The sequence below is a fragment of the Cyprinodon tularosa genome, unplaced genomic scaffold, assembly GCF_016077235.1.
Source record: "Cyprinodon tularosa strain WSP-4 unplaced genomic scaffold, ASM1607723v1 ctg1479, whole genome shotgun sequence".
Lineage (NCBI taxonomy): Eukaryota > Metazoa > Chordata > Actinopteri > Cyprinodontiformes > Cyprinodontidae > Cyprinodon > Cyprinodon tularosa.
The window spans coordinates 1-51449 of record NW_024038308.1 but is presented as its reverse complement, the minus strand read 5'-3'; the positions used below and the strand labels follow the sequence as shown (position 1 = coordinate 51449).

The 51449-nt window shown below is 47.3% G+C and overlaps 1 protein-coding gene and 1 pseudogene across 1 annotated transcript; one reads left to right on the top strand and one right to left on the bottom strand.

Moving 5' to 3' along the window:
* The first annotated feature begins 8 nt into the window (after positions 1-8).
* On the top strand, positions 9-1518 carry LOC119779449 (nyctalopin-like). Its single transcript, XM_038279098.1, has one exon. It carries the CDS (start codon positions 9-11, stop codon positions 1266-1268), a length of 1260 nt encoding a protein of 419 aa, XP_038135026.1. The 3' UTR covers positions 1269-1518.
* Positions 1519-10819: 9301 nt separating this feature from the next.
* Positions 10820-43774, bottom strand: LOC119779447 (annotated as a pseudogene).
* Positions 43775-51449: the final 7675 nt, after the last annotated feature.

The following is a 51449-nucleotide window of genomic DNA, read 5'->3' as shown; positions in this document are numbered from 1 at the left end:
CATCCAACATGTTTCCAACCTGCATCCAACCCCCATCCAACCTGCATCCAACCCGCATCCAACTGCATCCAACCTGCATCCAACCATGCATCCAACCCCCATCCAACCTGCATCCAACTGCATCCAACCCGCATCCAACCTGCATCCAACTGCATCCAACCCGCATCCAACCTGCATCCAACTGCATCCAACCCCCATCCAACCTGCATCCAACTGCATCCAACCCGCATCCAACCTGCATCCAACTGCATCCAACCCCCATCCAACTGCATCCAACCCGCATCCAACTGCATCCAACCCGCATCCAACTGCATCCAACCCCCATCCAACTGCATCCAACCCGCATCCAACTGCATCCAACCCCCATCCAACCTGCATCCACCATCCATCCTTCCCTCCACATCCACAGTAGCAGGTCATTGACCTCCTGCTTCTATCTTCTTCTTCTTCTTCTCAGGTACCTGAACCTCCAGGGGAACCGTATCAATGTGATCCATGACAACGCCTTCCAGGACCTGGTACGGCTGGAGAACTTCTACCTCAATGATAACCTGCTGTCGGTTCTTCCCCGACTCCCCTTCAAGGGGCTCAGCCGCCTAAAGATGCTGAACCTCGGGGGGAACCAGCTGACCAATGTGTCCAGGACTTGGTTCAGTGACCTGATGGAGCTGGAGGTCCTGTACTTGGACAGGAACCAGCTGCTGAACATAGAGGAGGGCTCCTTCGAGAACCTGACCAGCCTGATCACGCTGCACCTGAACAGCAACAACCTGACCACGCTGCCCTTCAGCGTCTTCCAGCCCATCTACTTCCTGGCTCACCTGTACCTCTTCAGGAACCCCTGGGAGTGCGACTGCTCCCTGGACTGGCTCAAGCAGTGGATGGAGAACTACAAGCTGGTGCGGGACATCCCCTGCGCCTCGCCCTCCTCAGTGGCGGGTCTGGACCTCAGCCAGGTGGTCTTCCCTGCGGTGAACGGCTCCTGCGTCGACCCCAGCGAGCTCAACCTGACTACGGCGTCCTCGGAGCTCATGTCCACCACGGAGAACCGCTTCAAAAGCCTCATCTCCAAGCTGCTCCAGCAGGAGGTCAGGGAGGAGATGGGGAACGGGACTGAGAGTCTACGGAACGGGACCCTGCTGGATTCAGAGGGGGGCCAGCTGTCGGCGGGGGCCGGGGGGCCCCGGACCCACACCTTCCATTCTCTGCTCGGCTTCATGGCGGCATGGATCTTCTTTGGTTCGTTTCTCCTGTCAGAATTCTCCTGAAGTCGCCTCCATCTGTCAGGCTGACACGGGTAAAATCTGTGGTTCTCTGGACCTTCTGGACCGTGGCCCAGAAAGTTCTGGTTCTGGAACCAACCTGACTTCACATAAAACCAAGGGCTTAGAAAAACTTTTCCTTCCTCTCTGATTTTTCTCATTTTGCTTTTCTGTCACTTTCAAATGTTGGAATTCAATAAAACTTTCATATTAAAGATAATCTGAGCAAAAAATAAAATCATTTTTTATTTATTGATGTGGGATTAAAGGTTTTTTTATTTTGATCCGTCACTATCAGACGGCGGGACGTCGTTCTTCTGGTTCTTCCTCCTCTGGATTGGTTTGAAGCCAGATGTGACCTTCATTGACCTCAGATGGTTCTGATGTTCTCAGTCAGGAACCATGAGGCTCAGGTTCTGTTCTGGATCCTGGGAATCTTCACCACACTGGTCTCATAATGGTTCCCACTATGGTGAGCTGGAGCTTCCATCTACACAGACCTTTCAGCTGGTCTTTGGATCAGAGCTCAGTTTTTCCTGATCCGGCTGACCTTATTTCCCATGATGCACGGCGGGCTTTGGGTCCATCTTCTTGCAGACGGGAAGCAGCTTTGAACTTGGCCCTTAACAGTCGGATTGTGTCGATCAGAAACAGACCAGCAGGCCTCAGCAGCTGGATGGAGATCATCTACCCACTCAGTTTACATTAAAATGATGTCATAGTTCTAGAATTATCCCATAATAAGCACTTCCTGTTTATCTGTGGAACATTACCAGATGTTTCCGTTCCTCTTCACTCTGCAGGAACCTTTGGCTCCAGCGCAGGGCTGAGGAGCAGAAGGACGTTCTAGTTCAGCCTCTGGTAGTTTGGCTTCTTCCAGTTCAGCTCTGACATAATTTAAGGAATAAAATCGATGCTGCTGCCGACTGCAGCTCTCTGCTAATCTGTGTGCGGCCTGTTAATGTGGGATTAGGCCCACAGACCGCCTCGTCACTCTGGCTCTCACGCAGATGTTTTATCCTGTAATGATGCTGTGGGTCACAGCAGAGGTACGAGGTTTATGAAGCAAAGGTTAAGATCCTGCAGCTTACAAACATTTAAAGGTTGAGGTTGTCTAGAGTCCGAAGCAAACCTAACGCCGAGGAGACCGAGGAGGGTCAGATCTGGGTCAGAGGATGAAACCCGTTACTGATCTGATGAATCCAAAGATGCTCAAGCACTTCAGCTACTAGAAACTCTGATATAATCCCTGATGGAGACACATTATCTATCTACTTTATTATATAACCCTCTAAAACTATGCAGTTTGCATTAATGGTGATATATGTTGACCCAGCGCTAACTTAACCACTAGCCTAGCTACAACTGGCTCTATGTTTATATTTACTAACATGAACAGAACTGCTGATTAGTCAGTCACTTCCTTTGGATTAAACTGATTTCAGATAATAAAGTAAAACATCTTGGTGTTATTTTTGATCAGGACCTGTCATTTAAATCCCACATCAAAGAGGTTTCTAGAATTTCCTTCTTTCATCTGAGGAACATTGCAAAAATGAGCAATCTCCTGTCCAGGGGTGATGCTGAGAAACTAGTCCATGCATTTGTTACTTCAAGGCTGGACTATTGTAATTCTTTACTATCAGGAAGTCCACAAACTGTAGTTAAAAGCCTTCAGCTGATCCAAAATGCTGCAGCCAGAGTTCTAATGAAAATAAAAAAGAGAGATCACATCTCTCCTATCCTGGCTTCTCTTCATTGGCTTCCTGTTAAATCAAGAATAGAATTTAAAATCCTCCTTCTCACATATAAAGCCTTAAATGGCCAAGCTCCATCTTATATCAGAGATCTGATTGTTCCTTATGTTCCTAACAGAGCACTTCGCTCTCAATCTGCAGGTTTACTAGTGGTTCCTAGAATTTCTAAAAGTAGAATGGGAGGCAGATCTTTTAGTTCTCAGGCTCCTCTCCTGTGGAACCAACTACCAGTTTTAGTCCGTGAGGCAGACACCCTGTCTACTTTTAAGGCTAGACTTAAAACTTTCCTTTTTGATAAAGCTTATAGTTAGAGTGGCTCAGGTTATCCTGATCTATCTCTATAGTTCTGCTGCTATAGGCTTAGACTGCTGGAGGACATAGGGACCCCTTTTTCATCATTCTGCTTCATTCTATCTCTATTCTCCCACTCTGCAGAATCTGTTAGTTCAATCTCTAACGTTCTGCTCTCTCTGCTTTTTCTCATAGTAGCTTCATCTGGTCTGTTCCTGTTTGGCTGTGACTCCATCCTGGAAAGAAACATCAGCTGTGCTGCTGCCATCAACACCTTTGTTTCTAGATGTTGGAGCTTGGCCTGTTTTCCAGTGTAGTCCTGTTTCTCTGACTGTGACTAACTGGATGTGCTCTCTTCATCCTCTGACATGGGAGCTGGCTCGGAGCTCGTCTGCCTGGCTGTGTGTTTCCTGGACGGGGCCGCCTGTGGAGCTGGTTGACAGTTGCCTTTTGTATCTATGCTTCTTTTTCTATGTCTACTTCTGTCTCCTTGAACCCCAGTGGGCCTCAGCAGATGGCCGCTCACACTGAGCCTGGTTCTGCTGGAGGTTTCTTCCTGTTCAAAGGGAGTTTTTCCTCTCCACTGTCGCTACAAGCATGCTTAGTGTGAGGGATTGCTGAAGAGTCAATGAGTCGATGCAATCAGCTGGTTTTCCTTAGATAGAAAACTTTGAATCAATCTGACTGGATGATCTGGTGAACTGGAAAGTGACCTGAGATGACATGATGTGAATTGGAGCTATAGAAATAAACTGAATAGAATTGAATGTCATTGGACCCTGCAGATATTCAGATGAAGAAAAGCAGCCCAGAGCATAACACAGCCTCCTCCATGTTTTATATGCTTCATTTTTCCATCTGTGAACATAGAGATGATGTTTGTCTCCTAGAAGTTTTGTTTCTGGTCTACGTCTATATTTGTGAATTCCAGTCAGTTTTTAATGGTTTGTTTCCATCAATGGTTCCTGTTTATTCGTCTCCCATTAAATCCACTCTGGTTCAAACGGTGATGGATGCGGGGATCTGACTGATCATCCTGAAGTTCTCCTTTAATCTGTGCAGAAGTGTCTCTGTAGTCTCCATTCCTATCATCCGTCTCTCTGATTAGTTTTCCTGCAGCATCCAGGGATGTTGGTCACAGTCCATGGATCCTACATGTAGGAACATCAGCTGCTTGGAGATGCTCTGATAGCCTTTAGCTTCAACATGCAGCTCTAGCATGTTCTATCTAATCTCCTCAGGCAACTCTTTCCTTCTCTGGTCCATGTTGAGTGTGAGACGCACCACGTCACCAAACAGTGTCCACCTGTAGCCTTATATATAGGCCCACTGCCTGGTTGCTAGACTGCAGAGACCTGTGATGCTGATTGGTGGACACACCTTGACCTAACGTCCCTTTGATCACATTGTTTCCAGGGTTTTCCAGACGACCAATTATTTTGATGCAGGTCTTTTTCATCAGTTTATTATTTTAATCTTTCTGTTAAATCATGGCTGAAAAGAATCGTCCGACTTTCATTGGTTCATTTTCATAAACATTGTATTGATTATTGCTTTAGTCAGATTCCAGAGATATTCTGTCACCATGGTAACCGGTCTCCAGGTCTGTAGCATCACAGGTCATGGAACTCCAACCATACAAACACTTTAGAATTAGCTTAGCAGGTAGAATCCAGCAGTTTGACCCGATAGTCAGACCAGTTTCAACCAGTTTCCCGCCGCCACGCTTAAACGTAACAAGATGGGACCTGAGGAAGCTGGCTGCTGACGTCACTCCGCTGCGCCTGCCGCTCAGAAAGCTTTTTCTTTTTTGATTTTGGACGGTACTTTGCAGGCAGACCATGGAAACCAAAACGTCTGCTGTGTTTTCTCTTTGATTGTGGCATAAAATGAGCAATTCTTAAAGAAGAAAATGCAAATAGGATGATTGATTAATAATTTCATTTATAATTCAAACAATGCAGCCACATTTTTAAAATGAAAAAGCATTTCTGGAAACGCTTTTTCATCTGAAATATGGTAACGATTCTCTTCCATAGGGATGCAGCTGTTATAAAACGAGACAATGCAGTAAACACTTTACTGATGCATAAGGGCTGAAAACGGCAGGCTGGGAAAAACAGGAGGATGAACGGATAGCAGAGCTGCAGAAAGGATGAACGGATAGCAGAGCTGCAGAAAGGATGAACGGAGAGCAGAGCTGCAGAAAGGATGAACGGATAGCAGAGCTGCAGAAAGGATGAACGGATAGCAGAGCTGCAGGAAGGATGAACGGATAGCAGAGCTGCAGGAAGGATGAACGGATAGCAGAGCTGCAGGAAGGATGAACGGATAGCAGAGCTGCAGAAAGGATGAACGGATAGCAGAGCTGCAGAAAGGATGAACGGATAGCAGAGCTGCAGGAAGGATGAACGGATAGCAGAGCTGCAGGAAGGATGAACGGAGAGCAGAGCTGCAGAAAGGATGAACGGATAGCAGAGCTGCAGAAAGGATGAACGGATAGCAGAGCTGCAGAAAGGATGAACGGATAGCAGGGCTGCAGAAAGGATGAACGGATAGCAGAGCTGCAGAAAGGATGAACGGATAGCAGGGCTGCAGGAAGGATGAACGGATAGCAGAGCTGCAGGAAGGATGAACGGAGAGCAGAGCTGCAGAAAGGATGAACGGATAGCAGAGCTGCAGAAAGGATGAACGGATAGCAGAGCTGCAGAAAGGATGAACGGATAGCAGAGCTGCAGGAAGGATGAACGGATAGCAGAGCTGCAGGAAGGATGAACGGAGAGCAGAGCTGCAGAAAGGATGAACGGATAGCAGAGCTGCAGAAAGGATGAACGGATAGCAGAGCTGCAGAAAGGATGAACGGATAGCAGAGCTGCAGGAAGGATGAACGGAGAGCAGAGCTGCAGAAAGGATGAACGGATAGCAGAGCTGCAGAAAGGATAAACGGAGAGCAGAGCTGCAGGAAGGATGAACGGATAGCAGAGCTGCAGGAAGGATGAACGGATAGCAGAGCTGCAGGAAGGATGAACGGATAGCAGAGCTGCAGAAAGGATGAACGGATAGCAGAGCTGCAGGAAGGATGAACGGATAGCAGAGCTGCAGAAAGGATGAACGGATAGCAGAGCTGCAGAAAGGATGAACGGATAGCAGAGCTGCAGGAAGGATGAACGGATAGCAGAGCTGCAGAAAGGATAAACGGAGAGCAGAGCTGCAGGAAGGATGAACGGAGAGCAGAGCTGCAGGAAGGATGAACGGATAGCAGAGCTGCAGAAAGGATGAACGGATAGCAGAGCTGCAGGAAGGATGAACGGATAGCAGAGCTGCAGAAAGGATGAACGGATAGCAGAGCTGCAGGAAGGATGAACGGATAGCAGAGCTGCAGAAAGGATGAACGGATAGCAGAGCTGCAGAAAGGATGAACGGATAGCAGAGCTGCAGAAAGGATGAACGGATAGCAGAGCTGCAGAAAGGATGAACGGATAGCAGAGCTGCAGGAAGGATGAACGGATAGCAGAGCTGCAGGAAGGATGAACGGATAGCAGAGCTGCAGAAAGGATGAACGGAGAGCAGAGCTGCAGAAAGGATGAACGGATAGCAGAGCTGCAGGAAGGATGAACGGAGAGCAGAGCTGCAGGAAGGATGAACGGATAGCAGAGCTGCAGAAAGGATGAACGGATAGCAGAGCTGCAGGAAGGATGAACGGATAGCAGAGCTGCAGGAAGGATGAACGGAGAGCAGAGCTGCAGAAAGGATGAACGGATAGCAGAGCTGCAGGAAGGATGAACGGATAGCAGAGCTGCAGGAAGGATGAACGGAGAGCAGAGCTGCAGAAAGGATGAACGGATAGCAGAGCTGCAGAAAGGATGAACGGATAGCAGAGCTGCAGGAAGGATGAACGGATAGCAGAGCTGCAGAAAGGATGAACGGATAGCAGAGCTGCAGAAAGGATGAACGGATAGCAGAGCTGCAGAAAGGATGAACGGATAGCAGAGCTGCAGAAAGGATGAACGGATAGCAGAGCTGCAGAAAGGATGAACAGATAGCAGAGCTGCAGAAAGGATGAACGGATAGCAGAGCTGCAGAAAGGATGAACGGATAGCAGAGCTGCAGAAAGGATGAACGGATAGCAGAGCTGCAGAAAGGATGAACGGATAGCAGAGCTGCAGGAAGGATGAACGGATAGCAGAGCTGCAGGAAGGATGAACGGATAGCAGAGCTGCAGGAAGGATGAACGGATAGCAGAGCTGCAGGAAGGATAAACGGAGAGCAGAGCTGCAGAAAGGATGAACGGATAGCAGAGCTGCAGAAAGGATGAACGGATAGCAGAGCTGCAGGAAGGATGAACGGATAGCAGAGCTGCAGGAAGGATGAACGGATAGCAGAGCTGCAGGAAGGATAAACGGAGAGCAGAGCTGCAGAAAGGATGAACGGATAGCAGAGCTGCAGAAAGGATGAACGGATAGCAGAGCTGCAGAAAGGATGAACGGATAGCAGAGCTGCAGGAAGGATGAACGGATAGCAGAGCTGCAGAAAGGATGAACGGATAGCAGAGCTGCAGGAAGGATGAACGGATAGCAGAGCTGCAGGAAGGATGAACGGAGAGCAGAGCTGCAGGAAGGATGAACGGATAGCAGAGCTGCAGGAAGGATGAACGGATAGCAGAGCTGCAGGAAGGATAAACGGAGAGCAGAGCTGCAGGAAGGATGAACGGATAGCAGAGCTGCAGGAAGGATGAACGGATAGCAGAGCTGCAGGAAGGATGAACGGATAGCAGAGCTGCAGGAAGGATGAACGGAGAGCAGAGCTGCAGAAAGGATGAACGGATAGCAGAGCTGCAGGAAGGATGAACGGATAGCAGAGCTGCAGGAAGGATGAACGGAGAGCAGAGCTGCAGAAAGGATGAACGGATAGCAGAGCTGCAGAAAGGATGAACGGATAGCAGAGCTGCAGAAAGGATGAACGGATAGCAGAGCTGCAGGAAGGATGAACGGATAGCAGAGCTGCAGAAAGGATGAACGGATAGCAGAGCTGCAGAAAGGATGAACGGATAGCAGAGCTGCAGAAAGGATGAACGGATAGCAGAGCTGCAGGAAGGATGAACGGATAGCAGAGCTGCAGAAAGGATGAACGGATAGCAGAGCTGCAGAAAGGATGAACGGAGAGCAGAGCTGCAGGAAGGATGAACGGATAGCAGAGCTGCAGAAAGGATGAACGGATAGCAGAGCTGCAGAAAGGATGAACGGATAGCAGAGCTGCAGAAAGGATGAACGGATAGCAGAGCTGCAGAAAGGATGAACGGATAGCAGAGCTGCAGGAAGGATGAACGGATAGCAGAGCTGCAGGAAGGATAAACGGAGAGCAGAGCTGCAGAAAGGATGAACGGAGAGCAGAGCTGCAGAAAGGATGAACGGATAGCAGAGCTGCAGAAAGGATGAACGGATAGCAGAGCTGCAGGAAGGATGAACGGATAGCAGAGCTGCAGGAAGGATGAACGGATAGCAGAGCTGCAGGAAGGATGAACGGATAGCAGAGCTGCAGGAAGGATGAACGGATAGCAGAGCTGCAGAAAGGATGAACGGAGAGCAGAGCTGCAGAAAGGATGAACGGATAGCAGAGCTGCAGAAAGGATGAACGGATAGCAGAGCTGCAGGAAGGATGAACGGATAGCAGAGCTGCAGGAAGGATGAACGGAGAGCAGAGCTGCAGGAAGGATGAACGGATAGCAGAGCTGCAGGAAGGATAAACGGAGAGCAGAGCTGCAGAAAGGATGAACGGATAGCAGAGCTGCAGGAAGGATGAACGGATAGCAGAGCTGCAGAAAGGATGAACGGATAGCAGAGCTGCAGAAAGGATGAACGGATAGCAGAGCTGCAGGAAGGATGAACGGATAGCAGAGCTGCAGGAAGGATGAACGGAGAGCAGAGCTGCAGGAAGGATGAACGGATAGCAGAGCTGCAGAAAGGATGAACGGATAGCAGAGCTGCAGAAAGGATGAACGGATAGCAGAGCTGCAGAAAGGATGAACGGATAGCAGAGCTGCAGGAAGGATGAACGGATAGCAGAGCTGCAGAAAGGATGAACGGATAGCAGAGCTGCAGGAAGGATGAACGGATAGCAGAGCTGCAGGAAGGATGAACGGATCAGAACCACGGATCTGATCCGTTCATCCTTAACTTCCTTTTTTAGTCTTTAAACAAAATCAATTCTTTCCACCTAAAGATGTTATAAATAACGTCCAAGCATCCGTCCACTGTAGGTCTTTCTAGTTTCAGTAACTTCCTTCTTACAGCTTTTCTAGAAGCTGCACTTAGTATCAGAATCCAGTTTTTATCATTAGAAGAAAATTCTGTGATGTTAAAACACCAAAATATAACAAAACTCAAAATGAATATCTGTCAGAAATACATTTAGCATTCGGTTGTAGATAATCTAAGTTTTCCTTTGGTGTTTTCCATGTGTGTCGATCACACGTAGATATGAGTGCAGTAGATGTTAAATCACCAGATCTACTGCAGGAGCTTCAGCCTCTAGAAGACTGATTTCTATAGAGCTAGCAGAGTTAGCATGCTAAAATAATCAGCCTGATGAGGTTGGTGCCTGGAGGCTAACATTAGCGGCGCCGTAGCTCTGCTCGCTGAGACCGGAGGTTACGTTTCCAATATGGCCGATAGAGGACCGGATCCGGTGGCGGTAAATAAAATCCACCTGGGATGGAGCAGCTCATCCTGCCTGATGAAGAACGGACCGTCAGCCATAGAGGCGGCCATCGATCAAACATCTTCATCCTGTCTTTACTCTGCAGGTAGGAGGCGAGGATGATGATGATGATGGACAGATCCGTGAGGGTTGTCCATCTGCTCCTTCACAGCCTGAGACTTTAGAGACGGATGGTCCTGAGGGGACGTCCATTCTGCTCTTGAACTTTGACCCCATCTTGTGTCAGATATTAATAATCTGGGATTAAGCAGCATGAGTGAAACATGATGTTCAGGATCTGGATGCTTCTAATCAGAGAGGAGAGCAGATTGTTCTGAGCTGCAGGTTCTGGCCTGGTTCACCTGGATGTTAAAGGGTTAATGAAGCATCTCCAAAGATCAACGATTCTTCTCTTCAACTCCAAACATCTCATTTTATCTCAACTTGGTTTTCAATCAATATAATGAACAGATAAAAATAAGAGAAAGTTAAATTCAGGACCAGAACTTCCAGCGTCCGCTCCGCTCCATCCAGACCTCATGACCTCCAGCAGGAAGTTTCCGTCGTCATGGAAACCGAGCAAGATCTTCTGGCTCTTTGTTTCCTTCATGTCTACTGCCCCCATGTGGTGAAAAATCACCTCCATAGTCAAAGAAATGACAGCAGGAAGGTTGGACCTCACTGAGCTGCTGCAGAGAAAACAGCTGCTCTTCATCCTGAGGAAGACTAGGGTAGCTGCGTGACGCCGTTCTGCCTCCGAGTTTCAGACGAATCAAATCGGTTTCTGAGGCATCAGAGAAAAACAGGAAAACATTGAGAAACAAATCAACTTTATTTGATTTTCTTACAAACAATCTGACAGACGTAGAAATCTGTGGATTAGAAACGGAGGGACGAGCAGGGAGACCAGGACGTCCACCCACGGACCAGTGGACCAACCAGAACAGCGACCCAAAGCGTCCACATGCAGAGAGCCTCGGTCTCAGTCAGTGATCAGGTAGCGGGACGCTGCAGAGGGCTTCCGCCTCCTGGAGAGCAGGAACACAGAACATCTACAAAGATGCAGAGACAGGACAACGTTCACGGGACGGGCCGGGAGCGGGGGGCCGATGGCAGGGGGCCGACTGGCCCCCCCTCAGGAGCTTCAGGTGAAGGTCTGGATCAGACGGAGCTCTGTCTTCGGTCCAAAGGGACTTTTCTGACCCCTGGCTCCTAGTTGCTGCAGCAGATGTCCTTCAGTAGACCCAGGACACCGGGACCCACTGGCTGCAGGAGGACACCAGGTCCATGGACTCCTCCAGGAGGACGATGGTCTCCTCGATCTCATTGTTGATGAGCGTCATGTCGAAGTAATGGCCGTACGTCTTCTGCAGGATCTCAGACTCCTTCTGCAGCCGCTGCAGAGACTCGTCCTGCAGGAGAAGAGACAAACAGCAGCGTTGGACATCAGAGCAGGACTCGTCATCCAGTCAGAGACACGGTCAGAGACGCCCCGTCCTCTGGCGTCTGTCCTGTGATCTGATGGAGCCTCTGAGTCAGAGAGTCGGGTCAGAACCAACCATCACATCCAGACAGACCAGCTCTGCTGAACTACAGGTTCTGCTGCGTCATTAGAAACCGTCTCACTGATGACATCAGAACCAAACATCATGGCGGCCTGCAGGACTTTAACGCAGTGTTTTTCAACCCTGGTCCTCAAGGCACCCTGCGCTGCATGTTTTGGGTGTTTCTGAGCTTCAGCACACCTGATTCAGATGATTGCAGTTCAGCAAAGCCTGATAATCTGCTATAACAGGTGTGTGGAAGCTGGGAAACATCTAGAACATGCAGGACAGTGAGCCTTGAGGACCAGGGTTGAAAAAGACTGCTTTAATGGATGAAAGGAGCAGGAAAGCTGTGATGTTCCTGCTTCAAGTCCTTCATACTGGTCTCACTGGTTTCAGATGCTCTGCTTCGTTCTTCTAGCTATAAACCTACAGCTGGTCTGTCTCCTCTGGACTGCTGGTGTTGGACAGACGATCAGACCTGAGGAGGACGGTGGACAGAGCGGACCATCGGTCCCCGTTTCAGGAAAGCAGACGAGTCCAGAAAGATTTCTATTCATCTGAAACTGAACCACATTAGTTCCTTTAAAGGAGGTTTATTTTTTCCTGTTCATCAGCTGGTCTCCGTCCACCAATCTGCCCGCTAAAGGTCAGAGGTCAAGACGGGTTCATGGTTTACATCCAGGCCTGGAAGGTTCTACTGGGACAAGAAGGTTCTGAGGCTGCAGCATCTCTAAAGCTTCACATCATTGCTGGTTCAGCAGGTATTTCATCTCAGCTGGACTCTGCTGGACAAGCTGGACTCTGCTGGACTTGCTGGACTCTGCTGGACTAACCTCACGCTGTTGGAACGGATCTGATTGCTTCAGAACCAGTCAGAACCTTTGTGTCGCTGCAGAACCTTCAGTCAGAGCAGTAAAGGTTCTCCTCCTCAGTGGGAGCAGAACATCTCAGCATCTGAAGCGGTCCATCGCGGTCCAGTCCATGCAGGCCTCTGAGCCTGGGTAGGACCTCTGATAGGGTCTGATGGACTCAGACTGACCCGCTCTGACCTGCTGGACCTACAGGGATCTGATCTGGAGGTTTATCCTCACCTGAGCGATGCCTGGAGTGATGGTTGGAGCTGCGATGAAAACCACGTATGGCGCAAACTCTCCCGTCCGCAGGACCTTCAGGGCCTGAAAGGAGACAGATGTTAGAGACTTCTACGCTCATCGAGACCCGAACCCCTACAAAAGGTCCGGCAGTGGGACCACAAAGTCCATACAGACCTGAGGTTCAACGTCTACGATGGCCACCAATCCCTGCTGGTGGATCTTGCGGATGGTCTCCAGCCGCGTGCCGTACATGGCGTCCTCATGGCTGCCGTACTCCAGGTACTCGTTGTTGCTGATGTCCTGCATCATCTGGTCGTGGGAGACAAAGTAGTAGTTCTTCCCGTTCTCCTCGTCCTTCTTTGGAGGTCTGGTGGTGTCTGCAGGGAGAGAGAAACAGGAAGTGAGGATTCCCACTTCCTGTGCCGCATGGCGGATGCTCGTTGCGTGGAGCTTACGTGGGATCGGGTAAGCGAACCGGTCTGGGTGTTTGGTGATCAGCGTGTTCTTGATGTGTCTTCTGCCCACTCCATGAGCACCTGAGGGACAAACGGGTTAAAGCGGCGGGTCCATCAGCGTCCTGGAGTCCTGCCATGTCCCACTCACCCAACAGGACCAAGGTTTTCCTCCTGAAGGCTGGGAGCTTCACCACCTCCTCATAGGTGACCAGGTCTAGTTGGTCGAACACTGGAGGAGAAGGAAGGAGAGCAGAGTGAGTAGAACCCACCCACCGAGCAAAAACTGCTTTATAAAACCATATGATCTACGTCCAACCAGTCTACGTTTGATTTAAAAGGAAAAAGATCTTATTTTCACATCGTTGAAAACTTTTCAACATCTTTTATTGGACTAAAGTGGGACAAAGTTGGAAGCTAACAAATCACCAAAGATACTTTCACTGGTAAAGATCTAGTGCTGCACTTTGGGAGAATCGACTTTCCAAGAGTTGAATCCAAGATCCATTCAGGACCTGATGATCCATTCAGGATCTAAAGATCCAGTCAGGATCTAAAGATCCATTCAGGATCTAAAGATCCAGTCAGGACCTGATGATCCATTCAGGATCTAAAGATCCAGTCAGGACCTGATGATCCAGTCAGGATCTAAAGATCCATTCAGGATCTAAAGATCCAGTCAGGACCTGATGATCCAGTCAGGACCTGATGATCCATTCAGGATCTAAAGATCCAGTCAGGACCTGATGATCCAGTCAGGATCAGATGACCCAGTCAGGATCAGATGATCCAGTCAGGATCTGATGATCCATTCAGGATCTAAAGATCCATTCAGGACCTGATAATCCAGTCAGGACCTGATGATCCATTCAGGACCTGATGATCCAGTCAGGACCTGATGATCCATTCAGGATCTGATGATCCATTCAGGATCTGATGATCTATTCAGGATCAGATGATCCAGTCAGGATCTGATGATCCATTCAGGATCAGATGATCCAGTCAGGATCTGATGATCCAGTGAGGACCTGATGATCCAGTCAGGATCTGATGATCCAGTGAGGACCTGATGATCAAGTCAGGATCTGATGATATAGTCAGGATCTGATTATCCATTCAGGACCTGATGATCCATTAAGGATCAGATGATCCAGTCAGGATCTGATGATCCAGTCAGGACCTGATGATCCAGTCAGGATCTGATGATCCATTCAGGATCAGATGATCCAGTCAGGATCTGATGATCCAGTCAGGACCTGATGATCCATTAAGGATCAGATGATCCAGTCAGGATCTGATTATCCAGTCAGGACCTGATGATCAAGTCAGGATCTGATGATCCATTCAGGACCTGATGATCCAGTCAGGACCTGATGATCCAGTCAGGATCAGATGATCCAGTTAGGATCAGATGATGCAGTCCGGATCTGATGATCCAGTCAGGACCTGATGATCAAGTCAGGATCTGATGATATAGTCAGGATCTGATGATCCATTCAGGATCAGATGATCCAGTCAGGATCAGATGATCCAGTCAGGACCTGATGATCCAGTCAGGATCTGATGATCCAGTCAGGACCTGATGATCCAGTCAGGATCTGATGATCCAGTCAGGACCTGATGATCCAGTCAGGACCTGATGATCCAGTCAGGATCAGATGATCCAGTCAGGATCTGATGATCCAGTCAGGACCTGATGATCCAGTCAGGATCTGATGATCCATTCAGGATCAGATGATCCAGTCAGGATCTGATGATCCAGTCAGGACCTGATGATCCAGTCAGGATCTGATGATCCAGTCAGGATCAGATGATCCAGTCAGGATCTGATGATCCAGTCAGGACCTGAAGATCAAGTCAGGATCTGATGATATAGTCAGGATCTGATGATCCAGTCAGGATCTGATGATCCAGTGAGGACCTGATGATCAAGTCAGGATCTGATGATATAGTCAGGATCTGATTATCCATTCAGGATCAGATGATCCAGTCAGGATCTGATGATCCATTCAGGACCTGATGATCCATTAAGGATCAGATGATCCAGTCAGGATCTGATGATCCAGTCAGGACCTGATGATCCAGTCAGGATCTGATGATCCAGTCAGGATCAGATGATCCAGTCAGGATCTGATGATCCAGTCAGGACCTGATGATCCATTAAGGATCAGATGATCCAGTCAGGACCTGATGATCCAGTCAGGATCTGATGATCCATTCAGGATCAGATGATCCAGTCAGGATCTGATGATCCATTCAGGACCTGATGATCCAGTCAGGACCTGATGATCCATTCAGGATCAGATGATCCAGTCAGGATCTGATGATCCAGTCAGGACCTGATGATCCAGTCAGGATCTGATGATCCAGTCAGGATCAGATGATCCAGTCAGGATCTGATGATCCAGTCAGGACCTGATGATCCAGTCAGGATCTGATGATCCAGTCAGGATCAGATGATCCAGTCAGGATCTGATGATCCAGTCAGGACCTGAAGATCAAGTCAGGATCTGATGATATAGTCATGATCTGATGATCCATTCAGGATCTGATGATCCAGTCAGGATCAGATGATCCAGTCAGGACCTGATGATCCAGTCAGGACCTGATGATCCAGTCAGGATCTGATGATCCATTCAGGATCAGATGATCCAGTCAGGATCTGATGATCCAGTCAGGACCTGATGATCAAGTCAGGATCTGATGATATAGTCAGGATCTGATGATCCATTCAGGATCAGATGATCCAGTCAGGATCTGATGATCCATTCAGGACCTGATGATCCAGTCAGGATCTGATGATCCATTCAGGATCAGATGATCCAGTCAGGATCTGATGATCCATTCAGGACCTGATGATCCAGTCAGGACCTGATGATCCAGTCAGGATCAGATGATCCAGTCAGGATCTGATGATCCAGTCAGGACCTGATGATCCAGTCAGGACCTGATGATCAAGTCAGGATCTGATGATCCATTCAGGATCTGATGATCCAGTCAGGATCTGATGATCCAGTCAGGACCTGATGATCAAGTCAGGATCTGATGATATAGTCAGGATCTGATGATCCATTCAGGATCAGATGATCCAGTCAGGATCTGATGATCCAGTCAGGACCTGAAGATCAAGTCAGGATCTGATGATATAGTCAGGATCAGATGATCCAGTCAGGATCTGATGATCCAGTCAGGATCTGATGATCCATTCAGGATCAGATGATCCAGTCAGGATCTGATGATCCAGTCAGGACCTGATGATCCATTAAGGATCTGATGATCCAGTCAGGACCTGATGATCCAGTCAGGATCAGATGATCCAGTCAGGACCTGATGATCCAGTCAGGACCTGATGATCCAGTCAGGACCTGATGATCCATTCAGGATCTGATGATCCATTCAGGATCTGATGATCCAGTCAGGATCTGATGATATAGTCAGGATCTGATGATCCATTCAGGATCAGATGATCCAGGATCTGATGATCCAGTCAGGGCCTGAAGATCAAGTCAGGATCTGATGATATAGTCATGATCTGATGATCCATTCAGGATCTGATGATCCATTCAGGATCAGATGATCCAGTCAGGATCTGATGATCCATTCAGGACCTGATGATCCAGTCAGGATCAGATGATCCAGTCAGGATCAGATGATCCAGTCAGGATCTGATGATCCAGTCAGGACCTGATGATCAAGTCAGGATCTGATGATATAGTCAGGATCTGATGATCCATTCAGGATCAGATGATCCAGTCAGGATCTGATGATCCATTCAGGACCTGATGATCCAGTCAGGATCTGATGATCCATTCAGGATCAGATGATCCAGTCAGGATCTGATGATCCATTCAGGACCTGATGATCCAGTCAGGACCTGATGATCCAGTCAGGATCAGATGATCCAGTCAGGATCTGATGATCCAGTCAGGACCTGATGATCCAGTCAGGACCTGATGATCAAGTCAGGATCTGATGATCCATTCAGGATCTGATGATCCAGTCAGGATCTGATGATCCAGTCAGGACCTGATGATCAAGTCAGGATCTGATGATATAGTCAGGATCTGATGATCCATTCAGGATCAGATGATCCAGTCAGGACCTGAAGATCAAGTCAGGATCTGATGATCCAGTCAGGACCTGATGATCAAGTCAGGATCTGATGATCCAGTCAGGATCTGATGATCCAGTCAGGACCTGATGATCCAGTCAGGATCAGATGATCCAGTCAGGATCAGATGATCCAGTCAGGATCTGATGATCCAGTCAGGACCTGATGATCCAGTCAGGACCTGATGATCCAGTCAGGATCAGATGATCCAGTCAGGACCTGATGATCCAGTCAGGACCTGATGATCAAGTCAGGATCTGATGATCCATTCAGGATCTGATGATCCATTCAGGATCTGATGATCCAGTCAGGATCTGATGATCCAGTCAGGACCTGATGATCAAGTCAGGATCTGATGATATAGTCAGGATCTGATGATCCATTCAGGATCTGATGATCCAGTCAGGACCTGAAGATCAAGTCAGGATCTGATGATATAGTCAGGATCAGATGATCCAGTCAGGATCTGATGATCCAGTCAGGACCTGAAGATCAAGTCAGGATCTGATGATATAGTCAGGATCTGATGATCCATTCAGGATCAGATGATCCAGTCAGGATCTGATGATCCATTCAGGATCTGATGATCCATTCAGGACCTGATGATCCAGTCAGGATCTGATGATCCAGTCAGGATCAGATGATCCAGTCAGGATCAGATGATCCAGTCAGGATCTGATGATCCAGTCAGGACCTGATGATCAAGTCAGGATCTGATGATATAGTCAGGATCTGATGATCCATTCAGGATCTGATGATCCATTCAGGATCAGATGATCCAGTCAGGATCTGATGATCCATTCAGGACCTGATGATCCATTCAGGATCAGATGATCCAGTCAGGATCTGATGATCCAGTCAGGACCTGATGATCAAGTCAGGATCTGATGATATAGTCAGGATCAGATGATCCAGTCAGGACCTGATAATCCAGTCAGGATCAGATGATCCAGTCAGGATCTGATGATCCAGTCAGGACCTGATGATCAAGTCAGGATCTGATGATATAGTCAGGATCAGATGATCCAGTCAGGATCTGATGATCCAGTCAGGACCTGATGATCAAGTCAGGATCTGATGATATAGTCAGGATCAGATGATCCAGTCAGGACCTGATGATCCAGTCAGGATCAGATGATCCGGTCAGGATCTGATGATCCAGTCAGGACCTGATGATCAAGTCAGGATCTGATGATCCAGTCAGGACCTGATGATCCATTCAGGATCAGATGATCCAGTCAGGATCTGATGATCCAGTTAGGACCTGATGATCAAGTCAGGATCTGATGATCCATTCAGGATCTGATGATCCAGTCAGGATCTGATGATCCAGTCAGGACCTGATGATCCAGTCAGGACCTGATGATCCAGTCAGGATCTGATGATCCAGTCAGGACCTGATGATCCAGTCAGGATCTGATGATCAAGTCAGGATCTGATGATCCAGTCAGGATCTGATGATCCAGTCAGGACCTGATGATCCATTCAGGACCTGATGATCAAGTCAGGATCTGATGATCCAGTCAGGATCTGATGATCCAGTCAGGACCTGATGATCCATTCAGGACCTGATGATCCAGTCAGGATCTGATGATCAAGTCAGGATCTGATGATCCAGTTAGGACCTGATGATCAAGTCAGGATCTGATGATCCATTCAGGACCTGATGATCCAGTCAGGATCTGATGATCCAGTCAGGACCTGATGATCCATTCAGGACCTGATGATCCAGTCAGGACCTGATGATCCATTCAGGACCTGATGATCCATTCAGGACCTGATGATCCAGTCAGGACCTGATGATCCAGTCAGGACCTGATGATCCAGTCAGGATCAGATGATCCAGTTAGGATCAGATGATGCAGTCCGGATCTGATGATCCAGTCAGGACCTGATGATCCAGTCAGGATCAGATGATCCAGTCAGGACCTGATGATCCAGTCAGGATCAGATGATCCAGTCAGGACCTGATGATCAAGTCAGGATCTGATGATCCAGTCAGGACCTGATGATCCAGTCAGGACCTGATGATCCAGTCAGGATCAGATGATCCAGTCAGGACCTGATGATCCAGTCAGGACCTGATGATCCATTCAGGATCTGATGATCTATTCAGGATCTGATGATCCAGTCAGGATCTGATGATATAGTCAGGATCTGATGATCCATTCAGGATCAGATGATCCAGGATCTGATGATCCAGTCAGGGCCTGAAGATCAAGTCAGGATCTGATGATATAGTCAGGATCAGATGATCCAGTCAGGATCTGATGATCCAGTCAGGACCTGAAGATCAAGTCAGGATCTGATGATATAGTCATGATCTGATGATCCATTCAGGATCTGATGATCCATTCAGGATCTGATGATCCATTCAGGATCAGATGATCCAGTCAGGATCTGATGATCCATTCAGGACCTGATGCTCCAGTCAGGATCAGATGATCCAGTCAGGATCAGATGATCCAGTCAGGATCTGATGATCCAGTCAGGACCTGATGATCAAGTCAGGATCTGATTATATAGTCAGGATCTGATGATCCATTCAGGATCAGATGATCCAGTCAGGATCTGATGATCCATTCAGGACCTGATGATCCAGTCAGGATCTGATGATCCATTCAGGATCAGATGATCCAGTCAGGATCTGATGATCCATTCAGGACCTGATGATCCAGTCAGGACCTGATGATCCAGTCAGGATCAGATGATCCAGTCAGGATCTGATGATCCAGTCAGGATCTGATGATCCAGTCAGGACCTGATGATCCAGTCAGGACCTGATGATCAAGTCAGGATCTGATGATCCAGTCAGGATCTGATGATCCAGTCAGGACCTGATGATCAAGTCAGGATCTGATGATATAGTCAGGATCTGATGATCCATTCAGGATCAGATGATCCAGTCAGGATCTGATGATCCAGTCAGGACCTGAAGATCAAGTCAGGATCTGATGATATAGTCAGGATCAGATGATCCAGTCAGGATCTGATGATCCAGTCAGGACCTGAAGATCAAGTCAGGATCTGATGATCCAGTCAGGACCTGATGATCAAGTCAGGATCTGATGATCCAGTCAGGATCTGATGATCCAGTCAGGACCTGATGATCCAGTCAGGATCAGATGATCCAGTCAGGATCAGATGATCCAGTCAGGATCTGATGATCCAGTCAGGACCTGATGATCCAGTCAGGACCTGATGATCCAGTCAGGATCAGATGATCCAGTCAGGCCCTGATGATCCAGTCAGGACCTGATGATCAAGTCAGGATCTGATGATCCATTCAGGATCTGATGATCCATTCAGGATCTGATGATCCAGTCAGGATCTGATGATCCAGTGAGGACCTGATGATCAAGTCAGGATCTGATGATATAGTCAGGATCTGATTATCCATTCAGGATCAGATGATCCAGTCAGGATCTGATGATCCAGTCAGGACCTGATGATCCATTAAGGATCAGATGATCCAGTCAGGATCTGATGATCCAGTCAGGACCTGATGATCCAGTCAGGATCTGATGATCCATTCAGGATCAGATGATCCAGTCAGGATCTGATGATCCAGTCAGGACCTGATGATCCATTAAGGATCAGATGATCCAGTCAGGACCTGATGATCCAGTCAGGACCTGATGATCCAGTCAGGATCAGATGATCCAGTCAGGACCTGATGATCCAGTCAGGACCTGATGATCCATTCAGGATCTGATGATCCATTCAGGATCTGATGATCCAGTCAGGATCTGATGATATAGTCAGGATCTGATGATCCATTCAGGATCAGATGATCCAGGATCTGATGATCCAGTCAGGGCCTGAAGATCAAGTCAGGATCTGATGATATAGTCAGGATCAGATGATCCAGTCAGGATCTGATGATCCAGTCAGGACCTGAAGATCAAGTCAGGATCTGATGATATAGTCATGATCTGATGATCCATTCAGGATCTGATGATCCATTCAGGATCAGATGATCCAGTCAGGATCTGATGATCCATTCAGGACCTGATGATCCAGTCAGGATCAGATGATCCAGTCAGGATCAGATGATCCAGTCAGGATCTGATGATCCAGTCAGGACCTGATGATCAAGTCAGGATCTGATGATATAGTCAGGATCTGATGATCCATTCAGGATCAGATGATCCAGTCAGGATCTGATGATCCATTCAGGACCTGATGATCCAGTCAGGATCTGATGATCCATTCAGGATCAGATGATCCAGTCAGGATCTGATGATCCATTCAGGACCTGATGATCCAGTCAGGACCTGATGATCCAGTCAGGATCAGATGATCCAGTCAGGATCTGATGATCCAGTCAGGATCTGATGATCCAGTCAGGACCTGATGATCCAGTCAGGACCTGATGATCAAGTCAGGATCTGATGATCCATTCAGGATCTGATGATCCAGTCAGGATCTGATGATCCAGTCAGGACCTGATGATCAAGTCAGGATCTGATGATATAGTCAGGATCTGATGATCCATTCAGGATCAGATGATCCAGTCAGGATCTGATGATCCAGTCAGGACCTGAAGATCAAGTCAGGATCTGATGATATAGTCAGGATCAGATGATCCAGTCAGGATCTGATGATCCAGTCAGGACCTGAAGATCAAGTCAGGATCTGATGATCCAGTCAGGACCTGATGATCAAGTCAGGATCTGATGATCCAGTCAGGATCTGATGATCCAGTCAGGACCTGATGATCCAGTCAGGATCAGATGATCCAGTCAGGATCAGATGATCCAGTCAGGATCTGATGATCCAGTCAGGACCTGATGATCCAGTCAGGACCTGATGATCCAGTCAGGATCAGATGATCCAGTCAGGACCTGATGATCCAGTCAGGACCTGATGATCAAGTCAGGATCTGATGATCCATTCAGGATCTGATGATCCATTCAGGATCTGATGATCCAGTCAGGATCTGATGATCCAGTCAGGACCTGATGATCAAGTCAGGATCTGATGATATAGTCAGGATCTGATGATCCATTCAGGATCTGATGATCCAGTCAGGACCTGAAGATCAAGTCAGGATCTGATGATATAGTCAGGATCAGATGATCCAGTCAGGATCTGATGATCCAGTCAGGACCTGAAGATCAAGTCAGGATCTGATGATATAGTCAGGATCTGATGATCCATTCAGGATCAGATGATCCAGTCAGGATCTGATGATCCATTCAGGATCTGATGATCCATTCAGGACCTGATGATCCAGTCAGGATCTGATGATCCAGTCAGGATCAGATGATCCAGTCAGGATCAGATGATCAAGTCAGGATCTGATGATATAGTCAGGATCAGATGATCCAGTCAGGATCTGATGATCCAGTCAGGACCTGAAGATCAAGTCAGGATCTGATGATATAGTCAGGATCTGATGATCCATTCAGGATCAGATGATCCAGTCAGGATCTGATGATCCATTCAGGATCTGATGATCCATTCAGGACCTGATGATCCAGTCAGGATCTGATGATCCAGTCAGGATCAGATGATCCAGTCAGGATCAGATGATCCAGTCAGGATCTGATGATCCAGTCAGGACCTGATGATCAAGTCAGGATCTGATGATATAGTCAGGATCTGATGATCCATTCAGGATCTGATGATCCATTCAGGATCAGATGATCCAGTCAGGATCTGATGATCCATTCAGGACCTGATGATCCATTCAGGATCAGATGATCCAGTCAGGATCTGATGATCCAGTCAGGACCTGATGATCAAGTCAGGATCTGATGATATAGTCAGGATCAGATGATCCAGTCAGGACCTGATAATCCAGTCAGGATCAGATGATCCAGTCAGGATCTGATGATCCAGTCAGGACCTGATGATCAAGTCAGGATCTGATGATATAGTCAGGATCAGATGATCCAGTCAGGATCTGATGATCCAGTCAGGACCTGATGATCAAGTCAGGATCTGATGATATAGTCAGGATCAGATGATCCAGTCAGGACCTGATGATCCAGTCAGGATCAGATGATCCGGTCAGGATCTGATGATCCAGTCAGGACCTGATGATCAAGTCAGGATCTGATGATCCAGTCAGGACCTGATGATCCATTCAGGATCAGATGATCCAGTCAGGATCTGATGATCCAGTTAGGACCTGATGATCAAGTCAGGATCTGATGATCCATTCAGGATCTGATGATCCAGTCAGGATCTGATGATCCAGTCAGGACCTGATGATCCAGTCAGGACCTGATGATCCAGTCAGGATCTGATGATCCAGTCAGGACCTGATGATCCAGTCAGGATCTGATGATCAAGTCAGGATCTGATGATCCAGTCAGGATCTGATGATCCAGTCAGGACCTGATGATCCATTCAGGAACTGATGATCAAGTCAGGATCTGATGATCCAGTCAGGATCTGATGATCCAGTCAGGACCTGATGATCCATTCAGGACCTGATGATCCAGTCAGGATCTGATGATCAAGTCAGGATCTGATGATCCAGTTAGGACCTGATGATCAAGTCAGGATCTGATGATCCATTCAGGACCTGATGATCCAGTCAGGATCTGATGATCCAGTCAGGACCTGATGATCCATTCAGGACCTGATGATCCAGTCAGGACCTGATGATCCATTCAGGACCTGATGATCCATTCAGGACCTGATGATCCAGTCAGGACCTGATGATCCAGTCAGGATCTGATGATCCATTCAGGACCTGATGATCCAGTCAGGATCTGATGATCCAGTCAGGACCTGATGATCCATTCAGGACCTGATGATCCAGTCAGGACCTGATGATCCATTCAGGACCTGATGATCCATTCAGGACCTGATGATCCAGTCAGGACCTGATGATCAAGTCAGGATCTGATGATATAGTCAGGATCTGATGATCCATTCAGGATCTGATGATCCAGTCAGGACCTGAAGATCAAGTCAGGATCTGATGATCCAGTCAGGATCAGATGATCCGGTCAGGATCTGATGATCCAGTCAGGACCTGATGATCAAGTCAGGATCTGATGATCCAGTCAGGACCTGATGATCCATTCAGGATCAGATGATCCAGTCAGGATCTGATGATCCAGTTAGGACCTGATGATCAAGTCAGGATCTGATGATCCATTCAGGATCTGATGATCCAGTCAGGATCTGATGATCCAGTCAGGACCTGATGATCCAGTCAGGACCTGATGATCCAGTCAGGATCTGATGATCCAGTCAGGACCTGATGATCCAGTCAGGATCTGATGATCAAGTCAGGATCTGATGATCCAGTCAGGATCTGATGATCCAGTCAGGACCTGATGATCCATTCAGGAACTGATGATCAAGTCAGGATCTGATGATCCAGTCAGGATCTGATGATCCAGTCAGGACCTGATGATCCATTCAGGACCTGATGATCCAGTCAGGATCTGATGATCAAGTCAGGATCTGATGATCCAGTTAGGACCTGATGATCAAGTCAGGATCTGATGATCCATTCAGGACCTGATGATCCAGTCAGGATCTGATGATCCAGTCAGGACCTGATGATCCATTCAGGACCTGATGATCCAGTCAGGACCTGATGATCCATTCAGGACCTGATGATCCATTCAGGACCTGATGATCCAGTCAGGACCTGATGATCCAGTCAGGACCTGATGATCCAGTCAGGATCTGATGATCCAGTCAGGACCTGATGATCCAGTCAGGACCTGATGATCCATTCAGGATCTGATGATCCAGTCAGGACCTGATGATCCATTCAGGACCTGATGATCCAGTCAGGATCTGACCACCTACACTTTAACATCAGTCTTAAGCTCTTCTCTCCACAGTGAAAACCACATTACTAGGTTTGTTCTCAGTCCAATGAGTTCTTCATCGCCGTCAGCAGATGAACGGCATCATTCTGCTGCCTCTGTCCACCAAACAGAACCTTTATGGTGGTTCTGGGCGGCGAGGCTACAGCAGAACCTGCTGAGGAACAAAACCAGTGAGAAGCTGCAGGCAACAGCAGCTGCATTAAAGGAGAATGAAAACTGTTGCAGAAGTTCTTAAATTCCTAACATGAAGGTAGGTCACACAGCAGGTCACAGAAGAGCCTGCAGGAACCATCCCAGGCTGCTGACCGGTAAAATACAATACCCACAAACCCCTGGGGCTGCTGCCCATCAGACTATCAGGGAGGGAATGCACTCAGATCCAATGGCTGATCTCTGAGGGCTGCAGACCCTCAGAACCACAGAAACCAGAGGGAGGAGCTGTTACTTACATGCAGAGCGGCCGGTCAGAGGCAGAAAGCAAGAGAGATCAACAGGAGGGTCAGAACATGTTAGAGGTCCCATGTTATGGAAAACTCACTTTAGAAACATTCATTTAACAGTCGTTACTCGGCTAACGTTTGTGCCTGAAAGCCTATTAACATGTTAGCACTGCAGCTAACGTTTGTGCCTGAAAGCCTGTGAACATGTTAGCACTGCGGCTAACGTTTGTGCCAGAAAGCCTGTGAACATGTTAGCACTGCAGCTAACGTTTGTGCCTGAAAGCCTGTGAACATGTAAGCACTGCGGTTAACGTTTGTGCCTGAAAGCCTGTGAAAATGTTAGCACTGCAGCTAACGTTTGTGCCTAAAAGCCTGTGAACATGTTAGCACTGCAGCTAACGTTTGTGCCGGAAAACCTGTGAACATGTTAGCACTGCGGCTAACGTTTGTGCCTGAAAGCCTGTGAACATGTTAGCACTGCAGCTAACGTTTGTGCCTAAAAGCCTATGAACATGTTAGCACTGCGGCTAACGTTTGTGCCTGAAAGCCTGTGAACATGTTAGCACTGCGGTTAACGTTTATGCCAGAAAGCCTGTGAACATGTTAGCACTGCGGCTAGCGTTTGTGCCTGAAAGCCTGTGAACATGTTAGCACTGCAGCTAACGTTTGTGCCTGAAAACCTGTGAACATGTTAGCACTGCAGCTAACGTTTGTGCCTGAAAGCCTGTGAACATGTTAGCACTGCGGTTAACGTTTATGCCAGAAAGCCTGTGAACATGTTAGCACTGCAGCTAACGTTTGTGCCTGAAAACCTGTGAACATGTTAGCACTGCGGCTAATGTTTGTGCCTGAAAGCCTGTGAACATGTTAGCACTGCGGTTAACGTTTATGCCAGAAAGCCTGTAAACATGTTAGCACTGCAGCTAACGTTTGTGCCTGAAAGCTTGTGAACATGTTAGCACTGCGGTTAACGTTTGTGGCTGAAAGCCTGAGAACATGTTAGCACTGCGGCTAACGTTTGTGCCTGAAAGCCTGTGAACATGTTAGCACTGCAGCTAACGTTTGTGCCTGAAAGCCTGTGAACATGTTAGCACTGCGGCTAACGTTTTTGCCTTAAAGCCTGTGAACATGTTAGCACTGCGGCTAACGTTTGTGCCTGAAAGCCTGTGAACATGTTAGCACTGTGGTTAACGTTTGTGCCTGAAAGTCTGTGAACATGTTAGCACTGTGGTTAACGTTTGTGCCTGAAAGTCTGTGCACATGTTAGCACTGCAGCTAACGTTTGTGCCTGAAAGCCTGTGAACATGTTAGCAGTGCGGCTAATGTTTGTACCTGAAAGCCTGTGAACATGTTAGCACTGCGGCTAAAGTTTGTGCATGAAAGCCTGAGAACATGTTAGCACTGCGGCTAAAGTTTGTGCATGAAAGCCTGTAAACATGTTAGCACTGTGGTTAACGTTTGTGCCTGAAAGTCTGTGAACATGTTAGCACTGTGGTTAACGTTTGTGCCTGAAAGTCTGTGCACATGTTAGCACTGCAGCTAACGTTTGTGCCTGAAAGCCTGTGAACATGTTAGCACTGCGGCTAACGTTTGTGCCTGATAGCCTGTGAACATGTTAGCACTGCGGATAATGTTTGTACCTGAAAGCCTGTGAACATGTTAGCACTGCGGCTAAAGTTTGTGCATGAAAGCCTGAGAACATGTTAGCACTACGGCTAAAGTTTGTGCATGAAAGCCTGTAAACATGTTAGCACTGCGGCTAACCTTTGTGCCTGAAAGCCTGTGCACATGTTAGCACTGCAGCTAATGTTTGTGCCTGAAAGCCTGTGAACATGTTAGCACTGAGGGTAACGTTGGTGCCTGAAAGCCTGAGAACATGTTAGCACTGCGGCTAACGTTTTTGCCTGAAAGCCTGAGAACATGTTAGCACTGCAGCTAACGTTTGTGCCTGAAAGCCTGTCAACATGTTAGCACTGAGGGTAACGTTGGTGCCTGAAAGCCTGAGAACATGTTAGCACTGCGGCTAACGTTTGTGCCTGAAAGCCTGAGAACATGTTAGCACTGTGGCTAACGTTTGTGCCAGAAAGCCTGAGAACATGTTAGCACTGCGGCTAACGTTTGTGCCTAAAAGCCTGAGAACATGTTAGCACTGTGGCTAGCGTTTGTGCCAAAAGGCCTGAGAACATGCTAGCACTGTGGCTAACGTTTGTGCCTGAAAGCCTGAGAACATGTTAGCACTGTAGCTAGCGTTTGTGCCAGAAGGCCTGAGAACATGCTAGCACTGTGGCTAACGTTTGTTCCAGAAAGCCTGAGAACATGCTAGCACTGTGGCTAACGTTTGTGCCAGAAAGCCTGAGAACATGCTAGCACTGTGGCTAACGTTTGTGCCAGAAAGCCTGAGAACATGTTAGCACTGTGGCTAACGTTTGTGCCTGAAAGCGTACCGAGCTTCACCGGAGCTCAGCTCAGCCGCTTGCATGTCGGCCATCTTTCCTTTCCTTCCTGAGCTTCAGGTCTGACTATGTTCAGCTTTCACTCATCTCCTCATCAGATGTACAGCCCTGAAACATCTGCAGTGTCTGTGCTCATGGTGTGAAACCAACACGGTGGAGTGAACGGAGTACCTGCGTTGTGCTTTGCCAAATACTTGTCTTTGCACTGCTTCCTCTTCTTGCCGAACCAAGTGCAGCTGACCTGCTGCTCCTGCTTGGTCTTCTCCATGGCGATGCACGCCACCCGCCTGTCAGACAAACAGGAGCTGTTTAGCTGAGGAGGAAGAAGCCATGTTCAACATCTACTAAAAGTAGGAAAACATCCATCCAGGAGAAAGCATCCATCCAGGAGGAAACATCCATCCAGGAGGAAACATTCATCCAGGAGGAAACATTCATCCGGGAGGAAGCATCCATCCAGGAGGAAGCATCCATCCAGGAGGAAGCATCCGTCCAGGAGGAAGCATCCATCCACGAGGAAACATCCATTCAGGAGGAAACATCCATCCGGGAGGAAGCATCCATCCAGGAGGGGGCACCCATCCAGGAGGAAGCATCCATCCAGGAGGAAACATCCATTCAGGAGGAAACATTCATCCAGGAGGAAACATCCATCCAGGAGGAAACATCCATTCAGGAGGAAACATTCATCCAGGAGGAAACATCCATCCAGGAGGAAACATCCATTCAGGAGGAAGCATCCATTAAGGAGGAAACATCCATCCAGGAGGAAGCATCCATCCAGGAGGAAACATCCATTCAGGAGGAAACATTCATCCAGGAGGAAACATCCATTCAGGAGGAAGCATCCATCCAGGAGGAAGCATCCGTCCAGGAGGAAACATCCATCCAGGAGGAAACATCCATTCAGGAGGAAGCATCCATCCAGGAGGAAACATCCATTCAGGAGGAAACATCCATCCAGGAGGAAGCATCCGTCCAGGAGGAAGCATCCATCCAGGAGGAAACATCCATTCAGGAGGAAGCATCCATCCAGGAGGAAGCATCCGTCCAGGAGGAAACATCCATCCAGGAGGAAACATCCATTCAGGAGGAAGCATCCATCCAGGAGGAAACATCCATCCAGGAGGAAGCATCCATCCAGGAGGAAACATCCATTCAGGAGGAAGCATCCATCCAGGAGGAAACATCCATTCAGGAGGAAACATCCATCCGGGAGGAAGCATCCATCCAGGAGGAAGCATCCATTAAGGAGGAAACATCCATCCGGGAGGAAGCATCCATCCAGGAGGAAGCATCCATCCAGGAGGAAGCATCCATCCAGGAGGAAACATCCATCCAGGAGGAAGCATCCATCCAGGAGGAAGCATCCATCCAGGAGGAAGCATCCATCCAGGAGGAAGCATCCGTCCAGGAGGAAGCATCCATCCAGGAGGAAGCATCCATCCAGGAGGAAACATCCATCCAGGAGGAAACATCCATCCAGGAGGAAGCATCCATCCAGGAGGAAGCATCCATCCAGGAGGAAACATCCATCCAGGAGGAAGCATCCATCCAGGAGGAAGCATCCATCCAGGAGGAAACATCCATCCAGGAGGAAACATCCATCCAGGAGGAAGCATCCATCCAGAAGGAAACATCCATCCAGGAGGAAGCATCCATCCAGGAGGAAGCATCCGTCCAGGAGGAAGCATCCGTCCAGGAGGAAACATCCATCCAGGAGGAAACATCCATCCAGGAGGAAACATCCATCCAGGAGGAAGCATCCATCCAGGAGGAAACATCCATCCAGGAGGAAGCATCCATCCAGGAGGAAGCATCCATCCAGGAGGAAGCATCCATCCAGGAGGAAACATCCATCCAGGAGGAAACATCCATCCAGGAGGAAGCATCCATCCAGGAGGAAACATCCATCCAGGAGGAAGCATCCATCCAGGAGGAAGCATCCATCCAGGAGGAAACATCCATCCAGGAGGAAACATCCATCCAGGAGGAAGCATCCGTCCAGGAGGAAGCATCCGTCCAGGAGGAAGCATCCATCCAGGAGGAAGCATCCATCCAGGAGGAAGCATCCGTCCAGGAGGAAGCATCCGTCCAGGAGGAAACATCCGTCCAGGAGGAAGCATCCGTCCAGGAGGAAGCATCCATCCAGGAGGAAGCATCCATCCAGGAGGAAACATCCATCCAGGAGGAAACATCCATCCAGGAGGAAACATCCATCCAGGAGGAAGCATCCGTCCAGGAGGAAGCATCCGTCCAGGAGGAAGCATCCGTCCAGGAGGAAACATCCATCCAGGAGGAAACATCCATCCAGGAGGAAACATCCATCCAGGAGGAAGCATCCGTCCAGGAGGAAGCATCCGTCCAGGAGGAAGCATCCGTCCAGGAGGAAACATCCATCCAGGAGGAAACATCCATCCAGGAGGAAACATCCATCCAGGAGGAAGCATCCATCCAGGAGGAAACATCCATCCAGGAGGAAGCATCCATCCAGGAGGAAGCATCCATCCAGGAGGAAGCATCCATCCAGGAGGAAACATCCATCCAGGAGGAAACATCCATCCAGGAGGAAGCATCCGTCCAGGAGGAAGCATCCGTCCAGGAGGAAGCATCCGTCCAGGAGGAAGCATCCATCCAGGAGGAAGCATCCATCCAGGAGGAAGCATCCATCCAGGAGGAAACATCCATCCAGGAGGAAGCATCCATCCAGGAGGAAGCATCCATCCAGGAGGAAGCATCCATCCAGGAGGAAGCATCCGTCCAGGAGGAAGCATCCATCCAGGAGGAAGCATCCATCCAGGAGGAAACATCCATCCAGGAGGAAACATCCATCCAGGAGGAAGCATCCATCCAGGAGGAAGCATCCATCCAGGAGGAAACATCCATCCAGGAGGAAGCATCCATCCAGGAGGAAGCATCCATCCAGGAGGAAACATCCATCCAGGAGGAAACATCCATCCAGGAGGAAGCATCCATCCAGAAGGAAACATCCATCCAGGAGGAAGCATCCATCCAGGAGGAAGCATCCGTCCAGGAGGAAGCATCCGTCCAGGAGGAAACATCCATCCAGGAGGAAACATCCATCCAGGAGGAAACATCCATCCAGGAGGAAGCATCCATCCAGGAGGAAACATCCATCCAGGAGGAAGCATCCATCCAGGAGGAAGCATCCATCCAGGAGGAAGCATCCATCCAGGAGGAAACATCCATCCAGGAGGAAACATCCATCCAGGAGGAAGCATCCATCCAGGAGGAAACATCCATCCAGGAGGAAGCATCCGTCCAGGAGGAAGCATCCGTCCAGGAGGAAGCATCCGTCCAGGAGGAAGCATCCATCCAGGAGGAAGCATCCATCCAGGAGGAAGCATCCGTCCAGGAGGAAGCATCCGTCCAGGAGGAAACATCCGTCCAGGAGGAAGCATCCGTCCAGGAGGAAGCATCCATCCAGGAGGAAGCATCCATCCAGGAGGAAACATCCATCCAGGAGGAAACATCCATCCAGGAGGAAACATCCGTCCAGGAGGAAGCATCCGTCCAGGAGGAAGCATCCGTCCAGGAGGAAGCATCCGTCCAGGAGGAAACATCCATCCAGGAGGAAACATCCATCCAGGAGGAAACATCCATCCAGGAGGAAGCATCCGTCCAGGAGGAAGCATCCGTCCAGGAGGAAGCATCCGTCCAGGAGGAAACATCCATCCAGGAGGAAACATCCATCCAGGAGGAAACATCCATCCAGGAGGAAGCATCCATCCAGGAGGAAACATCCATCCAGGAGGAAGCATCCATCCAGGAGGAAGCATCCATCCAGGAGGAAGCATCCATCCAGGAGGAAACATCCATCCAGGAGGAAACATCCATCCAGGAGGAAGCATCCATCCAGGAGGAAACATCCATCCAGGAGGAAGCATCCATCCAGGAGGAAACATCCATCCAGGAGGAAGCATCCATCCAGGAGGAAACATCCATCCAGGAGGAAACCAAACATGTTCCTGCTGCTGCTCTCTGTACTGAAAGGAAGTTCAATGTGATGATGATTAGGAACTGAGCCGTGGTTTGAAGTGAAAACTATGAAGACGGAACGGTTTCCTCTGAGGGGCGGCACCCCCCCGCACATCAAGAGGAGAACTGAAGAAGAGAAGGTCCTGAGGGGTCAGAGTTCAAACCATCTCCTGAAGGATTGGAGGTTCTCCTGGGACCAGACCTGCTCCACTCTGCAGGGGGAGGATGGACGCATTGATGGAGCTACACCAGAAGAACAGGTTGGAGAGGCTGAGAGACTAAAACCTGTGGCTGAGGTTCACCTTCCACCACCATGGACCCCCAGGAGACATGGTCCATCCAGCTGGACAGCCTGTCACCACTAGAAGGTCCAAACTGTGGATTTTAACTTTATAAAATCTGTTTCTTTTTCCTTCTGGTTCAAAGTTTTATGTTTTCCAGAACTCCTCCAAAACGTCACGGTTTGTGTCGTTGCTGCGGCTAAATGTTAAGCATCTCATGGAGAAGAATGAACCTAAGATCTGCTGGTGGCGCCCAGGACCAGACGTCCCACCTGGTCCCTCTGGAAGTGCGTCTGACACTCACCACTCCTGCAGCTCGGGGGACGGGATGAGGCCCGCCGTGCCCATCTTGGTGTTCTCCAGCCGCCCCTGCCACCAGTTATGGTCGTCCTTGGAGATGATCTGGATGATGTCGCCCACAAGGAAGCGGATGCCGGCCTCCTTGCAGGGGATGAGCTCGTCTTTGGACGGGTCGTACTCGAACTGGGCCCTGACGTAGATCTGGGGTCAAACAGAGATCAGGAGCTGCAACAACTCAGGAACGTGATGGAGGTCTCCTACGTGGCCCCCAGAAGCCCCATCTCTGGGGTCTCACTAAGTTAACCATGAAACAATCTCTACCAGCTGCCATCACTGTTCTTTCTATTCTATTCTATTTCTATGTTCTATTCAGATCTTCTCTATGAGGAATGATCTGCCTGCAGCATCAACCTCCAGTAGACAGAGGCTGAAACCTGCTGGAGCCAAAGAATGGCTCCAATCAGAGCTCTGACAGAGCTTCTTAAAGGTGATGGACTTCAGTAGAAAGGATCATGAGTAGAGTGGAGGAACAGGAGGTTTACCTGTCGGCCTTTGGGCTGGATGGACGAGGACAGGTCCTGTGGAGAAGGAGCATGAATCACAGAGATGATCAACTGATAACAGCAAGAACAACAAGGACAGGGAGGACAGCAGTGAGTTTTTCTCGGCTGGTCCAGCAGATCCAGCTGTGGGTTCTGAGTCCTGGTTGGGAAATCAGGGGTTCTATGGAACCGGACCAGGAAAGGATCTGAGGGACACCAATCCATTAACAGAGATATGGGACAGAGGAGCGGCTCCGTTCTAACATGTGTTTGTCTGGGGGGGGGGGGACGGGCATCAGAACCAAATCCTACTGCTGCTCAAACAGAGATGAGACACATGGACGAGTTGGAGCAGCAGGACAATGGTGGGACAAAGGACAGGCAGCGGGTGGGGGTGGAGGGTCCTTACCAAGATAGAACTGTTAATGCTGGAGGGGCCATTGGATTCCTCATGAGGTCTAAAGGCCTGGTTCTCCTCCCCCAGCAGTGTGTCGCAGATATTTTTGATTTCTGCCCAACATTGCAGCGCTACATTATTCCACGCCACAATGCCAGAGGGCCAATCAGGAACTAGCTGTGGGTCTAGGTACGGCCGAGGCGGTGAGGAAGTGGCGGAAAGTTTGAGCGAAACGGAGGGACATGAGGGCCAAAAAGAGCGGGGATCCAGGTGGGAAAAGGGTCCCAGCGTTCTCACGCACCTCGCTCTGCTAGCTGCTCCATCTTCAACAGTCGTTTTCCAACATGGCGGCCAGACAAACAGAACAAGCCGGTAAGGAACCAAACAGGAAATACGCATAGAGTAGAACGGATGGAGATTTGACCAATCAGAGGCCTCCTGTCTGCGGTCACCAACAATTTTGGAAGGAGGAGTGTCTGCAGAAGGGGGCGGGGCATATCTGTGTTACCTGCGACACACGCAGATGACCCGGTTTCTGAGTATGTGTGGAGGGCAAGACCAGCTGAACTGAAATGTGCTGAAATCTGACTAAAGCTCCTTTCACACCTTGACCATTTAGACCACGTCTGCCTGACGTACGTATAATCGGTCAGTTATCTGATGAACATCCGTTCAGTGTCAGTTCCTCATCAGTCGTGGCGTCTAGCTGATCCTAAACCTCTGCCTAACTTATCCAGAACTTCTCTCCAACATATCAGCGTATCTGCCGTGTTCCAGACGAGCGCTGAACGTGTTTCTAACTTCCAGCTGCTGTATAATGGCGTATTGGCAGCGTTTTGGTATAAAGGGGGTTCACAGGAGGAAACCGTCAGTTCTCCTCCAGACTTCATCCCCATCATAGGGTGAGCCAGAAGGTGAGTGATGGATCCTCCCTGCGTTCACGCCCACCACCAACACACTTCCTAGCAGACATGACGCTCAGTCTGCTGCCACCAGAAACCTGCTTTATTTAGTTTTATTTATTCCTTTTTTTTTGGCGGGCGGTAAACAGAAGCTAGGTTAATACCGCGATCAAAAACATCTTTATCTGCAGGCCGGGCGCCTCTGGGCGCATCGTTGCCCCCCTCAGGACTCTGGCTGCTGCATCATTTCCTGGGAATCACGCTGCCGTGCGTTATGGAGAAGTTAGGCTGTCATTGGACAGAAGTTCTGGACTCGCTATGAATCCTCTAAACGCCCAGAATAGAAAGAATCCATAGAAAGTTCAGCGTCTGCAGAGTTTAGGAGATTCTGGGACGTCAGGCAGATGCTGGATAAATCAGCCAGGCGTGACGGGGGATCACCGCCAGCGATGATGATGATGGATGGTTTAAGGTCTGCATCTGGTGAAGATGTCAGTAAACTGGGCCTCCAGATGGATCCAGATGTTCCACACGTCATATTCTATCTGCTCCTGTAGCTCCTCCTCCTGCTGCCTAACAGAGTCAGTCTGTCTTTAGACGGAGAGCGGCGAGCCTGACCAGAACCAGGTCCTGGTGCTGCTTGATGACTGATTGGAAGGTTTCAGTGAGTAGAGGATCTGTTCCAGGATGGGGAAGTCCTGATGTTCTGTCCAGCCCTGCATTGTGTGTGAGTGAAGGAGCAGGTCTGAGGACGGCACCCAGACCCAGGAGGAGGACGGGGACGCCTTCCTCTATCTTTGTTGGGAAATTGGTGTGCTGAACATCTAAAGCAGCCGAGAGCAACACACACACTGACTCAGCGTTCTGGGTTAATCGCTGAGTCAGCAGTTAGTAACGGCCTGCAACCAGCAGGCAGAGCAGAGGACAGGAAGGAGGGAGAGGAGTTACCTCACAGGAGGAGCCCTGAGTCCGGCAGCTCGGCACGATCTTAAAGGTGATGCTGCCGCGCATTTCCCTCTGTGGACAAACAGACCCCCCCCCCCCACAGGACTGTGAGTCTGAGTCTGAGCAGATATGGTGGAGATGCTTTTCCTACATCAGAACATCTTTGACTCTCTAACTGGGCTGTAAACCTCAAACCGGAGCTCAGTAAGAACCAAAGAGGTCTGGAGACGATCAGCATCTGGAAGGAGACAGAACTACGGTGGCCCTGAAGTGCAAACTGTAGCTACAAATCTAAAAGCGCGACTACATTAAGGAAAACACAATTACATTAAGGAAAACACAACTACATTAAGGAAAACACAACTACATTAACCTACCGGAAAAGGTAGGTACCAGTGGGAAACATGAGACATCGCTGATTGGACGACGGCGCCGTTTGACCCTTGAACCCGAAGTTGCGTCGTCTGAACAGTCCAGCTTCTTTTAAGTGTGTCTTCACTGTACGCAAACTAACTGAAATTTCGTGATTAGTCTTGAGCATATCCAGTATCACCTCGTACGTATGTCCTGATTCAAAACATTCCTGGATAACGGCAGCTATGTTTGGGGCGCCGACAATATCCATGTTTTCAAAAGCCGCAGCAGGAAGAATGACTTCCGGTTCAAGGGTCAAACGGCGCCGTCGTCCAATCAGCGATGTCTCATGTTTCCCACTGGTACCTACCTTTTCCGGTAGGTTAATGTAATTGCAATTTCCTTAATGTAGTTGCGCTTTTAGATTTGTAGTTGCAGTTTGCAATGGTCTGTGCTTCATCTCCTCTGATCTTCAGCTTTTCTCCATCTTTCCTTCCCAGTGCATCTCCCCATTGATCTTCCTTCAGTCCCATGAGGTCTTCTGGCTGAGGATCTCCTGGAGTCCTGATGTTTCTAGAAGGAACCGGTTCCTGCAGATCCTCTGCTTTCCACAGCTGGTTTCCTGGTCAGAAGCTTCTGGGCCTCCTGGTTCTCCTGGTTTATGAGGAACTAATGTTCTTCCAGCAACGTTAACGGCAACCTGTGGAAGGTCTGTAGGACGGTGGTGTACTTCGTGTTGATTCATCATGAAGCATCAAAGGGAAACTGGACGGGACATGAGGAGCAGCGGCGCCCTCATTGGTTAGAAGTTTACAGCCTGGGGTTTCCCCCCCTCCTTTATGAATATTCTATTTTTAATCATCTTTTCTCTTAAACCTTTAAGGTTTTCTGTAGGTAAAGATTCCCTAAAAGCTCTGAGCCTGAAGATGTTCCATCTACAGAAATGAGAAATGCAGAGGAACCGACCAGCATCTGCTGCAGCTGCTCCACCGTCTGATTGGCCAAACCGATGCCGTTGATTTCCCTGATCTCATCTCCAACGTGCAACGTTCCTGCAAGGAGACAAAAGTTCAGGAGACCCATGGCAGCCATGCTTCCTGTCCTCAGCCAGCTGTGGTCCAGCAGGCTGCAGCTGGAGCCACGCCTACCTTGTCTGTGGATCATTCCTCCGTGCATTATCCTCGCCACGATGCAGCGGTTGGAGTCGTTCATCTTCAGCGTGATACCCTGTGAGATTGAACGCAGACACGTGTTGGGTCCCCTCCCAGAGCCACGGCGCCGTACGGTCAGACGGACGTACCATTGGTTGGTATGTGTTCTTCTGGAACTGGACCAGGCGGACCCTGGTGACGTTCTCCAGGTCCATGTCGCCATTGGCGCTCTCCGGGGAGTCTCCGTTCAAGTAGGGTGAGGTGGGAGGGGGGGTGACGCGCAGAGCCTCGTCACCGTAGACCTCATGGGCGACCACATCATGGGCCTGCAGCAGCGCCTGTTGGACACAGCAGAGCTTGGATTTAGAGCCGCAGCAGCCTGGCTGAGGAAGGAGGAGGATCTACTGAGGAAATCCTCCGGTAAGATCCGACTGATCCAGATTATTCTGGTTCCAGACGAGAACCAGAGAACCAGAGAACCAGAGAACCAGAGAACCAGAGTTCAGACTAATCATCTCGTTTTATGGGATCCATGCTAAATGTGTTCAGAAGGCCAAATCTAAGAAGATGAATGAAAGGAAGGTTTGGCTGGAAGATCCCAGCTGATCCTTCCAGTTGGTTCCTGGGCTGCTCCTCATGCTCTGCCCCCCCCCCCCCCCACACGTTACCACGCTCCATCAGCACACCGCCTGAATGCCACCGCCTATTTCAACGAGCCAGCTCATCATTAATGGTTACCGACGGCAACCGCAGCCAAGCGAGCAGAAAAAAACCAACTCAGTTTAACGAGGTGAGGCTGTTTTCCTGATGAGGGCATCCCGGCCGGGTGGAGCTGATTGCCGCCTGGGAGGTTCTTCTCCTGCTGCTCCTCAGCTTCACTCCCTGATGTCTACCTTCACAGGCTGGAGCCGCTCTGACCATCCCTGCTGCAGCTCATCTACAGTCATGGCCAAAAGTTTAAGGAATGATCCAAATGTTAATATTTCCAAAGTCTACTGCTTCAGTTTTTATAACAGTAATCTGCATAAACTCCAGAATGTTCTAAAGAGTGATCAGCGTAACAGCAATTAATTGCAAAGTCAATAGTTGCCTAGAAAATGAACCTTATCCCTAAAACACATTTCATAGTGATTGTAGCCCTGCCTTAAAGGAGCAGCTACCATGGTTTCAGTGATTGGTCCATTAACAGGTGTTGGTGGTGATGAGGACAGGGCTGCAGATCAATCTGTCAGGATTCAGTCAGAATGACGCCACTGGACACTTTAAACAGAGGCTGCTGTGAACCATGGTTATCTCTAAAGAAACACCTGCAGTCATCATTGCACTGCACAAAGATGGCCGAACAGGAAAGAGAATGGCAGCTAGAGAGATTGCTCCTCAGTCAGCAATCTATGGCATCATCAGGACCTTCAAGGAGAGAGGTTCCATTGCTGCCAAAAAGGCTCCAGTGCGCCAAGAAAGACCAGCGAGCGCCAGGACCGTCTCTGAAAAGTGTTTCAGCTGCGGGATGGGGCTACCAGCGGTGCAGAGCTTGCTCAGGAATGGCAGCAGGCAGGTGTGAGTGCATCTGCACTGTGAGGCGGAGACTCTTGGAGCAAGGCCTGGTCTGAAGGAGGGCAGCAAAGAAGCCACTTCTCTCCAGGAAAACCATCAGGGACAGACTGATATTCTGCTAAAGGTCCAGGGAGGGGACTGCTGAGGACTGGGGGAAAGTCATTTCCTCTCAGCAATCCCCTTTTCCATTGTTTGGGACATCTGGAAAACAGCTGGTTGGGAGAAGACCAGGTGAGCGCTACCAGCAGTCTGGTCTCATGCCGACTGTAAAGCATCCTGGAACCATTCATGGTGGGGTTGCTTCTCAGCCAAGGGAGGCGGCTCTCTCCCAGTCTGACCTAAAAACAGCCATGAATAAAGAACGGAACCAGAATGTCCTCCCAGAGCAACTTCTCCCAACCGTCCCAGAGCAGTTTGGTGATGAACGATGCCTTTTCCAGCATGATGGAGCACCTCGCCATAAAGCAAAGCTGATATCTAACTGGCTCAGGGAACAAAACAGAGAGATGTTGGGTCCATGGCCTGGAAACTCCCCTCATCTTAATCCCATTGGAAACTTGAGGTCAATCATCAGGAGACGGCGGACAAACGAAAACCTTCTGACTAAATGCAAGCATTGATTGAGCAGAATGGACGCTATCAGTCAGGATTTGGTCCATAAGCTGATTCAGAGCAGCCAGGGAGAAATGTCCTGAAGAAGAGGAGTCAACACTGCAGATACTGACCTGCTGCATGAACTCATTCTGTCATTAAAAGCTTTGGTTGCTCAGAATATGATGCAATTGTATGTCTGGATGTGATGCAACATCTGACATGAACACCAGAGGGCAGCAGATCAGGGGAAAATAGAATATTTGTCTCAATACTTTTGGCCATGGCTGTAGATGCTTCAGTCAACAGGCTGCTGGCTTTCCTCTGGAACACCACGTCTGTCTACTTAATGTCTCTGCTGTGAGACAAACAAGGGATTTCTATTCTGTTCTGTTGTGTTCTATTCTATTCTATTGTACCTCAGGCAAGGCTGAGATTCCTCATGAGGTCTAAAGGTCGACTTCAACCCGTTTCACTCCTGTTGCATAAAAAGCAGCAGCAGCAGAGTGAGACCAAGGAACAGAACATGAAATCAGCTCATGTTCAAACTCAGGTCCCATAAATTCCCCAATTCGATGGATAATGAGATGTGAAATTACACACTTCCTGTTTAACGCATCCATAAATGTCAGACATGTTGGCATTATTCTGACCAACTCATCAGAATAACAGCAGCCGCATGTTAGGGAAGCAGTTTCCTAGCCATATACTCACTGTACACTAAATCTGACTTTCTGAAACATAATCCGAACAGCTAATGAACAGCTAATGAACATTTAAGAAACAGCTAACAAACAGCTAACAAACAGCTAATGAACAGCTAAGGAACATTTAAGAAACAGCTAACGAACAGCTAATGAACAGCTAATGAACATTTAAGAAACAGCTAACAAACAGCTAATGAACTGCTAAGGAACATTTAAGAAACAGCTAACAAACAGCTAATGGACATTTAAGAAACAGCTAACGAACAGCTAATGAACATTTAAGAAACAGCTAACAAACAGCTAATGAACAGCTAAGGAACATTTAAGAAACAGCTAACAAACAGCTAATGAACTGCTAATGAACATTTAAGAAACAGCTAACAAACAGCTAATGAACTGCTAATGGACATTTAAGAAACAGCTAACAAACAGCTAATGAACTGCTAATGAACATTTAAGAAACAGCTAACAAACAGCTAATGAACAGCTAAGGAACATTTAAGAAACAGCTAACAAACAGCTAATGAACTGCTAATGGACATTTAAGAAACAGCTAATGAACAGCTAAGGAACATTTAAGAAACAGCTAACAAACAGCTAATGAACTGCTAATGAACATTTAAGAAACAGCTAAAAAACAGCTAATGAACTGCTAATGAACATTTAAGAAACAGCTAACAAACAGCTAATGAACAGCTAAGGAACATTTAAGAAACAGCTAACAAACAGCTAATGAACTGCTAATGAACAGCTAATGAACTGCTAATGAACATTTAAGAAACAGCTAACAAACAGCTAATGAACAGCTAATGAACATTTAGGAAACAGCTAACGAACAGCTAATTAACTGCTAATGAACATTTAAGAAACAGCTAACAAACAGCTAATGAACTGCTAATGAACATTTAAGAAACAGCTAACGAACAGCTAATGAACTGCTAATGAACATTTAAGAAACAGCTAACAAACAGCTAATGAGCATTTAAGAAACAGCTAACAAACAGCTAATGAACTGCTAATGAACAGTTAATGAACATTTAAGAAACAGCTAACAAACAGCTAATGAACTGCTAATGAACATTTAAGAAACAGCTAACGAACAGCTAATGAACTGCTAATGAACATTTAAGAAACAGCTAACAAACAGCTAATGAACTGCTAATGAACAGTTAATGAACATTTAAGAAACAGCTAACAAACAGCTAATGAACTGCCAATGAACATTTAAGAAACAGCTAACAAACAGCTAATGAACAGTTAATGAACAGTTAATGAACTGCTAATGAACAGCTAATGAACAGCTAATGAATTGCTAATGAACATTTAAGAAACAGTTAACGAACAGCTAAGGAACATTTAAGAAACAGCTAACAAACAGATAATGAACTGCTAATGAACATTTAAGAAACAGCTAACAAACAGCTAATGAACTGCTAATGAACATTTAAGAAACAGCTAACAAACAGCTAATGAACAGCTAATGAACAGCTAATGAACTGCTAATGAACATTTAAGAAACAGCTAACAAACAGCTAATGAACAGCTAATGAACATTTAGGAAACAGCTAACGAACAGCTAATTAACTGCTAATGAACATTTAAGAAACAGCTAACAAACAGCTAATGAACTGCTAATGAACATTTAAGAAACAGCTAACGAACAGCTAATGAACTGCTAATGAACATTTAAGAAACGGCTAACAAACAGCTAATGAACAGCTAATGAACATTTAAGAAACAGCTAACAAACAGCTAATGAACTGCTAATGAACAGTTAATGAGCATTTAAGAAACAGCTAACAAACAGCTAATGAACTGCTAATGAACATTTAAGAAACAGCTAACAAACAGCTAATGAACAGTTAATGAACTGCTAATGAACAGCTAATGAACAGCTAATGAATTGCTAATGAACATTTAAGAAACATTTAAGAAACAGTTAACGAACAGCTAATGAACAGCTAATGAGCAGCTAATGAACAGCTAATGAATTGCTAATGAACAGCTAATGAACATTTAAGAGACAGTTAGCAAACAGCTAATGGACTGCTAATAAAACAGCTATGTTCAGCACTGTGTTTACAGTTGTTTCTGTTTTAAAGCGCTCTACTGATGATGATGATGAGCAGACGGACCACTGCTTCACTTCGTCTGATTTATCATGCAGCATTTAAACGCCCAGTTCACATTACTGCGCATTTTTCTCGTGACTGGAGGGGACAATCCAGCAGCCCGGGGCATTCCCTGGAAGGTAGCGCTATCCAATCAGAAGTGAGCTCTACCATGACAAACGAGGAGGAGAAGAAGGAGGGGCTCTGTCATCTGAAACGATCTTCACCATAAAACCGGTTCTTTAGTCACCAGGAGGAAGATGAAGCTAAATAGATGAACATTGAGTCCAGAACATAAAGCAGTGCTCTTGTTCTTAGCCAGCAGTCAGATGGACCTTCATCCTGAGTCATCCTCTCACATCTTTATCTAAAGTAAGCAGAGATGTTTCAGTTTGTTTGATCAGACGCTGCCATGTGCAGCGTCCGTATGTTATGCTCAGTACGAGTCGTTCGGACCGGGTCAGTGAGGCGGTCCCTCTGCCCGTTCCCAGGTTTAAACTGGTTTTTTGCCCAGTGGGAAAGTGGTTCTTCAGTTGCTGATGGGTCAGGTTGGGTGGAGGTTTAAGGACCCAAATGCAGAGACTGAAGCTGAACTGGTTTCTTGCAGGTTTAGTAACAAAAAGGATAACAGAAGCAAAAATCCACAAAGATAATCCTCAAAATCCCAAAATACTGAAAACCAGGAATACTGACAACAAGGAGGCAAAGAAATGACAACAAACAGTGACTGAGCAGGAGGAGAAGATATGGGAGAGAGAAACAAAGAGCAGGCTAATCAGCAGACTGGGAGCAGGCGTGGACAGAGGAGTCCTGAAGGGAGCGAGGAGAAGGAGGCTGACACAGGAGGGCAAACAGGAAATACCTAAGAACTCAAATAAAAAAATAACTGGAATTACTACAAATGGAAATAAAACCGAAGATAAAACTTAAACAGAACCAAAACCCTGACAGTCCTGAATGAGCCGGCCTCTGACCAACCAGACCCCCCCCCCAATGAGAGAGGACAGCTGTGGCTCTGACTTAGAACATCCAACATCAGAGGATCAAAGTGAGAGAAATAATTACCTCATTCAGTGTTTCACATGTTTTTATCACATTCTGTTAGATGTTTCTAGAAATTCAATCTAAGAATGTGATTTACTGGTCTGCATAGTCTGTTGGTGACTATGGAGGAGCTGCAGAGACGGACTGCTCAGGAAGACACAACATCTATGCAATGTTCACTAAGAAGCACTTTATGGCTGCGATGATGAATAAATAAATACTAAACTCTGAGCGTCTAGATGCTAGCTAGCAGCAGAGCAGGCGCAGCTAAACAACCTGCTTAGATGGGACCAAAGATTTCCTTGCTTAGTGAAAAGAGCCAGGTGGGGGAATCCCTCTGAACAGAACAGATGACGCATGGTAAAGGCAGCATAATGCTATGGGAACCACTGGAAATGCATTCCTGTTGGCCTGACGTCGGCCTTCCAGCGGCGCCTGATGCCTCCAGATCATCACTTCCTTCATTAAACTGAAGGTGTCTTCAGGTCCATCAGCCTGTTGAAGCTCTTTCTACTCACCATGAAGTGGGGCTGAGTCAGTATCCGTCTCAGTTCTGCAACCTCCAACTTCTCAGGGTGGCAGGAGATTTCTTCCAGAACCTGAGGAGAAAGAAAGGAGAGTTTCCAACATCTGCAGGTCTGGGGTATGGCCCAGCTGCCCCCCCATCATGTCTGAATTACTGTCTGAACTGTGAGCGCTGTCGTGTCCTCAGGACTGAACTGTCTGGAAACTCTCTGGAGTTTAACCTGACAAACTGATCCACCTGTTCATGGATCTTAATATCAATTCTACTTTTAGAGGAAAACTGGATCCGCTCCGATGCGTTCTACTCTACAGACTCCACCGGTCCTGAGCTCAGGTCCAGGAGCCGTTACTGAACAAAACCACAAAAGAAGAACTTCAGAACATCAGAGAGGAGAGGGAGTCGCTCACCTGTTTGGCTCTCTGCACCGCATCACTGGCGGGGTTCCGGCTCTGCGGCGCTGACTTGGTGTTGATCTTATCGTAGAGCTGAAATGAAAAGAAGAAACCAGTAAATAATCCTGGGCTTCCAGTTTATTGCACCTCAGATCGTTTTTCCAAACCATTTCCTTTTAGAAGCGGATCAAACTGGGAAATGTTCATTTCTCTTTCACATCCATGCCTATCAGATGGTCCAGGCCCGTTAGCACGGCCCTGACCAATCAGGCGGGCTGAGTTAGAACTGGAGCCGTATGAACTCTGAGGTCCCACAGCTCTGTGTCACATGTTCAACAGCTGGATGTGAGGAACTCTCCAACCAAGCCAAATATCCTGCCAGGTATTCTGTGGCAGCACGCTCACCAGGTCCTGGACCTAGCAAGGCTTTATCTGGTGGACGGCTGCTTTGAGTCCATCAGGTGAAGACCGCCCGATTATGGGAGCCTGAAGTGGTCAAATGGCCGATTTATTTGATGAGAAAATAAGACAATGTCTTCTGTTATGTTGCATATCTGAGCCATTGCAATCCTGAGGTGAGAAAACATTCGTCGGCGCAGACAGAGCGCCTGCATATCTTAGGGGAAGACCATGACATCACTGGGTCATCATGGCTGATATGGCTAACAGAGAATATTTAAGCCTCCAAACTCATGACATGAAACGTCTCAACATGACCAAAAAATACCGCTAAGCTAGCGCTAAAACCTGTTCTAACCTCTGAGTTCAGGAGCGTCACCTCCTTTAATTTCCCTTCCTGCTGGATGTAACTGAGCTCCAAAGCATCAGGCTTCAGTTTGCTCACTTCCCGTCACCCGGGGTGACACCACTGTGAATCTAACCACTGGCCGCTCAGCGCGGGTTAGACGCCTAAACAACCTGAGTTTAGATCAGACTCCAGCAGCTACGTTCAGTCACAGGCGGGGAGGAACAGGTGAACACACTGAACCCCAAAAACAGGCAGGAGAGAGGAGCTCGCTCATATTTACCTCCAGGCATGACTCGACAGAACGCCGTTCCTCCGAGCACGCCAGGAAAACAGGAAGTAAACAAAGATCCAAAGCGACGGCCGTCTGAGGGACAAACACCAGCAGAGCTCCTAGAAGTTCCAGCGCTCCATCAGAACGTCTGCAGGCTGTCTGAGCGCTGCGGTGGCTGCTGGTGAGTGGCACCGAGGCTCACAACAGCCACCATTGTCCCCCCCACCCAACCCCCCCCAGGCTGGGGTCTGCTCCGATCCCCCGCTCGCCTCCTCAGGGCAGGGAGGGAGGGGGGAGAGCACGGAGTAGAAAAGGAGACATCTGCAGCTCCCGCTAACAGTCTGACTGATTCAGCCTCTATGAAGCATCTCTGTTCTCAGACCGCGAGATTAAACTGGGCCTTAAACCGCCGCCTTCGTTTAACAGTTTCATCACAGACCGCCGCCTTCGTTTCCCAGTTTAGTCTCAGACCGCCGCCTTCGTTTCTCAGTTTTATCTCAGACCGCCGCCTTCCTTTCTCAGTTTAATTTTAGACCGCCGCCTTCCTTTGATCAATGGCGGTCTGAGATTAAACTGGGCCTTAAACCGCCGCCTTCCTTTCTCAGTTTAATCTCAGACCGCCGCCTTCCTTTCTCAGTTTAATCTCAGACCGCCGCCTTCGTCTCTCAGTTTAGTCTCAGACCGCCGCCTTCCTTTCTCAGTTTAATCTCAGACCGCCGCCTTCGTTTCTCAGTTTAGTCTCAGACCGCCGCCTTCCTTTCTCAGTTTAATCTCAGACCGCCGCCTTCCTTTCTCAGTTTAATCTCAGACCGCCACCTTCCTTTCTCAGTTTAATCTCAGACCGCCGCCTTCCTTTCTCAGTTTAATCTCAGACCGCCACCTTCCTTTCTCAGTTTAATCTCAGACCGCCGCCTTCCTTTCTCAGTTTAATCTCAGACCGCCGCCTTCGTTTCTCAGTTTAGTCTCAGACCGCCGCCTTCCTTTCTCAGTTTAATCTCAGACCGCCGCCTTCCTTTCTCAGTTTAATCTCAGACCGCCACCTTCCTTTCTCAGTTTAATCTCAGACCGCCGCCTTCCTTTCTCAGTTTAATCTCAGACCGCCGCCTTCGTTTCTCAGTTTAGTCTCAGACCGCCGCCTTCCTTTCTCAGTTTAATCTCAGACCGCCGCCTTCGTTTAACAGTTTAATCACAGACCGCCGCCTTCCTTTCTCAGTTTAATCTCAGACCGCCGCCTTCGTTTAACAGTTTAATCACAGACCGCCGCCTTCCTTTCTCAGTTTAATCTCAGACCGCCGCCTTCCTTTCTCAGTTTAATCTCAGACCGCCGCCTTCCTTTCTCAGTTTAATCTCAGACCGCCGCCTTCGTTTCTCAGTTTAGTCTCAGACCGCCGCCTTCCTTTCTCAGTTTAATCTCAGACCGCCGCCTTCGTTTAACAGTTTCATCACAGACCGGCGCCTTCCTTTCTCAGTTTAATCTCAGACCGCCGCCTTCCTTTGATCAATGGCGGTCTGAGATTAAACTGGGCCTTAAACCGCCGCCTTCGTTTCTCAGTTTAATCTCAGACCGCCACCTTCGTTTAACAGTTTAATCTCAGACCGCCGCCTTCGTTTCTCAGTTTAATCTCAGACCGCCGCCTTCGTTTAACAGTTTAATCTCAGACCGCCGCCTTCTTTTCTCAGTTTAATCTCAGACCGCCGCCTTCGTTTAACAGTTTAATCTCAGACCGCCGCCTTCGTTTCTCAGTTTAATCTCAGACCGCCGTCTTCGTTTCTCAGTTTAATCTCAGACCGCCGCCTTCCTTTCTCAGTTTAATCTCAGACCGCCGTCTTCGTTTCTCAGTTTAATCTCAGACCGCCGCCTTCGTTTCTCAGTTTAATCTCAGACCGCCGCCTTCGTTTAACAGTTTAATCTCAGACCGCCACCTTCCTTTCTCAGTTTAATCTCAGACCGCCATTGATCAAAGGAAGGCAGCAGTCTGAGATTAAACTGGGCCTTAAACCGTCGCCTTCCTTTCTCAGTTTAATCTCAGACCGCCGCCTTCGTTTAACAATTTAATCTCAGACCGCCGCCTTCGTTTAACAGTTTAATCTCAGACCGCCGCCTTCGTTTCTCAGTTTAATCTCAGACCGCCGTCTTCGTTTCTCAGTTTAATCTCAGACCGCCGCCTTCGTTTCTCAGTTTAATCTCAGACCGCCGCCTTCGTTTCTCAGTTTAATCTCAGACCGCCGTCTTCGTTTCTCAGTTTAATCTCAGACCGCCGCCTTCGTTTCTCAGTTTAATCTCAGACCGCCGTCTTCGTTTAACAGTTTAATCTCAGACCGCCGCCTTCATTTCTCAGTTTAATCTCAGACCGCCGTCTTCGTTTCTCAGTTTAATCTCAGACCGCCAGACCCCCGCACCCCACAAAACTGAAAAAGTTATAATGAAAAAAAATTAACTAAATGATAATCTAATAAACTAAAATATTGATTTTGAATAATCAACAAAATAAATAAATCTACAAAGATAAATGAAAGCATGTTGCTGATGAACATTAAACATAAACAGCTGCAGAAACCTGAACTTTTCCTGATTTCAGGGATTTAGTGGTTCCAGTTGTTCACGTCTTTAACCTTTAAATCAGGAAACTCTTCAAGCAGAAACACGGTGAGAACAGAACATCTAGGATACTTACATCTAGGAGTGTGTGGAGATGCTGGTCCTGGAAAACACTGTGGAGGAAGTCTAGATCTTTCTCACTGCAGTCTGTCAGAGCGTGGATCTCCTCTAGACTGTCCAACACCTGAGAAACAGCACCTGCAGGGTCAAAGGTCACAGAGTCACCTGGGTTCTTCAGAGGAGCTCCACATTTTCTCCAACCTTAAACCTGCAGGTGAGCTGGAGGCTGTTGGTGACGGTGGAGCACAGACTGCAGGAAAATCATCAAATGAACTAAAATGTTGTTTTATTCCCCTGAACTTCAGGAACCTGATTGACTAAATAAACTCTGAGACATGGACTAAATAAACTCTGAGACATGGACTAAATAAACTCTGGGACATGGACTAAATAAACTCTGAGACATGGACTAAATAAACTCTGGGACTAAATAAACTCTGGGACATGGATTAAATAAACTCTGGGACTAAATAACTCATGGACTAAATAAACTCTGAGACATGGACTAAATAAACTCTGGGACTAAATAAACTCTGGGACATGGATTAAATAAACTCTGAGACATGGACTAAATAAACTCTGGGACTAAATAAACTCTGAGACATGGACTAAATAAACTCTGAGACATGGACTAAATAAACTCTGAGACATGGACTAAATAAACTCTGGGACTAAATAAACTCTGGGACATGGATTAAATAAACTCTGGGACTAAATAACTCATGGACTAAATAAACTCTGAGACATGGACTAAATAAACTCTGGGACTAAATAAACTCTGGGACATGGATTAAATAAACTCTGGGACTAAATAACTCATGGACTAAATAAACTCTGAGACATGGACTAAATAAACTCTGGGACTAAATAAACTCTGGGACTAAATAAACTCTGGGACATGGACTAAATAAACTCTGGGACTAAATAACTCATGGACTAAATAAACTCTGGGACTAAATAACTCATGGACTAAATAAACTCTGGGACTAAATAACTCATGGACTAAATAAACTCTGAGACATGGACTAAATAAAGTCTGAGACATGGACTAAATAAACTCATGGACTAAATAAACTCTGGGACTAAATAAACTCTGGGACATGGACTAAATAAATTCTGGGACATGGATTAAATAAACTCTGGGACATGGACTAAAACTCTGGGACTAAATAAACTCATGGACTAAATAAACTCTGGGACATGGACTAAATAAACTCTGGGACTAAATAAACTCTGGGACTAAATAAACTCTGGGACATGGACTAAATAAACTCATGGACTAAATAAACTCATGGACTAAATAAACTCTGGGACATGGATTAAATAAACTCTGGGACTAAATAAACTCATGGACTAAATAAACTCTGGGACATGGACTAAATAAACTCTGGGACTAAATAAACTCATGGACTAAATAAACTCTGGGACATGGACTAAATAAACTCTGGGACTAAATAAACTCATGGACTAAATAAACTCTGGGTCTAAATAAACTCATGGACTAAATAAACTCTGGGACATGGATTAAATAAACTCTAGGACTATATAAACTCTGGGACATGGACTAAATAAACTCATGGACTAAATAAACTCTGAGACATGGACTAAATAAAGTCTGAGACATGGACTAAATAAACTCATGGACTAAATAAACTCTGGGACTAAATAAACTCTGGGACATGGATTAAATAAACTCTGGGACATGGATTAAATAAACTCTGGGACATGGACTAAATAAACTCTGGGACATGGATTAAATAAACTCTGGGACATGGATTAAATAAACTCTGGGACATGGACTAAATAAACTCTGGGACATGGACTAAATAAACTCTGGGACATGGATTAAATAAACTCTGGGACATGGATTAAATAAACTCTGGGACATGGATTAAATAAACTCTGGGACTAAATAAACTCATGGACTAAATAAACTCTGGGACATGGACTAAATAAACTCTGGGACTAAATAAACTCATGGACTAAATAAACTCTGGGACTAAATAAACTCATGGACTAAATAAACTCTGGGACATGGACTAAATAAACTCATGGACTAAATAAACTCTGGGACTAAATAAACTCATGGACTAAATAAACTCTGGGACTAAATAAACTCATGGACTAAATAAACTCTGGGACATGGACTAAATAAACTCATGGACTAAATAAACTCTGGGACATGGATTAAATAAACTGTGAAGTCAAATGAGAAAAGAGGAAAAAAAAAAAAAGTGCACTGTTTCACACGGACCTATAAGAGGGACGGACAATGGAGGAAGGAGCAGAGGAGAAAGCCAGACAAAGAGAACAAAAGTTTGGGACTCTCATGATTAGAGATCCTGTTGGACTTGTGCAGATCTGGATGAACTTGTAGACGGGTGGAGAGGCAGCCGGTAAGAAAAGCTGTAATTTATGAGATTGGACTGCAAAGTTACCTATGTTCCTCCAGCCTGGCCTTCAGTTTGCCATTAACACCAATTAACAGCTACACCTGAACTGAGGAGGTGGATTGTGGTGCTAAAGTTGTTTGATTTTATGCTTGAACTTATTGTAATTTTGTTAAATAGCAAATTTTGGTGTTAAGTTTATCTATAAATTAACTATCAGATTAAGAAGAATAACAATATGAAACTATTTATAAAATAAAGTAGTATTTGTATATTTAAATAAATGTAATTGTAAATATTTATTTGAAATGTATTTGAAAGTTAAGGAACTTAAGTTTAGTTACTTGTTCATTTAACTTTAATGACTTTGTGGGTTTGATTCACAGCGGTTTGTTTAGTGTTGTACAGTTTATCATTTTCTTTTGTAGTTTAAGTGGAACTAATTAATGTAAGCTAACATACAAATCAGTATTTATTTTTCTTCTTTTGGGTTTGTTTAAAGGTTTTTACCTGCTTCTGGACCAATTGTAGATATATCCTGACACTCACAAAATAAATAGAGGATAAAAGGAAGAAAAATGTGTGGTCCTTTGAGTAAAACCCTGGTCAACAAAGTCTGCATCAATTTATCCATCCCTTTTCAAGTGGGGAAGCTGCATAAGATTAGAAATAACTTGACAGTAAAAACCGGCAAACAGTAAAAAAACCGGCAAACAGTAAAAAACCAGCAAAAAACTGCTGAAGGAAAAAAGAAATAAGCTAATTGAAGGATCTTGTTAAAGAAGAGACAGTTACTGACATCAATTGTTTCCCTCATATCTGTGAACAACTGAGACTGATTTTAAAGATGGCAGAACTAGCTGATGGAAAGTCTGTTGAACAACTTAAGATGGAGAGAACGACAGCAAAGAGATTGTTAACTCGACTGATCAATAGCATAACTCGGATGCATGAGGACATGACTGAAGAAGAATTGAAAGACAGTTTCCACAGGCTCAACATAGAGGCTGGAAAAGTAATGGCAGCAAATGATGATCTTGAAGCAAGTCTCATTGCAGAAGTGGAATCCAAACTGAGTGAGGATGACGAAGCCACAGTAACTGAACAGCAGAGAGCTGACCTGGAAAAAACTGCAAAGGAATGCGAAGCAAAAGTAAGAGAAGTCAAATGCTTAATCCAGGAGACCCTGTGGAGAACCTTTGGAAGGACAGAACTGTTAATTGCACTTCAAGCAGCAGAATCAGAATGTGAACATGCTGCCACTATCAAACCAGGAGTGGAAAAGGAGGCATATGAATTCACTCTCAAGCACCTGAAGGAACTCTTAAAGGCTGCCAAAGAAGCTCATTGTCACTGGAAAAGATGGATCCCTCATGAAAAACGAGATGAAATCCAAGATCGGCTGGGAGGATTGGAACTTAGGGTCCCCAAGCTGGTTTCCAGGACAGCAGATTTCATTCATGCAAAATTAAAAGAGGATGAAGGAAAAGAGGAGCAAAGTGTAACTTCCCGAAATTATTCTTTACCAACCATCAAGCTAAAACCAACATCTCTCCCAAAGTATTTTGGAAACAAACGTGAGTTTTACAGATGGAGAAGAGACTGGGAAGCACTTCAAAAACAAGGAGAACCAACCGGGTCAAAGGAGGTGAAAAAAGCACAGCTGTTGGACAG

Coding starts and splice junctions, on each gene's coding strand:
- LOC119779449 (XM_038279098.1), top strand. CDS start 9: ATGTTTCCAACCTGCATCCAACCCCCATCCAACCTGCATCCAACCCGC.